This window comes from Lactuca serriola, chromosome 7, assembly GCF_051521515.1.
Source record: "Lactuca serriola cultivar US96UC23 chromosome 7, Lser_US96UC23_V15, whole genome shotgun sequence".
In the NCBI taxonomy this organism is placed as follows: Eukaryota; Viridiplantae; Streptophyta; class Magnoliopsida; order Asterales; family Asteraceae; genus Lactuca; species Lactuca serriola.
Window position 1 is genome coordinate 38815174 of NC_136414.1, and position 72089 is coordinate 38887262.

The window sequence follows — 72089 nt, forward strand, 5'->3', positions numbered from 1 at the left end:
CAATGATAAAGAATATAATAATAAAGATGACGGACACCATGAAAGACAACGGCGTCATTATAACGCTCGTGATGAGTGTAATAATAATAATAATAATAATAATAATAATAATAATAATAATAACCGTTAATAATAAAGAATAGCTAGTTAACATTTAATAAATTAAACTTGATTATAATGGATTCATAAGTTGGAATTCATAAGATTTGTAGTTCAACACTAATCAAATATTTAGTTTTTAATGGAAAAAACCAAATTTCGTAACATTTATAAAATACGTGCCATAGAATTTTGTATACGCTTTATACATTAGAGGACTTAAATGGTAAAATTGTATTAATTGTGGAATGCTAATATAATAATTTATTAAATTTTATATAGTTCAATTAATACAATTTTAATACAATTTTACCATTTACGTCCTCTAATGTATAAAACATATATAAATTAAACCTGATTATAATGTGGAATGCTAATATAACGTTTTAGGTATTATAAGTTTTACTATAAGTATATGTTTTGTTTATTTTTATATATTAATATCTATTGGGGCCGCGTCGGACTAGGGGTATCCTCAACCCCACTTTTTTATGTGGAGATTCTCATCTTCGTCCCTATCCCCGGTCAAAACGGGTGTAAGTTTCGAGTTCCCTCTCGGATATGGAGATTTTTTCCATCCCTAAGAATATCTTAATATTTATCTAGTTTTGAAAAAAAATAATATCATAGTAATAAATTTGAAAAAATATGGAAATATAAACTATAAAAGTTACTCTTTAAAGTCCATAAATAATATTATGTGAGACAAATAGATTAGAATAAAAATATAATAAAATAGTATAAATATTAATGAAAAAGGTATAATAAAATAGTACATATTCTATCGGATAGATAGAATAAACAAAAATAGATTACTATAAGATTATAACAAAATAATATCAAATATTAAACTAAAAGAATATAATATAATAATACTTTATGTCGGATACATAAAATACAATTAAATTATATTAAGATAATATCATCTATTAGATTGAGTGGCGGACCCATACCAAAATTTTACCGGGATCCATTATATCGTTAATATTATATGATCAAAAGAAACTCTAAAAATTTGTTATTTTTTAGTAGGCCAAATGTAACTTTCTACTTAAATATAGTACTCCCTCCGTCGCAATATTATTGTCCATAGACAAAAAAACATACAGATTAAGAAAAGTATTAACTACCACTAACTTTATTTAATAAAATGACAGCTTTGCTCTTACTTTGTATTTAATGTTTCATTAAATGCTTAGTTAGTTAAATAATAATGAGGGGTATTTTGGTAAAAATGTTATTTATTTTTAGAAGTGGATTATTATTTTGAGACAAACCAAAAAGGAAAGATGGACTATAATTTTAGGACGGAGGAAGTATCATTTTTATATATAGTATATGTGTTGCGGCTACTTTAAATGGGGTGCATGCACCCCACTACTAACATACTAAATCCGCCACTAATTAGATAAACATAGTATAATAAGATAACACCTTATGTATACAGAAAGATAATATAAAAAGAATAAAAATAAGATAATACATTTTGTCATGTTTTTTATTAATACAAAAGGAAAAAAATACAAAACAATTACATTAACATAATTTATTTGTCTCACAAAAAGTATTGTAGTAAATTTATATCCTATGATAATACCTTTGTCAACGGTTAAATTTACAGGAAAATAATAGTAAGATAATCATCGGCGGATTTAAGGGTCTCACTGGGGAGGGGGGGGGGTTCGATTCCCCGAACCTTCATTGATTAGTTACTTTTGTTTAAGTCAGGAAATGATTTTTAAGTTTTTTTTACACATTGAGATCCAATGAATCAGTTGTTGACAGTGTAGGGCTTTAGGCGAACAATCCAACCTATTTGAAATAGTTTGTCTATTTCTGAAATAGTTTATCTATTTCTAAATAGTTTACTCTTTGTCGGACAATACTTTCACGATAATTATTGTGTCTTCCTTGTCATTGGCACTAAACCAATGTTGGCTACGCTTAGGCACTAATCACACGTCTAACGAGGGCAGACAAGCATACCGTATTAGCATCACAAAATGCAATACATGCAACTTTAATGCCTATGTTTTCCCGATCATCGACACAAATCTAATGCTGGCTGCGCTGCTAGCACCGTTCGCACATCAAACAAGGATTAGCAAAGCATATCATGATTGTATTGCCAGCCAAACAACACCATCCTGTACTACCAAGGTTCGGGGGGGGGGGGGGGGGGGAGGTCTCTGGCCACCACTCGATTTTACGTCGTAGTGTGAAAACAAATTTGTTAAAGTGCACCCATTAAAAAATATGCAACTGATAGTTTAAGGAGCAACTAAAGCCGTAATTCATGCTTTTGCCACCGAAGTTAATACCATTTTGTCAAACATAAATACAATAAAGTTATAATAATATAATATTATCAAACATTAAGAATGCCTTGAAATTACACTAAGATAATACTTTCTCTTAAGATTATATTACAATAAGACAATTTAATAGACAAATAGAATACAATAATATTACATTAAGATAATACATCTATAAATAATATAATACGATTCCTAAAACATTCTTTTAACTAAATAGATAAAATATAATAAAATAATATATTCTGTCGTACCAGAGAATAAATAAGATTATAATAAGATAATATTCTACGCTGTTTTAGTTTTTTTAAATGGTTTTATTGTCTAGAATATATAGATTTTTCTAAAGATAAAGTTGTAATTTCATAATAATGTCAAAATTTGGAAACTTTGCTTGTAAATTATCCTAAATTAATAAAATCTTAATTTTATGAATAACGACAACAATTATTACTATTATTGTTGTTTTATCGCTTTTTATTAACTAGTTACACATAATTCACGACAGACAAATGTGATTCCATGTCGATAGAATTAACGATCAAGTACTGGTGAAATGATTTTGGTTGACTGTAAAACAAAGAAAATAGACGGTTCACTAACTCTTCTTACTCCTATAAATAATCCAACACATGCGTGACATATTCACTCATCCTTCTCTTCCACTATCTCCCCTCTCCATATACCGAATAAATCTGTAGCACTGCAGTCATGGAAACAAGACTTCTCTTTGCTTTCGTACTCAAAGCCTACCCGAAGACTACCAAACCATCACAACACCACACTCCATTTTCTGCAGTTACAACATCCCATTTTCTACAGATCTTGAGACTTCATGCTTCTAAAACTCTCGAGACAATATACGAAGAAGAAATGACTACAGACAGTGAAGCAGAGATGGTGTTGTGGATGTATTTACAAGTGCTTCACATTTGCCTTTAGTTTCTGCCTCTTTTTTGCTATCCAGCAGGTCGAGATGCTTAGTTAAAATGCATAAACACTTATCTAAGAACTCCGACAACTTCCGATGCGCTTATGGTAGTAATTAATATTTATTTGTATTGTTTGGTTATATTTAAAGGGTATACATTGGAAAAGTTAGAGTATGTTGAAGAAGGCTATCAAGAACTATGGAAGGGTAAATATTTATCGGATCGTTAAGGTGGTGTTGTCTGTTTTAACTTTGTGGCTTCACTCCTTGTTGGTCTTACATCTTGCTGAGGGGGTATTTTAGGGATCTCATCATATTACCATTTTTTAGAAACCCTTCTTGGAGCTATGTTTGGGGGAATAGCTTTTTGGTTCCCTAGACTTTTTCTTTCTTTTTTGTGTCTTCTATTCTAGTTTCGTGCAATCGCTTCTTATATATATATATATATATATATATATATATATATATATATATATATATATATATATAGGGGATAGGGAATATACATTACAACCCCACCTAAGCTTAGGTACTAAACCTCTAAAATATGTCGTTTTAACTTGCTAAATATACCCGATTTGGTTTCACTTGGTAAATATACCATCCTCCATATCATTTCTTTCTTTCATTATCGTTTTACCATCTCTGTTTTCTTCACTCCATTATCGTTTATTAGTTCACCAAAATGAACATTACTAAAACCTAAACCTAAACCCTAAACCCTAAATCCTCAACCTAATACCTAAACCCATAAACCCTAAATCCTAAACCCTAAACCTTAAACCCTAAACCTAAACCCTAAACCCTAAACCATAAACCTAAACCCAAAACCCTAAACCCTAAACCTAAACCTAAACCCTAAACCCTAAACTCAATTATGTCGATCTTGAATTTACATCTTGAAGTATTAATAGTGAATCCATTAACCGTAATCTTTATATAGTAAAAAAATGTATTTTCAAGAGGTTTAGTACCTAAGCTTAGGTGGGGCTGTAATGTATGTATATTCCCTTTTCCCATATATATATATATATATATATATATATATATATATATATATATATATATATATATATATATATATATATATATATATATATAATTTGTAGTCATATGCAACAAAGTCGGATTGTCTAAGTGCCATTTCCTTGTATTGGTGGACGCACAACCTTTTAGATATGCAAGGTATAATGGAAGTTTATTGTTGTAAACGTGAATTTCTTATAAGACAATCATGTAGTTAGTCATGCTCTTGATTATTTTCCTTTTTCCTGTTCAAGTTCGTTTTGTTCATGGATAGCATCCCACCAAATACACTATTTTTTTAACCATGTAATTTTCATCATAAAAGATAACAAATAATTTAATAATGAAGAGGTGAATTTGTTGAATATAATATTGAAATTGAGAACAATTCAAAGAGTGAAGACAAATTTTACCTTTCATTTACTATTAATATAATTTATTCTAGTGTCGAATTAATTTTTTTTTAAAAAGATCAGTCTTCACAGAGTCTTCACAGAACCAGGTCCTAGAGGCCAGGGAGACGTTTAAGGTGAAACCGACTAATAGCTAGACTTTTCATGTTTGAGTTGTGGATGTTCGAAGACTTGTAGATCACAAAGAGATCCGATAGCATCTCAGGATTACGTTCCGAGGCAAGTTATGGGGTATTACTCAAGAGAGTAAATGAGAACTTTAAAGAGAATTTGGTAGTGAGATGTTACTTGGTGTATGTAAGAGGTATTTGTAGCGTTGATGAGGAGAAACTGTTTTTCACAAGGTATGATTTATGTTCATCTATCGTGTATATTTTTTCCAGGTGACCTTGGGTGTCACAATCTCTTAGTAGAATTATGCGAGACTCTTTTGGCTTCATCGTGTGGGTTTCGAAATCGACTGTTGTTGTGGTTGCTCATCCATGATATATGGTGATATTATCCATACTGGAGTGAGGGTTTGGTATAGCCAAATGCTAAGTCCTTCCAATTTGGTAGGCATAGCGAGATCCTTTGGCCAACATTCGATTATCAGACTTATCTGATCCTGATAGAGACAATGATTTTCTATTAACCGACTAGTTGTTTTTAGTGTTATTGATGCTAAAAATGTGCCACATGCATGTGTTAATTATCATAATAAGATATTATGATTTCTTGATGTGTGGTTTAATATACTAAAATGTAATCAAAGTTTAAAATTTATAAAACTGGTTTATTCTCAACTAGACAAAAACACACACTAGACAATGTACTTAATCGTGTAGTAGTGTAGCTATGGCAAGACTCGAACACTTGGGTAACGAGTATGTGTTGATTCAGATAAAATTAAACTATAAACATAAAATAAAGGAGAGGGGTAGGGATGATTTATTTTTAATTATCTTAAACTCGATTTTCATTATTAATTAAGACAAACAAACTGAGCAATGAATTTGATTAAAATAACAATTTTGAAGTATTTATGCTTAGATTCTGAATCCCTCTAATTTCATATGGTCAATTTATTGAAAGTGATATGAATATAATAAAGTTGATAACAATTTATAAAGTGATGAACAACCTTGGTTAGATTAACGGATACTAATAATTATTTAGCAACTAATTTAATGATCTTGCAATTAGCTAACTTAACACCTGTTTTCAGGTATTATTCTTTTAGAAGTTTAATTATCTTAAGTTTTGAACTTTGGGATGTTGACTGAACGCAACACGGTGGTGGAGATCCATCGTGGTGCGACCACGTCATAAATTAGTGGCATGGTCAGCTGTCTACCGTGGAGCGGTGGGAGTTGGGCTTAAACCCCTAAATCTTGAGCCTTGTGCTATATTTTAGCAATGGGATGACTAAGGTTTTGTCTCATTCTTATCCTCCACCCTCCTGAGAGAAACCCTAGTTTTGTATGTGTGTGTGTTCTTGGTCTCTTAGTGTGTGTTTGCTTGGTGTTTCAAGATCTTGAGTGCTCTTGGAAAAAGAAGGAGGTTGTCATTCTTTGTTGTTGGAGTTGGTTGTTGTTGGGAGCTGATCTTCTAAGCATTCCATGCTTCTGAAAGGTATAAAGCCCATACCTTTATCCTTATTTGGTTGTTGATCATGCTCAAATGTCCCTTTAGGGTCTTTGGAGGAAGATTCTTGGAATTTTGAGCATCTTCAAGACCTTGGTTTGATTTAGTGATGGGTTTTGGATCTTATGGTCCCATAAAGTCGAGTGCTTGCACTTAATTCGGCCATGCAAATTCTTCTTGGTCATTTTGGTCCCATTTGGTGTTAGATTTCAAGATCGAGGTCATTAGAGGTTGAGGGATGGATAAATTTGGAAACTCTGTCCATGCATGACTTAAGTCGATTCAAATCTAAGATTTGGAGCTCTGGAGTTAAATGTTAAGAGCTTAATAGATTAAGGTGTTCTTTGTTTTTTTGGAAAAAACCTCTTCAGACCTCTTATTGCTGCACGACGCAACACATGCGCAACACTTTTCATCTCGCAGCTGTTTATTTTTCAGAAGTCTTCGGATTAAAAAACTTTTGTGTGTGTTCTTCTTGAGGCATCACTTGTTTTGCCACTTTCTACCTCTTCCAACCTTTTCTTCTTCTTCTTTTTTTTTGCTAAAATATTGATTATATATTGCTGAAATCTTATTTCACATTTTTTTTCGTTTATTATTGTTGAAATATATTTTTTTATTGAATAAGTAATAATTTGTTGATGAAATATCATTATTTTATGCTAAATTTTTTTTGTTAAAATATCATTATTTTTTTGCTGAAATATCATAAATTCTTGACGAAATGTCATACATTATTAAATTTTCGGTATTAAAAAACTATTTTCGGATTATAAAATTAGTTTATTTTAATTTTTTAATATCTGCAGCAGCATGCAGATGTTAAAAAAACAAACACACTTCATATTACAGTCTGCAGCCGTTTGGTCCACCTCTTCTACTGCAGAGGGTTGCAGAGGTGGTCCGCAATCTTTATGGATTTTTGCTTCCAAAAAACAAACAACACGTAAATTGTCTGGGACGTAAACTCTGGTACAACTATGGTCTAGTCACGATGTGGTGGACTGATGAGTCTCGTGACTCTTTATCCCTTAGCAACCAAGACACGACCAAGGGGATTAGCCGCGATGTATTGGTCAGTCGGGGGTGGGGAGCGCCTGCATGACATTCTGTGGGTTGGAAATTAGGACATCCTCTTAATTAATTATGAATTATGGATGGTCCTGACCCATTACAATTAGGGTTTCTCATGTTTGCCCATAAATACGTTCATATCCTCATCATTGTTAGTTGCTAGATTTCTATGAGAGATCAAAGTGAGATATAAATTTTGAGTGTTTGTAATAATTTCAAAAAGTTAATAAAATAATCTCTCTCTCTCTCTCTCTCTCTCTCTCTCTCTCTCTCTCTCTCTCTCTCTCTCTCTCTCTCTCTCTCTCTCTCTCTCTCTCTGTGACGTAAGTCACCTTGACCAAACTATGTTAAATATTGTGTTCTTTTGATTTAAGATTTTTAGAAGTTTTATTCCGCGAGTGTCACCGAAGTTTGTTTGACTTTTGTTGGAAGTGCCTAACTTGTTTTGTTGTTATCCCAATACACATCACATTCCTAAATCATTTTTGCCACATCTTTAATCATGATATGCTCGGACCATATGCGATGTTAGTTTTTTTTTTTTATATTGCTTATGTTAATATTTTTTGCATAGAAATGTGATTTATGTATGATAAAAATGAAGTCATTATCCTATTAGTATTATAACTTCATGTTGCATGCTAGCTAGCTAACTTCATAGTTCACACCAATATAACACAAAACCAATGATATTATATTATATAAGAACAAATAGCCAATAAGTCTGATAAACCTATCATTTGTATAATTGCCTACGTAAAATGATAACATAAAACCAAATAACTTTACCAAGATGAGCCCGCCTTTGTTATGAAATGTAGAGTCATCAGTCCTACTCAATTGCTCTCAAATCAGAAACAATTGCCGTGTAAAAAGGGTATCAAATTAAAGGAAAAAAGCATATGTATGTTGAGTTTCATCCACCTTCTAAAGCACAATTTTGGATTTTAATTAGTGCCCATTTTTGGCCTGACAATTGTTCGCTCACATTTATTCTGAAAAGCTATGTATCAAGATTCAAGAGGGCTACTTGAACATATTTATTTCTTCAGGCGTAAAGTGTTTTATTCCTTACAAATGCAAGACACTGCTTTCTTGTTTCCCTTAAAATGCTCCTACTTGTTTTACCCTTCACCTTTTTTTTTTATTATAAATTTCCTTTGTACCAGATCTAGCAACATTAAACCTTAACTTTTATCCCATACAAATTCCATTTCAGTTTCTCAAAGGCTTTGACAAACATTTCAATTAGTTTCTTAAAGGCTTTGACAACATTAACCCTGATAATATTGCATAGTCGAACCTTTTACAAAATCAAAATGCATTCCAATTCCTTGCCACATAAACATCAATGACCACTCCGTGCTGACAGACTAAATTCCACAACATATTTTCGTCTTAATTAAGGGAAATTATAGGAAAAGTGTTTGCAGCTAGATCACCCAACAAGTTATCATCTTTCTCTGATTTCCTAGTTATCTTAAAACTCTTTAAACTCTTCTTCCATCTCTATTAGCTTGATATCTTTTTGACTCGCCCCCTTAAACTCTTCTTCCATCTCTATCAGCTTGATATCTTTTTGACTCATCTGCCACTCACCAATAATTCTCGTGATGCATAATTCACCTTAATTTAATTTCAACCTTATTATGGAAATAAGTATTTCTAGTGATGTTATTATATTCTAACAACAATTAATTAATACAAACAAACAAAATACAAGTATTGTCTTATGACTATAGTTACATGGAGTGTCTATCTTCATGCATGAAATGTTGGAGACACCGACAATTTCATTGTTTCATCATCTATGCCTCCACAGTTTCATGGTTTTTTAAACTATTTTGTACACAACGTTATTTGTGAAATCGTGTTTACATGGCAAATTTACGAGCTCTACGTGTGTGAATTTACAACCATGATTTGCCTTTTTTTTTGTAAACTATTAGAGTGCATTGAAGTTTTTGATCTATTGATTGATTCTCACATGAATTTTAGGTTTTCATTGGGCCATTTTGAGAGAAAAGGGGAAAGCTTGATATAATAAGATACATAAGTAAATTGTTATTATGCGCAAAGAGATAAAAGTATGTTGATATTATGTGTAAGAAATGAAAGTACATTGCAATATATTATGTAAAAGAATTGCAAATATGATGCTATTATCCGTATAGAAAAGTATGTTTTTTGGAATGGCGTAAGGAAAAATAAGTATGGTGCTTTTGTGTAAACAAACATAAATAAGATGCTATTATGGGCGAATAAAGTATATGTTACGAGTTTTAGGCTACATATTAAGGTTATTGCTTTATAGGATACAATTGTAAGAGTGTTGCAATTATAGGTAACAATTTTATGTCGCAACATACCCTATTGTAAATTTTATGGTAGTAGTGGTCAATGTTGATAGTATTCAACCTTTACTTTTATTAAAGGGACAAAATATCAGCTTTCCCTAGCTTGTATTTTAATGATAAACAACATGAATGTATGGTTGGCGTACACAACTGTCATGTTCACCTTAATAAAAAGCCATCACAATGCACATACAAAAGTTGAAAGCTTATCTAGTTCCTTCAGTATGACCTCTTATCCAAGGCATGATGAAATTAAAAGCCATCGTGAGGATATGGATGGACCACATACTATCCATTCTATCTTATTTTGCTCTATCTGTTTTCGTTTAGGGAGTACTTTTGTTGTAATTTCTTACAACATGGCATCAAGGTTAATTATGTTCATTCTATTTGGTATCACAAAAATGAGATTTTTAAATATAATTTGATACCTCATTGACTCATTGTCTATTATCATTATGACTTCACTTTATGACCACGTATATGCATATATTTCAGTATTGGTGCTTGTTTAGTTAATATAGAATTCTGTCAGTGTTATAAACGAGCTAGCTTCACCAATATCTCAAAGACCAGCAATAGAGAGCAAAAATGTCTGTTCAAATCAACCGATAACACATTTAATTTTGTGTGAAATATGATGATTAAAACCAGCTAGCTTCACCATGATGAGAGCTACGTACCAGGACCCAAAATAATTAACACTGCCTTTCTAACAAAAATAAATGTCTTGAATTTATTACAGAAAATGACACGAGCAAGAAGACTCTGAAACAATTGCCGTATGAAAAAGGGTTTCTAACTAAAGGGAAAAAAGGATTTAGGTCAATGCTTATCCAATTAATGCTCGTTAAAGCACAATTTTGGATTTGTGTGCTAGGCCAATATTTTTGTCTCACAAAAACTTTAGATTGAAATACAAAACTAATCGACACCAATCAACATGGTTGCTCTCCAAAATTTTCTACATGATCAGATGTAGTTGGAGTGAGACATATAAAAGGGATCTTTATACCATTACCTACAAGTTAGAATGAACCATTGTTACTGTTAGTGTGCTTATTGATGGAGACCAAATTAATTGATATAACCGAACCATTACTAAAAAATATGGTTCGGTTTCTAATTTTGATTAACCGAATACATATTGTTCGATTATGGCTTTCATCAAAAACCAAACCATTATAAACCGAACCGAATCAGTAATATTAATAAATGTTTTATTTATAATGTAATATTAAATATATGGTATGTAATTATATTAGGAATTGAAATTTTAAAGAGTAATTATTTAGAGTTAGATAGGATAAATAATCTTCTATCAATATAATTATATATACACAATCATTCACTTTTTATTAGAAAAGACTTAATTTGTGTTTTTCAATTTTTATAGAAAAATATTTTTATTTTATGTCATTTTGGACTATTTTGATTAACCGATATTAACCATTAACCAACTAAACTCATTAACCAAAACCAATATTAACCGCTACTCAATGGTTATCGAAATATATTAACAAATTGTAACGATTATGGTTTGGTTTCGACCAATAACCGAACCAAACGGCCTCATACACACCCCTATATTTTATCATTCCAAAATTTCTACGTCTGTACAAATTTATTTTATAAAGGAAGAAAACAAGTGATACAAACAAAAATAAATAATAATAATAATAATAATAATAAAGGATGACCAAAATGAATAATACAAAGATGTTATTGTCAATGATAAAGAATATAATAATAAGGATGGCGGACACCATGAAATACAATACCGTCATTATGACGATGGTGATGAGTGTAATAATAATAATAATAACATTAATAATAAGAGCAACAACGGATACATAATCGCTAGATAATATTTAATAAATTAAACTTGATTATAATGGATTCCTAAGTTGGAATTCAATAGATTTGTAGTTCAACACTAATCAAATATTTAATGAAAAAAAAACAACTTTTGTAACTTATAAAATATGTTCTATAGAATTTTGTATAAGTTTTATATATTAGACGACTTAAATGGTAAAATTATATTAAATGTGGAATGTTAATATAACAATCTATTAATCTTTATATAATTCTATTTATTATAAATTCTTTTAACATATGTAAAGTATTGTTTAAATGTCAAACACCACAAAATTATTATAGAATTTAAACACATATTAGAACTTAATTATAAACAATTAGAATATCTAGAGATGAAAAGAGGGCTGAGGGATAACGGAGACCTTAATCTCCATCATCATCCCCAACAAGAAATATAAACGAATCTTCATCCTATGCACGTCCAACGGAGAATAAGGATCCCCAACAAGGAATTGAGAATTTCTTTTTCAAATTTAATATGAAAACTTTTAAGTAAAGGAAAACTCTAAATTTTAGTTTTTCCAACATAAAATTAAAGATTTTACAAACCATAAAAATATTCATATATTGCATAAAAACTATAAACAAATTTCATGTCAAATTTAAATACATACATGAAAAATCAACTAGAAAAAAAAATTATGAGAGTGGTATTTGAGGTAACAATAAATAAATTAAGAAGAAAAAATTATACATGAGGTTAAATTAGATAAACAAATAGGAAAAGTATAATTTCAACCAAGTAATTACTAATGAGTTAAGTTATTTAGATCAAATTTTAGGTATTTTAAATTTTACTATAAGTATATCTTTTGTTTATTTTTATATATTAATATCTATCGGAGCCGAAGCCGGGTCCAGGGTTGGGGACTATGGGTATCCCAACCCCACTTTTTTATGTGGAGATTCTCATCTCCGTTCCCATCCTTAGTCAAAACGGGTGCGAGTTTCGAGTTCCCTATCGGATATGAAGATTTTTTCCATTCTTAAGAACATCTTAATATGAATATCTTAATAAGTATCTAGTTTTGAAAAAAAATAATATCTTAGTAATAAATTTGAAAAAATATGGAAATATAAACTATTAAAAGTTACTCTTTGAAGTCCATTAATAATATTATGTCAAGACAAATAGATTAGAGTTAGATTATAATAAAATGGTATCAAATATTAAAGGAAAACAATATAATAAAATAATACATAGATAGATAGAATAAACATTAGGTAACGTTATAATAAATAATACTAAATATTAACAAAGAGAATATAGTATAATTTTATGGCAATATATTAAGATAATATCATCTATAAGATACACATAATACAATAAGATAATACCTTCTGTATTTAGAGAGAAAATATAAAAAAAAAATAAGGTAATACATTTTGTCATGATTTTTCTTAATAAAAAGGAAAAAAAAATACAATATCATCACATTAAAATAATATATTTGTCACACAAAAATATTATAGTAAATTTAGAGTACGATAATATCTTGATATCATTTATTCAGTCAAAAACAATATATTAAAATTATCCTAAGATAAGATATTTATGAACGATTATAGTAGAATTTTATAGTATAATGACAGTAAGATAATCAATGGTAGATTTAGGGGTCTCACGGGGAGGGGGGAGGGAAGGGCTACCCCTCGATTTTACGTCGTAGTGTAAAAAATGTATTAACGTGCACCTACTTAAAAATATATATACAACTACTACTATAAGGTGCAACTATAACCGTAATTCCTGCTTTCGCCACCATAGATAATACCTTTTTGTCAAACATAAAGAGTACAACAAAGTTACAATAATATATTATTATCTTACATTAAGAATGCTATGAAATTACATTAAGATAATACTTTCTCTTAAGATTACATTAGGATAAGACAATTTATTAGACAAAAAGAATAAAATATATTAAATTAAGATAATAGATCTATCATATAAAAAAATATAATAAGATTCCAGTAACATAAAATATTCTTTTAACTAAATACTTTTAACTAAATAGAGAAAATACAATAAAATAATATATTTTGTTGTAACAAAGAATAAGTAAGATTATAATAAGATAATATCCTATGTTGTTTAAAAAAACAATGATTTTATTGTCTAAAATATTTATTTTTCTAAAGATAAAGTTGTAATTTCATAATAATGTCAAAATTTGGAAACTTTGCGCTGTAAATGTTTCAAATTAATAAAATCTTAATTATATGAATAATGATAAAAATTATTACCATTATTGTTGTTTTAACGCTTTGTATTAACTAGTTACGCATAATTCACCACAGACAAATGTGATTCCATGTCTATATAATTAATGATCAAGTACCGATGAAATGATATTTGTTGACTGTTAAACAAAGAAAATAGGCGGTTCACTTGCTCTTTTTACTCCTATAACATATTCACTCATCCTTCTCTTCCACTATCTCCCCTCTCAATATACCGAATAAATCCATAGCACTGCAGTCATTGCAACAAGACTTCTCTTTGCTTCCGTACCCACAGGGCCGGTCCTGAAAAATGAAATATTCTTAAATGCTCAGGACGAACAAGAGAAAAAAGGCCCTTATCTTTATTATAATTTTATATTTTTAAATAAAAATATATAATTAAAAAAATTGGGCCCTGTGCAGCTGCCCACTTTGCCCCCCCTCTAAGCCCCCCATGCGTACCCAAAGCCCACCCGAAGACTACCAAACCATCATAACACCGTACTCCATTTTCTGTAGTTGCAACATCGCGTTTTCTACAGATCTCAAAACTTCATGCTTCCAAAACTCTCGAGACAATATACAAAGAAGAAATGACCACATGCAGTGAAAGCAGAGATGGTGTTGCAGATGTATTTACAAGTGCTTCACCTTTGCCTTCAGTTTTTGCTTCTTTTTTGCTATCAAACAGGTCGACATGCTTAGTTAAAATGTAGAAACACTTATCTAAGAACTCTGATATCTTCCGATCATGTGCTTATGGCAGTCATTAATTAGTATTTATTTCTATTGTTGGGTTATATTTAAAGGGTATACGTTGGAAAGGTTAAAGTATGTTGGAGAAGGTTGTCAAGAACTATTGAAGGGTAAATATTGTTAAGTTCATTAAGGTGGTGTTGTGTGTTTTAGCTAATTTTTGGCTACATTTCTTGTTGGTCTTGCTTCGCTGGTCATCCTACTGAGGGGTTATTTTAGGGATCTCATCATATGACTATTTTGTTTAGAAACCCTTCTTGGAGCTATGATTGGGGGAATAGCTTTTTGGTTCCCTCGATTTTTTCTTTCTTTTTTCTTATCTTCTATTTTAGTTTCGTGCAGTCGATTCTTCTAAGTGCCATTTCCTTGTATTAGTGTATGCACAACCTTTTAAATTTGCAGGTATAATTTAATGGAAGTTTATTGTTGTAAACATGAATTTCTTATAAGAAAATCATGTAGTTAGTCATGCTCTTGATGCTCTTGATTATTTTTGAATACAAGTCCCTTTTCCTTTTCAGGTTCTTTCTGTTCATGGATGACATCCCACCAAATATTCTATTTTGTTAACCATGTAATTTTCTTCATAAAAGATAACAAATAATTTAATAATGAAGAGGTGAATTTGTTGAAAATAATATTGAATTAAATGGATAACAATATTTTTGTTTTTAATTAATCTCTCACACCATTCAAAGAGTGAAGGCAACTTTTACCTATCATTTACTATTTATATAATTAGTTTATTTTAGTTTCGAATTACATTTTTTTAAAAAAGACTGGTCTTTATCGGAGCCAAGTCCTAGGGGCCAGGGAGATGTTTGAGGTGAAACTCACTAAGAGCTAGACTTTTCATGTTTGAGTTGTGGATGTTCAAAGACCTATTGATCACAAAAAGAAAACTGAGGATCATCAGCAATCCGATAGCATCTCAGGATTACGTTCCGACGCCCAAGTTAGGGGTGTATTACTCAAGAGAGTAAATGAGAACTTTAAAGAGAATTTGGTAGTGAGATGTTACTTGGTGATATCTTATATGGAAGAGGTATTTATAGTGTTGACGAGGAGAAAATGTTTGTCACGAGATATGCTTTATGTTCCTCTATCGTGTATATTTTTTGCTGGTGATCTTGGGTGGCATGATCTCTTACTAGAATTGGGCGATACTTTTTTGGCATCATCTTTCAGGTTTCAAACTCTATTGATGTTGTGGTTTCTCAACCATATACATGATATATGGTGAGATTATCCATACTGGAGTGAGGGTTTGGTATAGCCAAATGCTAAGTCCTTCAAATGCTAAGTCCTTCAAATTTTGTAGCCATAGCGAGTTCCTTTGGCCAACATGCGATTATCGAACTTATCTTATCCAGATAGAGACAATGATTTTCTGTTAACCGACTAGTTGTTTTCAGTGTTGTCGATGCTATGACAAATGTGCCACATTCATGTGTTAATTATCGTAATAAGATATTATGATTGCTTGATGTGTGGTTTAATATACTAAAATTTAATCAAAGTTTTAAATTTATAAAACTATTTTATTCTCAACTAGACTAAAACACACACTAGATAATGTACTTAATCGTATAGTAGTATAGATGTGGCAAGACCAGGTGTCAAACACTAGGAGAACGAGTATGTGTTGATTCAGATAAAATTAAACTATAAACATAAAACAAGGGGAGGGGAAGGGGTGGTTTATTTTTAATTATCCAAAACTCGATTTTCATTATTAATTAAGACAAACAAACTGAGCAATGAATTTGATTAAAACAACAATTTTGAAGTATTTATTCTTAGATTTTGAATCTCTCTATTTTATATGGTCAATTTATTGAAAGTGCTTTGAATTTAATAAAGTTGATTACCAATTTATAAAGTGATCAGAGTCAGATTAACTAATACTAATAATTATTTAGCAACTAATTTAATGATCTCACAATTAGCTACTGTAACACCCTTTTTCAGGTATTATTCTTTTAGAAGTTTAATTATCTTAAGTTTTGAGTTTTTGGATGTTGATTGAACTTGGGACGATAATGGAGATCCATCGAGGCGCGACCACGTAATAAATTTACGGCATGGTCAGGTGTCCATCGCGAAGCGGTGGTGGCTGGGCTTAAAACCTTACATCTTGGGCCATGTGCTATATTTAAGCAATGGGATGACTAGGTTTTCGTCTCATTCTCAGCCTCCACCCTCCCGAGACAAACCGTAGTTGTGTGTATGTGTGTGTTCATGGTGTCTTAGTGTATGCTTGCTTGGTGTCTCAAGATCTTGAGTGCTCTTGGAAAAAGAAGGATGTGATCATTCTGTGTAGTTGGAGTTGGTTGTTGTTGGTGTAACATCCTGTTTTGGACCATTCTGTGATTCAGGACCCGTGGGCTGTAAATCAATTATGTGAAGACTGCTTGCAAGGATTATGGTTTTGAGTTTGGCTTGTGTTAAGCCAAATTTAACAAGGCGATTTGAGAAAGTAAACTTTAGGCCTTAATGAAGCGGTTGACAAGTTTGGTTATGAGATCTAAGCCCTTTAATCGTGAGTGGGAACCAAGGGTGAACTGGGGAAGAATAGGGTTGTAGAGCTCTTTAAGACCTCTATGTGGATATAAAGAACACCGAAATCGGAGTTGGAACGAAGAAGTTATGGTTGTTTGAAGTTTAGATAGGAATGAGGAATTAGCAGTACGTTAGGCATACATCGGAGTACGCACGACGTACTTCATTAAATGAATCGCAAGGTTTTATCCAATACGCTAGGCATACGTATATTACGATGGGCGTAATTACACATAATGCAAACCCTAATTTTTAGGGTTTGAGCCCTATTTAAGCAACTTAACTTCTAGAAACTCTCTCCATATTTAACCTCCATCTTTCCAAAACATCATCTCGAAACCCTAGCCTCAACCTCCATTTGTGAAGATGTTGAGCCTCTTGAGTGCTTTTGGGTGTTTTTGATACATCTTGAAGAAGAAGAATTCAACCATTGAAGCTTGGTGAAGATCAAGCTTTTGGATCTTGAACTCACTTGTCTTTCCTCAACCTCAGAAGGTATAAAGCTTGAACCTTTATCACTCGTTTCACTAGATCTAGTTTAGGTTATGTTATGAGCTTGTTTTGATCCCTTGGGTTGGATCTTGTGAGTAGAATTTACTCCATAACCTTTGAGCCTCATTTCTAGTCATTTTGAGGTCATTAAGATATAAAAATCGAATCTTGATGAGTATACATCTTCCATTCATGAGTTAGTGGTCTTTTGGTGAAGTTATGAATTTGGGGCTTTGGTTTGGACTCCATTAAGCCATGCAAAGTCGTAAAGTCAATAACTTTATGACTTAAGACATCCCTTAGAGGTTAGATCTGTGATTCGGGCGAATTGGTCTCTAAGCATTAAGAACTTAAAATTGTTTTGGCTTCAGATGGAGTACGTTGGGCGTACCTCTCTGGTATGTTGCGCGTAACGGGTTTTGACCCAATTCCCTTTCTTCGAGCGGTACGTTGGGTGTACTGGGTTGTTAAGCGGGACGTACTCACCAAAAATACATTTGGACCATTTTTGGGCCTTGGGTCATTTTGGGTTTGGGCCACAGTTAGATGGGTCAAGTAAGGGAAGGGTAAAATGGTCTTTTACCCTTGGCATGATAGAATATAACCTAGAAACTTGTTTATGGATAATTTCCTTAATTGTTAATCAAGGTCTTTTTGTTTATAATTATGTTAGGAACATTCATATTGGTAGATCGTGTGTGTGTGTGTGTGATTGATTAACATCAGATTGAGATGAGTGTTCTCACTATGCTTGTGGGTCGAAGGTATCAATGTCGGCTCACTAAGTTGTTTATGTAGGATGCTAGTTGTCTTTGTGACTTTTGCATGCCTGTACGAGCCTGTGTGGTAGTATATATGTGCTGACCAACTGGGTCTTAATTGTTGTTTATGTGATATGTGTTACTGTGTGTACTGAGATTTCGGGTAATATACATCGTTGCTGATAACCCACCGGGCATGTTGCTCCCACTGAGACTTCGGGTGGTCTTTGGGTTTGTTGATAACCCACCGGGTGTGCTGTTTGCCCACTGAGACTTCGGGTAGTCTCCACGGTTGCTGATAACCCCTAGCTGTTATTTGTGTTGTGTTATATGTGGTATTTTTGGGAACTCATTAAGATTTGTGCTTACGATTTGTGGTTTAAATGATTTCAAGTTTTCTTATATCAAAGGAGGGGCACAGATCGATTGCATCGCATCCATTGGAGATTTCCGCACATGATAATTTTTAACGATACTATGATAAATGTTTGAATCAAATGTTGTTATCTAGATCTTCTTGTTGTAAACTGAATAAATACTTTTATGTTTAAATGAAAAATTTTGGGTTGAAATTTAGGACATTACAAGTTGGTATCAGAGCCTTGGTTTGAGGGAGTTGGGCATACTCTTGGGTGTGTCTGAACTCAAACTGACGAATTAGTAAAAATTTCTAAAAGAAAATGATTTTCTAAAAAGGTTTTTTTAATAAAAGGGAGTGCGATGCGTGCAATCAGCTGAGCTCAAGTAAGTATGTCCCAAAATACCTATACATGTTTTATGATTGATGTTTGATATGAGTATATGAGAATATCATGCTAGATTAGGGTTAAATATATGCTCAATGTTTCATGGTAGGATGTCTGATTAGGAGAGATGCGTTATGCCTGTTGTGTGAGCTGGTAGTGATGCATGCTAGTGATTAGATATCTTCAGGAGCTTCTAATATAGGACTGCCTTTTTATGCAATGCTTTGAGCTCTAGATGCTCGAATGTTGTTTGCTTTGTGCTTTGTAGGATTCATATTGATGTAAGTTAATTATTTCATGAATATGTTAAGTTACATGCTACAAAAGTTAAATAATCTTAGAGTTATTGAGCTGACCTTATTGCAGAGTTCTTGTTTGAATCTAAGTGTTGTAGGGATGGGTGTTTTAGTCGAATGATTATTTAGTTTTTATTGCATGTAATTGTATTCGTGAAATAGTTACCTGGCATCGATGGGAATCCTTCAACAGTTGATGGCAGGGTGAGGAGAGCCTAGGAAACGTTTTAGTGCGAGTGGTGAACTGTTTAGTAGATTTTGGAAGGTATCGTTATGAGGAACTGACTTAGAGGATTCAGGATGATTCTGAGGAAAGTACGGATAAGTGTGGAAGGTAATATTGGGCACATACTACTAAAAGCACATGATCTATAATCAAATCAAGGAAAGTCCGAAAAATTCTAAGGAGCTGGTTGATGGTAGGAACATGGTTTGACATCATGAATCTGTTGCAACATTTTGGTATTTATCAGCCTTTCGGTTATGGCTGTCCGGAATGAAGACAGGTCTGGTAATTGTTTGGGCCTTAGTGGCCATGTTAGTTTAGGATTGGATGGTGTAGATCTGGATGCATAATTGATTTTAAGGTCTTGGGGGTATTGCTTGAGGTAGTGCCAATCTGAGTTGCGGGACTCAAGGAGGGAGCGATTGGGATGAACGACTTGAGGATTGCAGCCCGGGGTTGAGTGATCAGCCGATGGTTTATGATGTCATTTTCTATGACGAGGAATTTGTTTTTCTATTTTTCTGTGTTGGGGGAAAAGAGGGTGAGTGTATGATTTCAAAATTTAGAGGAAGACCCAGTGGGGGAAACTGGATGGCTGCAGTATCTGCGACAAAGGTGGAAATGCACGAGAGCACTGAGTTGATTGTTAGAGAGGACAGAGAGCACTGAGTCATTTTTGTTCTTGAAAAAAGTCCTAGCTAAAATGGTCCTGCAATTTTTTGGAATTTAGTACTGATACTTTAATGGACGTGCGTTTGAAATATTTATAAAGCGACATCTCTACACGACACCTCTTTTAAGATAGGTACCCATCGTGTTTTTAATTTCTTTTTGTTGGACACTAATTTTAGGGCATGCACAAATTCGTGTCCTCTATCCTTCAAATTTTGGAAAGTTGTCATTATTTTTAGGACACATAAAAAATATGTATCCTAAATCAGTGTGTGTCATTGTTCGCGTGTCATTAAAGGGTTGCTTTCTAGTAGTAGACTATGGTTAGATCATCACACCTGAATGAAAGACTATGGTTGGACCATAGAAGTTGCATGAATGACTATGGTTGGATCATAGCAGGAAAGGTTGCAGTCGGATTGTAGCAATGGAAGTGGTTTAAGACTATGGTTGGATCATAACATTCACATGGGTATCTGGTATTTTTGGAAGCTTTATGCGTATTGTTTGAGTTTAAAATGTTTCAGGTTGCTTTGGTTGCAAAAGGAATGTCGCGAGGTGATTACATTGTATCTATTGTTATGTTTAAGGATTTCCACACTCTTGAATTTCATTATGATTATGACCTTGATTTGATTATGTTTGAAACAAATGGTTGTTTACTCATATGAGAATGAAATTGGTATGATTTTTTTTGAATTTAAAAAATAAAAAATTATGTTGAAAAGTGAAACGTTACAAGTTGGTAGCAGAGCATTTGTTTGAGGGATTCGGGCTAGCACTAGGTGCATTTGAACTCAAGCTAAGAGATTTTTATAAAAATGTTTTCTAAAAAGCTTTTATTATAGATAAAAAGGATGAGATGTAATCAGTCAGAGTTTAAGTAAGTGATTCCCAAAATATCCATTAATGGTTTTCATGATAAAAAGTTGAAACCTCTGGTATTGCTTGGATGACACCTGGTATAGTCGATATCATGTCTCTTAACTGCCTGAGTTCCTTCGACATGACTGGGCTTATCCTAGGATCTTGGGTGTTAGACGAGATGTTGAATATCCCTCCAGCATCTTGAGAGACACGACCTCCCGTCCTAGGAGTTACAGCATCTGTAAAGATAGGTGTATGTATTGATACAAAATCTCCCACATGACATTCTTAAGATGAACCAGTTTTCAAATTCAGGATCCTGGGATGGAAGATTGAGGATGAAGTTGGTGTAGTTTCCATGGGACTTCTCATATTCGAGCTTAATGTCTCCATCCTTTCGAATAACATCTTGTTGGTTTTGCTTTGCTCGGTGATATGTTGCTCCATTCTGGTCAACATGGATATGATCTCATTGTTCGAGGCCATAACTGGTATTTCCTAGGCTGCACTTCCTGAATATTGAACTGATGAGGATGTTGGAACAGTCCTTCTAGGGATCTCCACATTCCTTCTTTATGAGGTGATAACAACAGGTAAGGGTAGGCTCTGACCAACAGAGATGGATGGAATAGTGCTAGAAGTGGATTTTAGTAAATAAGACATTTTTAGTGCAAAAATATGTAAGTGATTGAAAATTTATGAAAAGTTTTTTGAGTAACTTTAACGAGAAAAACTTAATAACACCACTTGTTCCACGGATGATGCCAAATTGTTTTGGTCAAAAACTAATAAACTAATTATGTAACCAAATTAGTACGTAAGTGTGGTGCGATGTTTGAAATAAGATAATAAAAATAAAGTGCTTAAGATCTCGAGATGTGCTGAAAATCTTGGTCGTGCCCAAGGTCTTGGTTAGAAAATTATAATGTTCATAAAAGAGTTTGATTAAAACGTAATATCTCGTAATACAAATAAGTGCATTTTTGGGACAAAATAGTGTTAAAAAGAATTAATAAACAATTTCGTATAATAAAGTTTAAGATATTAAAAAATGTACCAATATACCATAAGATACCTTTTAGCAATATAAACATATGAATAAACAAATAAATAAAGGAATAGATTGTTTTCGATTGAACAACAAGTAAATAAAGTAAATTCAAGAACACGATGAGTTACGAGGAAAATCCTTAATCTTTTTGGATATCCGACACAAAACATCGGAATGTGATGAAATCACTTTCCTTAAAACTTATATTAAATTGAAATAAAGTTAGAAGTGTTGGTTGATCTTATAAATGGAATGAATGTGCTCAAGTGTTGAGAGAATCATAGAAGAAGTAGCAGTGGAAGTCTGTTGTGAAAATTATGTTTATGGTAACAGATTTTTTTGCATGTTTATACAAATCATCTGGATTTTATGTATTTCACTTTCAATGTTTTTTTGAGTAATTTTTACTGACGGACTAGTGACAAAATTTGCCACTAAATTAAGTAGTACTCGAGTTGGAAATTTGTGGTTGTCCGTCGGAATTACCTTTGGGATTACATCACCGACTGATTCCATGGAAGATTTATCGTAAAAGTCAACAAAAAAAGTCGTAAAATTATTTCTTAGGAATTCCATCAAAAAACACGTAGAAAGAATAAAAAGTAAACAAAATATTACACCAACAACCATTTCTGTTGCTAAATACTAGAAACCAGGTTCTTCGATCTGCAACCTCCTATCTTATTTGGCCTTTCTAGGACATGGTTGGGAACGTTGTATCAAATGTTCGTTTCAATTAAAAAAATTTAATTTCGAGAAGAATTTTTTAGTAGTGAAAACAACATATATATGAATTTTCGATTTGAATGGGGGAAAATCACTACTCTCTAAGTTTGATTATAATTTTAATCTCTTAGAATTTTTTGGTTGACTCTGATGAAACTTGAAAACATATTATTTTTGTTAAACCGGAATGCGTCAAGTTTCTGTAGAAATGATTGTGATGACATCGAGTAGAGTTGAATGGAAGAGTTCAATGCAAGTAGTATAAGAGTTGAATAGGACGGTCATTATGATTGAATAAGAATTAAATAGAGTGTGGGTGATGACATTGAGTAGAGTTGAATGGAGGAGTTCAATGATCATTGAATGGTTCAATAGAATGAATAAATTGGTGATTAGGATTGAATAGATGTTTAATGGGTTGTGGATGATATTGTATAGATGTTTAATTGATGATGTGACAATCCATTGAACTCTATAGAGTTCAATGGCTTGTGGATGCCCTAACTCAAAATATAAGAACAAGTAGTATAAATTGTAGTACCTTGGTAGGCATAATTTATTGCTTACATAAACTGATAAAAGTACATCCGCTTCACAGATTTTAAAATCAACCCCACTCCTCAAAAGACAAAATGAGGTCACAAGAGAGTGCAACCAGGGTCTTGAAGCAAAACTAATGTACACAAAATCCAAAAAAAAAACATAGCTCCATGCATTAATTACACAAATACATCAATTTCCTAGTACCCGAAATTTCATTTGCGTTTGTTTAAAGAAGTGCATGGAGTTACCACTAGCTGCTTGTGCTTGTTGAGATGAACCAGAAGAAAATGATGAGTGCTGAACAGCAGCAGCAGCTATTTTCGCTTCCCTTTCATGCATACAAACTTCCCTCTCGTCTTCACTGATTGTGTCCAACATTTTTGTAGTCCTCCGCCTCATTAAACTCACAAATTGTGGTGGTGCGACCTCACTGACAAACCGTGCCATCCTTGAGCTTGCCATTTTTAAGTATTGTGTTCTATTAAAGGGTGGAATGGTGGATAAAAGTATGACAAAAGTAGACTAATGTCTTTGAAATTTATAGGGAGCTTAGAGTTTGTGTAATTTCTAGGTACCCCCTAATGTTTATTGTAATTTGTAAGTCCATCTAAAACCTTTGATTTTCCATTTATCTCCGGATTTAAGTTTCTAAAAGTCTCTTATGTTATGGTGCTTGAGGTGTTACAAAAGATGTGTGGTGGAAATAGATTTATCTCAAAGTTGAGGGGGGTTTATGGTATGAAATAGGATGAGATATGTTGAAGGGAACTGGATGTGGCTCTGACTGTATCACTTGTCCTGATCTTGAATGCCCAATTGGCCATAATTGAAATTTAACCTTTTGTGTTGTTCTTGCTTTTCACATTAAATAATAAATATGACCTTTTCGGAATTATAAATGGCAAATAGCCTGACCAGATAAACGTTGACAAGTGTTGCATTATGAATCAGTCATGTGGATATCTATGAAGATATGGTTTCTCTGATTTTGTCGCATTTTAAGTCATTTCTTTGGGATTTCCTACAAAAGTTACCAAGAGGTGAATAAGTTGCCTTTCCTATCATGCTATATAAATATAATATTACACAAATGGTTGTTTTTAGTAGGAAATAGCACTTTAAGTTTTTTTAAGAAATTTTTAATATGGTTTGTTATTTGAGGTTTAAAACCTATATCGTGGGTCATTTTCTGCCAAAACTACAATGATCATACGTTTTAAATCTAAAAATAACAAACATATTAAAAGTTGTCTAAAAAAAACTTGCAATAGTATATTTTTTGTCTAACGAATCATTTGTGTAATTTTGTGTAATATAAATGAGTTTTGTGCTAACCCATGGTCCTATAAAAAATTATTTACCAATAGATAGTGATCTACTTATCTTAAACGTGCTTACCAAACTATAGTAGATATTTTTTTATGGGTTTTAATATTTTAGATTAATTGGTTAAATACCAACGTGACTATTGACCCACTATTATTTCTATAAAAAATAACAAATGACTTTGTTATTTATCTATAAAATATTGTATTATAACTCCTTAAGATAATCTTTTTTATTACAAAACAAAAGTTATATTATATTAAAGAAGTAGGCCTCATGCATCATATTATATAATTTGTATTGGATACAAGTTTTTTAAAAAACAATGCTTTGAATCATACTGTACAAGTGTACAACTAAATATGCATTATATTTGAGGAGTAGGCAAATAATGCATTTAGAAAAGAATCCTGCATAGCCCAATTACACCTCGGGAGAAGAAGAAAAACAATAAATATAAAAAACGATTTATCATTTGAAAATTAATCCATAGGTTAGGAAACTAAAACCAAAAGTAATTAAACATCATCAATGTAAAGTGATTACATGAACATATGACTCATGCCAATCTTTTTTCGGGAAGTTTTAACTATGAATGTGGAAGCCAAAACATAGAACAACATAATACATAACAATTGAGTAATATATTGACAATTATTTAAATTGAGTAATATATTGACAACTATTTAAAGATAGGTGCATGCACTCAAGACATGAGATCGACAATATTTTTATACCACATGTATATGTTTCTTTTCCTATATATCAACTACTTGCATTTTTTGTCTCTTTCTAGATAACCATCTCAAATTTTCTTCTCGCTCGGTTAAAAGATTTCAAGGTATATTATTTTTTGCAACCTCTTGTCCGTTCACTCCTAAATTGTGTTGATACTTGACCATTTTTATTTGCTATACTTGACCATTATTTAATTAATTTATTTTTTGGCTAAACTTCTTTATTTTAAGCGATTAAAAAAATCAAATTGCAAAGGGTGGTAACTTATTTAATGTGCACTTACCAAATTTTATTATTTTACAAAAAAGAATAGTATTTAACGGATAGTTTTTATCAAGGTTGTAAAAGACGTTAAGCGATGGTCGGACGGTCAACTAGGTTTAAGAGATTAATCGGTCTAGACAGAAATTAATCGGTGTCTAGGCGGAAACCCTTAATTGTAATATAATTAATTTAATTTTTAAAAATTAAATATTACCTATATACTAACAAAATAAGTAAATAACCATAAAACTTTGGCATATTCAGTCATCTAAATATTTAAGTCGTTTTATATAATAATTTTTTATACTAATTTATGATCTTTTTAACAATTTTAATCATCAATCATCATAAATTAGTCACCCAATATTATAAATTTGACTAATCGAAGATTTTTTTTTTAAAATTTTGGCTGTCTGACTTTTTTACCGACTTAGACCGTTTAGACTGCCTAGGACCACCTTCGGCCGCCCAGGACCGACCCCACCTAACTTGACTGACTAACATTAATCGTAGATAGTAAGAGGTCGCCTAGACCGATTTTTACAACACTGGTTTTTGTATTGTTTATAAATGGAAATAATAATATTAACATGACATAATGTCATATGTACTCGATCGTCTTCTCTTGTACATCATTAAATTTTTAATCGATCAATCTATGTTCATTATCGGCACAAACGAATGTGGCATCCCTTTTCTGTTTTTCATCAACAAGCAAACAAGAATTATGAATCATCTCCTCCTGCAGTGTTCTTTGTAAATATCAGGTGGCTTTGACGTTTCGCTTCGATGAATTGAACATGGGGGGGGGGGGGGGTGTTTAGGTAGCAATCAAGATGAACTTCATAAGGAATAATGATAGGTAACAAGGCATATCAGCAAGAAGATCGGCAATAAAAAGAGGTGCAAATGAAAATGGTAAAAAAATCCTAATTTTCAGAAGGTGGAAAAACTATCATTCATTGTGTTTGTTACAACTTCCCTAATGACATGGAAGTGAATGACCTATAGAAGCAATGTGAACAATATATAGTTATGGCTTACGTATACATCGCTAAAATACTATCAACATTTGGAAAGAAATTTGTATAAGTTAGATTCTTGTGTGTGGAGAATAAAAGTTTTGTATTAGTTAGATTCGTGTGTGTGGAGAACAATAACTAGTTCATTAAGAACCTAATGTTGGATAGAGCCGTGGTGATTTAAGGATTTTGATTTGAAGGTACCGGTGGTACCATATTGAACACTGTTTTCTTCCTTTGTGGTACCATATAAATCCATGCTTCATTGGGTTACCTAAGTCGTTCCTCCACCTTAAAGACTAGTATAGGTTAATTATAAGTTATGTTGGTATACTTGTACTATAGTGAGTGAGTTGAGAATAATGAATTCCCAAATGTTTAGGGATGTGAGGGTTAGAAGTGAGATGTGAGTGAAAGATTGATGTAGCACTATGTGGCATGGGGTGGGAGCAATGGACTCCCAACTCCCTCTACCCTAAGAACTTTTTAGATAGGAAACTTCCATCTTTTTTCCTTCAACTGCAAGATTCGATAGGGAGGAAGCTACAAAAATAGGTCATGCAAATCAAACAAAACAACGTGCACAACCACAAGGTAAACAATCGATGTTACAGGTGATAAATAGAATTAAATCTTCTGCCTAAATGGTGTTTGGTGATGAGGAGAAAAATAAAAAACATAAACGTAAAAATATTTCCTTGGAAGAAATAGACCTTTTGGTGGTATTAGATTTTTAGTGGATGGTCCTAAGGGCTAAGGTGTGTTCGCGATGTGCCCCTTATCGATAGCTTGTATAAGTTTTCCAACAAGAAATGCTTTCATGATAGAGTAATTAACTATATCGGTGGAATATGGGTATGACTGAAATTTAAATTTGGGAATGCATGAGTCAAGTTTAAGCGACATAAAGACAATAAATGGTATTTAAGAGGGTGTTGTGATTTCATCTAAAAACTCATTTTTAACTTATTGACTTCTTGAAAAGTCGTTAAAAAAAGTGTTTGAATACGTGATAAGGACTTTTAAAACAACTTTGGTTTAGCCTTTGAAAAAGAGTTTTGAAAAAGTTATATTTGTGACTTCTTGGAATGATTTATGACTTATTAGAATAAAAAACAAGAAAAAATCAATATGTTAGCAAAACACTTTTTAATTTATTGACTTATTGACTTTTGCCACTAAAAAGTTAATCTAAACACTTTTTTAAAATCTTTTTTTTTTCACATTCATAAGTCAATAAGTTTTTTTTGGGTAAAAGTCTTTTTTAACTTTAAAATGAAATCTCAAACACCATCTAAGTAGTCGGGACCAATGAGTAGAAAAACATGTTAGCCTGAATTAAATTTGTTCAAGTTTGAGTACTTTATTTATCATTTACTCACTTTATATTTATATAGTTCAGTTATTATTATTATTATTATTATTATTATTATTATTATTATTATTATTTTGTTAAATTTAATCCGTTTATATTGAGAATGTCCGATAATGTAAGAACTATGAATTTTTGTTTCATTGTTAATCTTAATGTTAGTTTTTGTCATATTTTGTTATTATTTCTATATTTAAACATTATAAAAACTATACGACTAGAAGCTTTTTTTGTAAAATAACAAAATCTTTGAAGTACACATTTAAAAAAAAAGTTATCATTGTTTTGCAATTTAGTTTGTTCATTAATCACTTTAAATTAACATTCTAAGAATTTTAGCAAAAAATAATGGTGACGCAGAAACACAATTGAGGAGTGGATGGACAAGAGGTTTGCAAATACTACTACTATATAAGGAATGCAATTTTTTATAAATAAAATTGTCTAGAGTAAAAGGTTAAAAAATATTATTTAAGCTCATTAAAAAAAATCAACTACATTTTGGTAACAAAATTTATAAATACCATGAATATGGTAATTTAAAAATAAAATAAAATAAATCTTGAAATATCTCAATTTCTAATATCAAGATATACATTTTTGTTCATTTTAGTCGTTAACTCTTGAATAAAAGTTGCGGGGCGATGAAGGTGGTGGGTTGCTGTCTCTCCATCCTCAGCCCCATTTCTTCTAACCATCCACGTTCATCACCATCTTCTTCTTCTTCTTCTTCTTCTTCTTCTTCTTCTTCTGCTTTTCCCCTTCACCCAATTACAAAACGTAGGTCAATACTCTTTACTGCATCAATAGTAGTGGCGTCTTATCTTCAACTATGTCCAAAATCGCCATCTCAATCTGCAATTGCCCAACAACTGGATGAAACTCAGCAGGAAGAAGATCGTGTAGTTCGTCTCTTTGAGGTTTTTTTTCACTCTCTATTAATTAATGTTTCGCCGCTTTCAATTTTGATTCTGTTTCTTTTCATTTCTGTTCTCCAGTAACTTGCGTCGCATCTTTTCTGTGTTTTGGGTATTTGCAAAATTTTAGCTCCAAAATTTTTCAATTGTACAACTCCGTTTAGAATTGCAGATTTGAATGTTCGATTGTTAGCTTAAGTTATCGATTCAATCCTTCAAACAGTGGTGAATTAGTAATTTCTATGCCACATCTCAAAATCAAAATTATCGCAGGAGCTTAATTACTTTTCTCTAAACAATCTGAGGGGGTAATCACTAATGCTTTCCAAAGATCAAATTAATCCGATAATTTGCCTTTGATACGAGTTACATTACAATTACATACATGATACATTCATACCATGATTGTAGGAAACATCACCATCTGTGGTTTTCATCAAAGACCTTGAAATCATCAATAATCCAAATAACACCGATGAAGTAGTAATGGTGGATGATGAGAAAGCAAAAGTTGAAGGGACGGGTTCAGGCTTCATTTGGGATACATTTGGTCACATTGTAGGATATTTGTTTCTATTTTCTACTGTTATACATCATTTCAAATTTTCAATCATATTTTTACAAAATAATAATAATAATAATCAAAGAAAACACATTGCTATTTCTTTCATGTAACATTTAAATATATGTCAGGTGACAAATTATCATGTTGTTGAAAAGTTAGCTACAGATCAAAATGGTAGACAACGTTGTAAGGTTCTCATACTATTCCCAACCATTAATAAATAAATCACACTTTCTTTCAATTCTTTCAATTCTTTATTTTATTTCACTTTCCACATGTTTCATTAATACAGATATTCTTAGTTGACAAAAATGGCAACAACTTATCTAGAGATGGAAAGATTGTTGGTGTTGATCCATCTTGTGATTTAGCTGTTCTAAAGGTGTCCACAATTTTATTTTCTGTTACTTTTTTTTTTACTCATTTGATCATATATATATTTTTTCATATTTATATTTTTAGGTTGATATTGAAGGGATTGAAGTAAAACCAGTTGATATTGGAAGTGCTCAAAAACTAAATGTGGGACAAAGTTGTTATGCTATTGGGAATCCTTATGGATATGAGAATACATTAACCACTGGAGTAAAACGTTTTCTTATATTTTAATATATATTGTAATTTAATATTATATATTCTTAAAAAATCGATTTAATTTTATAAAACTGTGTATATCAGGTAGTGAGTGGGTTGGGAAGAGAGATACCTTCACCAAATGGAGGTGCCATTAGAGGTGCAATTCAAACAGATGCAGCTATTAATTCAGGTAATAAATTCAAATTTAGATCAATAATTTTAATACAAAATTGCAAATATTATGTGAAACTTTTTGTTTAATTTTATTATGCAGGAAATTCAGGTGGGCCATTGCTTGATTCTCATGGCCATGTTATCGGTGTCAATACTTCAACTTTTACTAGAAAAGGTATAAAGTTATATCATACAAGTTAAAAAAAGTTTGTAATTTTATTTATTTCATTTTAAATAATTGTTTTTATTATTATTTTTATAAATTGTTGTAGGGTCAGGAATGTCATCTGGTGTCAACTTTGCAATACCAATCGATACTGTGGTCAAGATTGTACCTTACTTGATTGTTTATGGAACTGCCTATAGAGACAGATTTTGATAAATTGTATTTATAATAGCAATGTATTTTGATTCCATTCTATTTCTTTAAATTTATAATTCGATTGTTATAACACCAAAAATATTGAAATACGTCATCATATATTAAAATCAACTACAGAAACTGAATTACAATTCATTTAATACCATGAACCAAACATGTGAGAGATTTGAATTGATTCATTGAAAATAGCATTCTACAAAGTATGAATGAAGAATTTACTTTTGAGCTTGAAGGGAGAGGAGTGAGAGGTGTTCATCAATGGAGCAATCAACATGACATGAGATTCTGCAAGATGAAGGGATTAATATCAACCCTAGGCCTCTCTGTTCCATGGGGGAAGGAGATGATCTTCTGGTGCTTCGATATTCCACAGCATCTTGAAGAATTATGTTTCCTTGTTTATCCATACAGTAAAATGCTCCCATGAAGAATCTCCCATCGCTTACCCCTACCAACATTCGCCTAAACAACAGTTTCTTCACTTGTGAAATGTCCGATTTGCCCTCAAAACATGCTTCTCCTTCTCGTTCTCCTTCTACTGATTCATTTGTATTCTCCATTCTGAAAAGTGACTGAAACCTCTCACTGAATGAATTCAATCAAGCAATGAACAAGAAAAGAAACCATACAACAAAAATCCATTTTTATTCACTAAGGCATATCGTCGAACACCTATCGTGCTTCTGCAAATTCCATGTAAGAGGATGCGATAGATTATGGCATCACTTTCGGGAAGTGAAAATAATTATTCTATTAGAGATTCGTATGCAAATCGAAAGGAAGTATTCTTTCGGAAAACTAGTAATAGCACGAAGAAATAGATTACGAAGACATGAGGATGTGAATAGAGAAGAGCGTATCACCTTAAGCCAAATTAATTGAATCAGGGTAGAAGAACGAAAATGCTTTTCTTCAATTCCACCGATACTCTGACGAACTTTGCCGATTTCACATTTAATTCGCTTAATCGAAACACTGAAATTGCTTATGTAAGCAGCCAATAGGCAATTTGGGGAAGTCGATCAGGATCGTCTTCTAGGTTTCAAACTTACAAAAATGATCCTTCCTATTCGTCAAACTTCATTTCAGCTCCCCTAACAACATTACAACTAAGATATTGTTTGTTTTTTTAAGCAAAAATCTATAAAATCTGAGGCACCTTTGCAATCTTCTGCAGTAGAATAGGTTGACAAAACGGTTGCAGACTGTAATAAGAAGTGTATTTGTTTTTTTTTTAACATCTACATGCTGCAGATATTAAAAAATTAAAATAAATTGATTTTATAATCCGAAAATAGTTTTATAATATCGAAAATTTAATAATGTATGACATTTCGGCAAGAATTTATGATATTTCAGCAAAAAATAATAATATTTTAACAAAAAATAAAGATATTTTTACATAAAATAATGATATTTCATCAACAAATTATTATTATTCAATATAAAAAAAATATTCAACAAAAATAAACAAAAAAAAATATATGAAATAAGATTTCAGCAATATATAATCAATATTTTAGCAAGAAAAAAAGAAGAAGAAGATGTTGAAAAGGGTAGGAAGAGGCAAAACAAGTGTTGCGCCAAGAAGAACACGCACAAATGTTTTTTACTCCAAAAACTTCTGAAAAACAAACAGCTGCTAGATGAAAAGTGATGCGCGTGTGCTGCGTCATGCAACAATAAGATGTCAGAAGAGGTTTTTTTTTTCAAAAAACAAATAGTACCTAAGACAAAACTATGAAAATGGTTTTTTGAGTTTTGGCCAAAACCTTCATTTTTTTTTATTGGTGGTCCTTTTTGACTATGTTTTTATATGGAATTGGTCTCTGTTAAACTTAAAAAGACTAATATGTCATTTTAATTTTTTTTTTCTATTTTCTTAAAAAAATCTCTTATTTAAATATTAATTGTAAAATAAATAAAAAAGAGGACATCTCTCTCTCTCTCTCTCTCTCTCTCTCTCTCTCTCTCTCTCTCTCTCTCTCTCGTAACGACGCCATCCCCCAAATGTTTATTATCTTCTTCCTCGTATTGAAATGTAAAAAGTATAATTCACCATTAAAATGCAAAAAAATACCCAACTGTATATATCTATTTCTTCAAATTTATCTTTTTATCCTCTTTCAATCCAAGTTACAATGATTTCTCATTTCTAGAACATAGTGAGTCATATTTCTAGATTACATAAACCTCAATACCCCCGAATCAAAATAAAAACAACTCAAAAAAGTATCCCCCGAATAAAAAGTTAAAGTAATCTATCCAAAAAGTTGTCGATTAAAGAATCATTACAACTTACAAGTATGCTTAACCATAATCATCTCAATTATTACAAACGAAAGTTGCTTTAACCATTCAAATGTCCGATGACATGACGCCACTCGTTTTCATTCTACGATGATCTTTCTTTCTTCCAACACTTCTGACACTTTCAAATTTTGTAACTGGATAATCTTTTCTTATTTTTTTTCATAATCTTCTTCAGTACTGTACTTTAGATTGAATCTGCAGAGCGTTTACACCCACTAAAAAACGATCTTTGTTTCTTCTTCGTGTTCTTCTGGTGTATCTGGTTTTGAGTTTGACTCTGATTTTGGTCAATGGTGATGTTCATACTACTACTAGTATTGTTACTATTGTTGTTATGGCTTTTAAATCTTTTGCTTCGATTGTCTAGATCCAATAACCCGATTTCTTGTGGTTTCAACAACCCCGCATATAAAAAGCTCCATAACGATGAAGTTGTAACGACCCTATTTTCAAAAGAAAATTTTCATTTTTAGTACATTTTTTTTTTCAAATTCATAACATCAACAATATTATTCCAAACATCAGAGTGTCCCACAAAAACGCCTGAGAGAGAGTGCATGCCGCGCCATCAAGCCTTGCCCTTGCCCTTAGGCTCAGAAGTACCTGAAACAAATCAACAAATTGTAAGCTAATGTTTAGTGAGTTCCCCAAAGCATACCCCACACAATCTACATAATCACATAATCCATATTAGCTATAAAAGCTACATAAACCATATAAGCCATGCATACAAACATATAAGGATGTCGTGGGCTCCTCCCAAGGTCTTACTCCAGGATGTCACGGGCTCTCCCACATGGTCTTACACCTAAGTGCCATGGGCTACGCCCATGATCTTTAGCCGGAAAGCCATGGGCTCCCCCACATGGTCTTACATCCAAGTGTTATAGGCTCCCCCATGGTCTTTACTTGAAAAGCCATGGGCTCCCCCACATGGTCTTACATCCACGTGTCATGGGCTCCCACATGGTCTTCCCTGCAAGAATCACACATATAACTAGCATACCACTTAGCATAACTAACTATCATACCACGTATCACTACAACAACAAATGTACCACATATCTATGGTGAGGAGACTCACCTCTCAAGAATGTTGAACTGCTAAGATCAGATAAGTCCCAACGTGCAACTCCAACTCAACTGCCTATAACCAACATGTGATTAACTTGTCAAATCCTGGAATACCATAAATTCCCTCAAAGTCAAACTTGGTCAACCCTGGTCAAAGTCAAGGTCAACAATCCATGTTGACCCAACTCGTCAAGTGCATCTAGCAACTCGTCGTGTTCCTTCAAGGTCCATAAAACTGAAATCCCGAGTTAACTCGTCGAGTTACCCCAGTAACTCGTCGAGTTCTTCAGTGTCCAAAGGCCTAAAACTCTAAGTCGAAATCTCTAGTCTGAAACCCTTAATCAGCTCACCGAGATCACTCAGGATCCCGAAAACTGGGTGAACCTTTCCCGACTCGTCAAGTTGGCTAAGCAGCTCGTCGATTCCCTTCAGTCCTTTTCATGTTCAGTCCTTTTCAGTGGAATTCAAGACTCCAAACAACAGATCCAGTCCCCTAGGGTGTAGTTTCCACGTAAAGTTGCCAACTTTACGTGCATACAAGGCCTTAAGAGGCTAAAACACTCAAAACTAAGGTTTATACCAAGTTTAGGGCATGGAGAAAGGCTAAGGTTGGATAAAGTTAGCAACTTTATGTCCATAGAGGTCTAGGGATGTCTAGATATAAAACTTATCCTCATAACAAGGTCCAATCCAAAAAGTGACACCGTTATGCATCAAAGGTGACCATTTAGTTCCATGAAATGAGATCTAAGCAAATAAAGGTAAAAAAGCAACTTTATACCTCAAGATGGTCGCCAATACATAGTGGATGTCGGATCTACTGCTTCTCTCTTTACTCCTTCTTCAAGCTTCAAAATCCTTCACAATCACACCAAAATCACTCTCAAAAGCTCTCTCTCACACTCAAGAAGGTATAAGACTCAAACTAGGGTTTCTCTGGGCTGTAAGAACGATGAAAGAGGCTACAAATGAGCCATAAGTTCTTTAAATAAGGTACAAATCCCTGAAAATTAGGGTTTCTCTTTACAGCGTCTACTCGTCGAGTTGGGGCCTTCCAACTCATCGAGTAGACCCTAAATCCCCCGTCCAAAATCGATCTTTACTCATTGAGTCGGGCTCCCTAACTCGTTGAGTTCTAGCACAAAACCCTAAAAATTTAGAAAATTAAATGATACATGGAACAGGCGTTACAGAAGTTTTTTTGGCTGGAATGGGAAAACGATTGCTGCTTGTGGTATGGTGATGTTATCGTGTTGGTGATGATGAAGAAGTTGCAAGTGAAGGATTTTAAATAAGAAAATGAGGGTGGGTGTTTTGATGAAACGCAACGGAGAGAGAGAGAGAGAGAGGTGGGCCTTATATTTAAATTTAATAAAACATTAAATTAAATAGAATATATATATATATATATATATATATATATATATATATATATATATATATATATATATCAAGATAGCATATTAGCCATTTCAATTTAGCGAGGGACCAAAACCACAACCAAAGTAGCTCAAAATGACCACTAATCCAAAAAAGTCAAGGTTTGGACCAAACTTCGGAAAAAATACATACCACGGGACCATTTTTACAATTTTGTCTAAAACTAATTAATCGACCCAAATTCAAGTAATGGTATATCGGGTAAAAATTCTATGTTTCTAACCAGAGAAAATTATAAAAATGGTCCTTGTGGTATGGTGTAATAGGCATATATAGTCCAACTTCAAGAAAATGGACAAATTCGGCCCTTGTGTTTTGTTGATATTACACGGACTGTCCCTGAGCCATTAAGGCTAACTTTTTTTTAAAAGACCAAGTTACCATTCGACCAAACCAATATATATATATATATATATATATATATATATATATATATATATATATATGTATATATATTATAAGGACCAAATTAGTAATAGCAAACAAAATTATAAACCCAACCTAACATATTATATATGTTTTACCCTATGAAGTGAAGATGAAGATGAATCAATAGAATTAGGGTAGTTGTAGTTTCCATTTGTTTCATTTCCTAGGGTTTAGCCACTATACCTTAATCTTTATATATTGTCTAGTATAATTCATTTCATCATCATCACATATGGTCGCCAAAAATGGAAACTCAAAGTCAACTTCAACCTAACAAAATGGCATGTTGTTTACCAGTGTCCAAATTGAGGCCTAAATACTTGCTTTTTAAAACACATAAAACCTTTCAAGAGCATCATTAATTATTATTTCAATCTAATGGCTTGTACAAATCAGTCGAAAACAAAATCCACTAGAGGAAAGGCTCTGAGGAAGCAATTGGCCACCAAGGTGGCAAGGAAGTCAGCACCAGCTATTGGTGGAGTGAAAAAGCCACACAGATTCAAGCATAGAATAGTGATAGTATGAGAGATTAAGAAGTACCAAAATATCACAAAACTTTTGATCAGGAACTTCCGATTTAGAGACTTTTGAGATGTCAAGACTAATTTGCGATGCAATTCCAGAGCGTCGTGGCTGCCATCTAGCAGGTTGAATGGAGATTGAATTAAATGTCAATATCATTGATGGCTTAACCACTTCGTCTTACTTGTGTCTCCGGCGGTGACTTATACAGGAGTAGAATAATCAGATCATGAATGATGTCGATTCCGATAGAAACGTGATGATGTTAAATTGCTAATCACCTAAGACTCCCCGATGCCCTTCATCTTCGATAACAGTTTTTCGTATTTTATAAATAAATAAAAGTTTGTTTTATTTTATTTTATATCTCCTTGCAATGACATTTATGAAAACTTGATGTTTGTATGTTTCTAGCAATATTGAAAAATATGAATTTGACTCTTTCATTTGTGGTAGTGTCTATATTTACCAAATAAGGAAAGCTTCTCATCATCCAAGTTTTCAGTTGGATAGAAAATTGGAATCATACAAGCTGTACAATATGATGAATGAGAACTTTCAGCTTTGGAAAATTAAGACTAGTTCCTTGATCACATTTATATGTGAGTCAAGTGAAGGACTAAGGGATCGAGTACACATTCTTGTGCACTAATCAAGTCCACCACAAAAGATCAATAAGATTATTCATCATGATTTACTAAAGTTTAGTAAATATGGTTATACTTACCAGTTTAAGTATAATTCTGAAGCATTGGGAAAGTTTCGATGTATGGCAGAACGAATGAGAAAAATCAAATTAGGCAGAAGGATAAAAGTTTCTCAAATCTGAAAAGATGGGAGAGTACTTTAGTATCAGGTTTTGTGATCATCTTAAAGATTAGGAATCATATCACAATTATTCCTCAAAGGACATCTTAGTGCATTCATATGGCTAAGAAGAGGAATCAAGAATTGCTGAAATGGTTAAATCAAGAAGATGAGTCATACTTCGTTCCAAAACAAGTCTTAGCGTCATACTCCAAGACTGTAAGTTGAGTGACATATCTTAAAGAAAGGTTTAAAACACTTGTCAAATGTAAGAGTAAAAGTGTCCTACTCTTGTACATTTGAAATTGGTAAGTTGTGATGTTTTGGATAAAACAAAGACTAACTTAGGCCAATTGTGTGAAGTGTTTGTCTTGATAAATAATCCGCACTATCTTTTGAATATTTGACAAGATAGTCTTATATGTCAAGAGGACAGTGGGAGTCTTAAAGATCCTGAAAAGAATTTCAAGATCTAATCAAGAATAAAAACCTGTAGTTTAACACTAGCACACGACGTGAGGTTTATAACCTATCGTGTTGACATATTTTATTTCTGTGCCCATTCCAGTTGATGTTGGCTTTGCATATGAGTTCTTGGAGTTCTCAATTGGTTGCATAACAACTTGGAAGCAGTGGCAGGCCCTTGAGCTGCCAGGTGGCAAGAAATTAAGATTGAGTTCAGTCCATATGTGTTTGGATTTGTCATTATCCTTGTCTTGAGACTATGGTTTTGACAATTCACATGGATAAGAACATATACACCATAAAATCTAAGTGTCATAAGGTTTCTCTCCGATTCATGAAAATGATGGTGAGGAAATTCTTTCACTAAGTAGATTTTAAGTAGATAGCAATTGTGATATTTGCAGTTCTCAAAGTCGTTAGTGGAGCGCGCGTGGTTAACCACCACACTCACATGGACTTATGAGAAATGGCAAAGGTCTAAACAATTGAGACTATGATTACGGCATCCCTTTTCATAGTTTTGAAATTATTTAGACACACATGTGATCAATCTAAGTTAAGGTGTATTATTTTGATAAAGTCTTATCAAAACAATCTAGTATCGGAAATCTGAACTTTGGTAAGAATGTCAATAAAGTATTGACTTCTAGAGGTCCAACTGTTTTCTGGATACATGCCAAAGCTAGTGGGAGCATAAGTGTTATGCTAACAATCATCATGTTACTGGGAGCATGATAATTATGATAAGTAGTGCAAGTTAGCAATGTTAATTATAGAAAACAAAAGTTTCAATTCGTGAGGTTGTAGGGGTTGAAAAAGTTGTTTTGCTATAATTAAGGGAGAGGAAATTATACTTCATTTCAATTCTAAAAAGCTTAGATTGAGTTTATAATCATTCTAAAGAGCTTATATTGAGATTTTAATCACCTTTAGTCAAGAATATTATATATATATATATATATATATATATATATATATATATATATATATGAATTTCATGTTGGTTCAACTTAAGAAAATTCTATATATTGCGTTCTCAAAATTCGATTATGATTACGTCATCCCTTTTCATAGTCAAAATTTGAGAATATGGAAAACAAAAATTATTATGGCAAAAGACTGGTCTAGAACCATGTATTTATAACATCATGAATCGTGTCCTATTTACTTTGGGTACAAGATCGATTACATGTGCTATAATATTTATCCTTTCTGAATTTTCCAAATGCCTTGGGGCATTAAAGGGAACAATGTCTAGAATTGGATATGACTAAATTGATTAAGCAATTGTCGAGGACAATCTAAGGTTTACCAAAGATTGGTTGCTCAAGGACAGTTGGAAGTATACTGTTAATAATGGAAGGACCATATTGACATAGTCTGAAAAGAGGCAACTCTTGTTCAGAAGTGGTAGTAAAAATGGGAATATAGAGTTGTCTTCATAGGTGGAAGCAATTTGTGTAAGGTTAAAGAAACTTAATGCAATAAGCATGTTCAAAGCAATGCGCTTTGAATCTGAGACATCGTTTCCATGGAATTGCTCTCCATTGGGATACTCTGTAGTGATTGTTGCCAAGCCTTTGTGGCTTTGTGAATAATCATTACAAGAGGAACATTGCATATAAGTTTAAAATCTAAACATATTTCGATAAATGATAGGAATTTGGAATTCTTACATTTAAGACAAGGATTTGGGAGTGTGAAAAGAGAATCATTGAAATTATGTTCAATTGATCTAGTTCACAAAGAAAATGATCATAGACAAACATAGAGTTCATACTTGTTGTATGGCAAAGCTATTGTTTAGAAAACATAGTGTACGTGCTTGGAGCATGGGACACATAGTGTTTTAATTCAAGTATAAAGTTGATAAAACCGAAACAATGAATAATGAGTAATCAGTATGGTGATAAATAGAAAGTGTTTTATTTACATTCATAGGTTTTGATACCATATTAGATTCATTTATTCTTGTGTTTCACTTTGCATGTTTTGACTTCCATAATAACTAGGTTATTCTTCCAGAATGACAAAGTTATTCAAACGATCCTTTAGCACCCGGTTCCTGGTATGTAATTTAAACTAAGTATTTTTGCATTTTTAGCTGGAACTCGGCGAGTTATAGGCCCGACTCGCCAAGTAGGATCGAGATATCGAGCACGTTTAAGTTGGTGACTCGACGAGTCCATATCCTGGACTCGGCGAGTCCACCAGTCTGGAAGAAACCCTAATTTCAAAGGGTTGCACCCTATTTAAACATCGTTTTGTGCCTCATAACGGCCCCCATTGCGTCCAGAACACCCCCTCTCGAAGCCCTAACCCTTCTTTTAGTAATTTGAGTGCTTTTGGTGCAATTCCTTGAAGTTTTGGAGAGAAGAAGAAGGTAGATCAAGAGGAGAGGAAGAAGATCCAAAATCTTTGTGCCATTTCAGAGCTTCTAGAGGTATTAGACTCGGAACCCTCTCTGTTCCTTCATTATTATCTCATTAAGAGCTTATGATAGACATTTTAAGGACTCTTCTAGTCTTGATCTTTGAGTAATGAGCTTATAGTGTTAAGGGACTTCAGATCTAGGCATGATTGGGCTCTAGGAGCTCGGATCTACTGCCTTTATGGAGCCATATTGCATGGAAGCCCTAGATCTACTCTTTTAGTTCATTTTGAGCCCTAAAACCTTCATTGGTGTTTATTTACACGTAAAGTTGGAAACTTTACGTTATAATCAAGCCCAAAGAACCCAGATCCATGAATGGAATGCACTGGATTCAAGAAGAATCGAGTATATAGTAATTGCATGCATGCGACTCGACGAGTCGAGTCGTGAGTCCCTGATTTTTTTCCCCTTTTGAGTTATGCCGAGTGGGATCAGTGAGCTTTAGGCGGATTCAGTGAATCGGAAGCCAGACTCAGTAATGGAGGGACTCGGCGAGTCAATGCCCTGACTCGGCGAGTCCAAGGCAACCTTCTTGCCTCAAGAATAGACTCGACGAGTTGTTCATACAACTCGGCGAGTCACAGACCAGAGTGTTCATCGGATGAAGATGAACTCAATGAGTTGTTCATACAATTCGGCGAGTCGAATGGAGGACTATTGGATATCTGTATGGAGGGAGAACTCGTCGAGTCATGCCTAACTCAACGAGTAGGGATGGGAGTGAGGACAATCGACTGGATAGGGACTCGACGAGTTAGCGAGCCAACTCGGCGAGTCGGGTCAACTGGAAGTTGACTTTGACTTTGACTTTTTACTTGGTTAGGGGTAAAATGGTCATTTTACCCTAAGGGCGGTTAGCAGTGTTTGATTGAGTGTTTCGTGGGAATTGCAGCCGGAGGATTTCTGGAGCAGTAGCAGCAGACAGACAGTTCCTACGCAGATCAGTAGCTACTTCGAGGTGAGTTACCTTCCAGTAGCGGTGGGTCTACGGCCACAATGCCGGCCCACCAGTAGGGTTCGTATGTTAGGTGATTGTCTTTGTGATATCATCTAGGTTTGCTACTACCTGATATGTTATATGCTAGCATGATATGTTGTATGTGTAAAGTTCGGTTGTTAGGACCGAAGGGTAGTCAGACACCCCAGATACGTCTGATAGTATGTGATGATATGTTTGCATGTTGGCTTGCATGTTATATGCGATAGAGGTAGTAGGAGGGGACCAGTCCCCGAGGTTCGGTTGTTAGGACCAATGAGTAGTCAGCACCCCAGAATGGCTCGACACGGGTAAGTTAGCACCCCAGAATGGCTCGACACGGGTAGGTCAGCGCCCCAGAATGGCTTGACACGGGTAGGATGGCACCCCAGAATGGCCGCATTGGTAGGTCGGTACCCCAGAATGGCCGTACCGGGTAGGTCGGGCACCCCAGAAATGTCTGGCAGTATGTATGTGATATGATTGTATGGTATGTGGTACGATGGGGGAACTCACTAAGCTTCGTGCTTACAGTTTTCAATTTTTGTTTCACGTACCTCTTCAGCGAAGAGGAAGGAGCCGGCGCGGTAGCGGCACATCATACACACACACTTTGGTTTTCCGCGTTATGATATATTCTGGGATTGTACTCTGACATTATTACTATTTTCATATGTTGGGTATTTAGACACAAGATATGTTTATTGAAATGATATGATCGTATGACGTTTTACTACAAATGTTTTACAAACTACTTAATTTAAATGAAATTTTTGGACGTGAAATTTGGGTCGTTACAGATCCACAGTCGGTTATATGTTTGAAGTAGATATGAATCAAGACTGTCATGGGTTGGCTTGTAGAGGTCCAAGTTGGTGGACAAAGTTGTGCTACAACACTCATGAGTGCTCATAAGTTCTGAGTATTGGATTCAACCCGCGCTCATTTGAATCATTTCATGGATTTTATCACGAGTGATCATGAGACGATAATATCTTATATTCTTCAAACCTAGAGATATGAGTTGTTACTATGAGTTGGTTGTACATTGATTGCACGAAAACACATTCGGTAACTCAATGTTATAAAACGTGCCTTTGTGTATGATTCAACAAGTAGTAAAACAAGCCATATGAGTCGAAGTTTATCCATTCCTTTTAGCTTTGGGATAAAAGCGATATATGTGGGCCCCTCGATGATTTAATGATGACACGTGTGAGTGCTTGGCCAAGCCAGGACTGATTTTATTTGTTCAATCAATCATTCATCATAAATCGGAAATCAGGAAACAAAAAATGGACTGAGAGAATGATTATAATCCATGTCTCAGTACATATGATATCTAGAATGGAGGAATATATGATCCTTAATCTAAAGGACAAGTCATTGACAAAGGTTAGAGTTCGTTGACAAGGTCAGAGTTCGACAGTGGCTTTAAGAGCTACGATTGCCAGTTAGGTTTGGAAGTCATACTCAATAATAGTTTTAGACTTATCCAAGTGGGAGACTGTTGGATTAATGTCTAAGTCCATAACTATAATTGATATGTACTTGACCCGACCCGGCATGGTCCATTTGGGTTGCACTTCACCGGCACAATTTATATGGATAGTCTTTTGAGAATAGTATATTTATGATTTATATTAATATATTATAAGTTCTAATATATTAATATGGAATCATATTATTTAATTAGTATTGATCAAGAATTAATTGAGTGATCAAAAGGAACTAATTAAATATGGACTCTTATATATGTATATGGAATGGGCCAAGTTCATTTAGGTTGGGTTAAAGCTTTCATGGATTTTCCATGGAGTTTTTAACCCATGGATCCTATGAAATGAAAGGTCATGGGTATTAGGGTTTACATGGATGTAACCCTAATCCTCCATACTATATAAAGAGGCCTTTGGCACAAGAAATGACACTAGTGTGTGAGGACATAAGAGTGGGCCGATTTTAGTGTGCATACATATTTTCTCAAGTTCTTCCAAGGTGTTTTGGTGATTTGTGATTCCACTTGAGGCTTCCACACTATTGGGGCTAAGATCTTAAAGCTTGAAGACATAAAGCTACATCAAAAGGCATGTCATCTAATTAGAACATTGTAGTATAGGTGCTTCATAATATGCTAGTTAGGATGAAACCTTGGAATATTTAATATTTGCATGTATAATAGAGAAAACATAGATCCAAGGTTTATATGGTTGCATGTACACCATAGGAGTGTTAGAATGCTCAAAACCCATCAAATAGAGTGTGTAAGCTTGAGAAATCCATCTATGGATTAAAGCAAGCACCTCGCAGATGGAATATTTGTTTCGATGAGAAAGTCAAAGAGTTTGGCTTTTCAAGGAGTGAAGATGAATCTTGTGTATATGTCAAGGCTAGTGGGAGTATAGTTAGCTTTTTGGTATTGTATGTAGATGGCATACTACTCATAGGAAATGACATCCCAACTTTGCAGGAAGTGAAGTCCTGGCTTGGGAAGTGTTTCGCTATGAAGGACCTTGGAGAAGCAGCCTATATTCTAGGGATAAGGATTTTGAGAGACAGGAGTAAAAGACTAATTGGACTTAGTCAGAGTATCTACTTGGAGAAGGTGCTGAATAGGTTCAACATGCAGAATTCCATGAAAGGAGAATTACCGATCTAGAGTAATGCCAGACTGAGTAAGACTCAGAGCCCGAGTACAGAGGATGAGATAAAAGAGATGAGTCGAGTATCGTATGCTTCCGTTGTAGGCTCGATCATGTATGCTATGACTTGTACTCGTCCTGATGTGGCATTTTCATTGAGAATGGTCAGCAGATATCAGGGGAACCCTGGCAAGGCTCACTAGACTGTGGTAAAGAACATTCTCAAGTACCTGCGGAGGACTAAGGACTGGGTCCTTACCCTCGGTGGGAGTGATGACTTAAGAGTAGTAGGGTACAGTGATGCTAGCTTTCAAACTAATATGGATAATTTCCGCTCTTAGTCAGGCTAGGTCTTTACCCTAAAAGAAGGAGCGATTTCTTGGAAAAGTTCCAAGCAGGAGACAGTGGCTGATTCAACTTGCGAATCAGAGTATATAGCGGCAAGCGAGGCAGCAAAGGAGGCTATATGGCTAAAGAACTTCATTGGAGACCTTGGAGTTGTACCAACTATAAAGGAGCCTATAGAGATTTTCTGTGATAGTGAAAGTGTAGTTGCCTTAGCCAAGGAACCAAGGGATCACGGAAGATCCAGACACATCGACAGAAAATACCATTTCATCAGACATTGAATAGAAGAAGGACTCCTCGTGGAAACGAGGGTATAATCGGATGAGAACCCAACAGATCCCCTCACGAAGGGACTGAGTAGGGTTAAGCATCTCTAGCATGCGAGGCACATAGGGCTGAAGGATGATATTAGTTTTAGTAATTAGATAGCTTTTGAAATTTGTAAAGTGTAATTGACATTTGATGACAAATAAAAGTTGTTGTTTATTTATAAGTAAAGTGTTGCTATCTTTTGTCAATCGTTTACTATCATTTCATTTTGCATGTTTTGACTTCTAGAATAATTATGTTATCGTATATCATATTATTCAAATTCTCCACAGTCGGTCATATGTTGGAAGTAGATATGAATCAAGGCTGTCATGAGTTGGCTTTTAGATGTCTAAGATGTTGGACATAGCAAAGTGTTGCTATAACACTCATGAGTGCTCATAAGTTCTGAGTATTGGATTCAACCCATGCTCACTTGTATCACTTCATGGAATTTATCTCGAGTGATTGTGAGACGGTAATATCATATAAGTCTTCAAACCTAGAGATATGAGTTGTTGCCTATAAGTTGGTTATGCATTGGTTGTACGAAAACGCATTGGTAACTCGATGTTATAAAACGTGCCTTTGTGTATAATTCAACAAGTAGTAGGACAAGCATATGACTCGAAGTTTATCTGTTCCTTCTTGGATTAGAAGCGATATCTGGACCCCTCAATGATTTTGTTGTGACCTATGTACCGGGCCCGGTCAGAACTAAGTTGATGTGTTCAATTAAGTTCTATGTCAAACAAATCGGAAATCGGGAAACAAACTATTGGAAAATAAGTAAGACATTGTTCCATGTATTTGTTCGGCGGATATCTGGAACAGAGGATTATATGATAACTTATCTTAAATGGCGTATCATCATTATCTCAGTTCCGCGAGACCTTGAAAGACCTATGATTGTTGATCGGTTCCTGAAGTCATTCTTGCCGTTATAGTTATTTGACTTATCCAAGTGGGAGACTGTTGGATTAGGTGTCTAAGTTTATAACTATTCCTGGAATGTACTTAGCCCGATTAGCATGGTCCATTTGGATTGCATGGAATTGCAACCTTTATATAGACTAAATGAGAGAAATGACACTTAAGGATTATTAATATATTATAAGTTGTGACATCCCCATTTTCACGGCCAGAAAAGACCGATTTGTTTAATAAATCAGAGTAATCTTTTAAAGAAAACAGTTGCGGAATTTGTTCCCAAAACAAAAGGTGATAAGAATTTATCAAAGCATTTCTATAAAGAAATGTATTTTCATTAAATAACAAAATCTCGGGATGTCATGTTCCGATACAGACAAAAAGCATAAGCAGTATAAAATAGACCTTACAACAGATATTTATAACTACTGATCTATAATCCAAAATCTCTCGTCAAGTCCACCAGCTTATACTCTTGTGCCATTACCTGTAATACAAAGAAAACTGAGTGGGTCAGGCTTGGGAGCCGGGTGAGCATATAGGGTTTTCGACCCATAGTAAGATATTATATTATATTTAATCATCAGAAAATCAACCCAAATTACCCACCCCCATTAACTCCTTTTGTTTCTTAAAGCTTTACCCTAAGAGTCAATTATCCTTCATTCATTCATTCCTAAGGATTGACCTAAGGGATTGGCACAAAGTCCATTTGCTACCACGATTTATACAACAGACACTACGTCACATAGTCGTCGGGGTTTACACAATAGGCACTACGTCTCATAGTCACCAGGGTTTACACAATAGGCACTACATCGCATAGTCGCCATGGTTTACACAATAGGCACTACGTCGCATAGTCACCAGGGTTTACACAATAGGCACTACGTCGCATAGTCACCAGAGTTTACACAATAGGCACTACGTCTCATAGTCACCAAATATTTCATCTACCCATGTTCTACCTAACATATTTGTAGATCTAAAGTACATATACGGTTTAAATCATAAAAAACCTTTATAAAACATCCATTCCACACCCATCTCAAATAAACAAACAATACATAACACATAACACATATTTCATAGCAAATACTTCATATTTATGTATTAGAAGAAAGTAACTACACACTCACTTGATCAGAAGATGATCGGACAACACTACTGCTTGTAGAAGTAGTATTTCTTTGGTGAAACTAGAAGATCTTCACACACCGGGCTTCTCGCAGGCAGAGCTTCGGCTCGGAAACTCTTTTCTTCTCAAGATCTTCGGGCTTCGGGACTTGCTTCGGGTCTCGGGAATGATACCAGGGGTTGGGGGGTTTAAATAGGGCTTAGAGAGAGTATCGGGAGTGGGAGAGTAAGAGATGAGCAACCGAACTCGGCTGCCCCTTGAATTCTATTTATAGGGAAAAAATGCTAGGCTCACCTCGTGAGCCACATATGCTCACCTCGTGAGCTCGATATGTCATTGCATTCGTCATGGCCACTTACCCTGAAAGACATCCACCATCTGATCACCTCGTGAGCCACTAATGCTCACCTCGTGAGCTCTGACACAACCTTGGGGTTCACACTCCGAACTTCTGAAATTCATATCTTTCGCATACGAGCTCCGTTTTCGACGTTCTTTATATGCACACGTAGGTGAGATTATGCTCTACAAGTCTCGTTTAGACTCCGTTGTCTAATTTTGACTTTATTTTTATTATATTATTTTTAGTAGACCGAGACAGGAAAACTCCGTTATAAATTCATAATTTCTTCATCTGACGTCCGTTTTCAACTGTCTTTTTACCGTTGCACAACTATTGACGAGATATTCAATTCTCGATTAGATTTTTGGGCTAAAAATTGCTCGATCTCAAATCGAGTATTCGGGCTGCATACTGCTAAGTCGAAACTTCGAAAAATCATAACTTCCTCATATAAAGTCAGATTTGGGCGTTCTTTTTATATATGCTCTCGGTTTAACGAACTCTACGACTTTTGTTTAGATCACTAAGGCTAAATGTCGCTCTATCATAAATTCATATTTTACGTCATTCAACGTCGTGCCGGTTCTGTCACGAAACGTCGACAGATCATAACTTCTTCGTTATAACTCGAATTTCGGCGTTCTTTATATGTACGGAATCCTTGTAACATATACTACAACTTAGTTAAGATCAATCCTTATAAATAATATTCCATCAAAAAATTCAATTTTGATGCTTATCGTCTCTAAATTGACTAGCCCGGATCTACAGGCGTTACAATTATCTCCCCCTTAGCATCTCTAGCTACTAACGAGCACGATGCTATTGGTCGGATTGATTTTAATCTTCTGACCTTAGTCAGATGCTACATCGAACTTGGTTCTCTGAACCACGTAACAAACTCATCATAGTAGGACTCAATTTGATATGACCACTAGGGTCGGAATAACAACCATCTTACTAGTCATTATCGAAACAATGGTAATGACATACTTGAATAAAACGAAATCAATTACTAGCTTCTTGGTAACCTTGTGACTTTTCCTGATTCAAGTGTGAGTCCTATGCTTCCAGTAATATAGATCTCTACTACTATTCACACCTACTCATACTCGTCCCAAGTATTGTCTTGCAGTCTAACCAAGTCACCATACAAAAATCACACAATCATTTAACACATCAGATATTAAAACCATAAGTATCATGTAGATATCAAAACCAGGGTTTATATTATTTCTTGAAACGATTACACAAAGGTTCAAGTTCACCCTATACTATCCCTCTAATAGGCTAAACCACAAGTTACTATTCGCCTTGCTACTTTATAACTTGGTATTTGGATATAAAATCCTTATCCTTGATTCCTCGCGTGATTGTCTGCTTCGTCAAGGATAATGTGGAATGCCCTTGGCTGAGGCGGTAGTTTTTTTCTTTAGGAAGTCTCTAGAAACATGCCCTTCTTCGTTACACCAGTAGCACACCTTTTTGTTGGATGCACACTTGTTGGCGTAATGCCCTGTCTTCCCACATTTGTAGCAAGTCATCTCCTCGCTACACTTCCCGAAGTGTTTATTTTTACACTTCTCGCACCACTTAGCTTCATCTCTTCCCCTAGATTTCGATAATTTTCTTTCTTTGTTGATCACTAAAGATCCCTCATGCTTCCTTTTCTCTCCAACTTCAGCTCTCTCCAAAACTTTCTCTATTATTTGAGTCTCGACAGTCCTAGCAGCCCAAATGGCGGCTTTCAGAGTGGTCGCTTGCTTGACCATCGGATCAAAGTCCGCTGGTAATCCGAGGGCAAACTTGTTGACCTTGGAAAGTTCCGTTGGAAGTAGGTAGGGGAAAAGGCTTCATTTTCTCCGTAAAACTAGTAGCGTACTCAATGACGCTCAACCTTCCCTTTTTTTAGATTCTGGAACTCATTATTGATTTCCAGAAGATCCTGCTCAGAGCAGTATTGCATCTTTAGTTGCACAACAAAATCTTCCCACGACATCTTGCTAGCTTCCCCCATTAAGCATAGAACTAGCCAGTAGCTTCCACCAGCTCAGCACTCCAGATTTTAACAGAGGAATCGCAAGAGCGGTCTTCTGTCTGTTGCTACACTCGCAACTTTGAAACATCATCTACATCTTGGAGATCCAGTCCATAACTCCCACTGGTGTCGGGCTTCCAGCTAGACACAGTGGTTTGGATGCCATGAAATCCTTGTACTTGCATCCACGTCCATCATTTCCTCCATCCAGATTGTTCTGTCGAACAAATGGTGGGTCGGCTTGACCAATTAACCCATTGAAGTTCCCTCCCTCTGACTGCCCTCCATTCACTTCGGGTTTCTCAACTTGAATTGATAGTTCTTCACGATTCTACCTAAGCAGACGCCTTATTTCTTCCATCTGACGATCCAACATTGTTTGAATCATCATTTGTACACCATCCATTGTCATTGGCTCAGGTGCTACTGCTGCCACAACTACTGCTTCAATCACAGGTGCTTGATTCCTGTTTTCGTTTGTGTTTCCAGCTTCACTCCTGGTTCTTTCCATTTTTGATCTATACACCGAATAAGGTGAATCTAGATTCTCTTTCACGATAGACATTCAAATTATCCTTATCACTCTGAAACATTTACATGCTAGTTCTGATATCGTAGACGTACGCTTAGAATCCTAAACACATAAGGTTTCCAGATCCGGTCGGCAACATACCATATATCCGAACAACCAATTTCACATATGGAAAACACATAACATTTAGCACATAAAAGCATTTTACGCATCTTTTCTAAAATATACTAGTGCTCGTTTCTAAAATATAGTAGACACTCATCTCACAATCATTGCTTAGCATTCTAAGTTTAAGTCTAGAAATCCTACAAATTCCTAGTTCGCTTAAACTAATGCTCTGATACCAACTGTGACATCCCCATTTTCACGGCCAGAAAAGACCGATTTGTTAATGCTTTGTTTTATAAATCAGATTAATCTTTTAAAGAAAACAGTTGCGGAATTTATTCCCAAAACAAAAGGTGATAAGAATTTATCAAAGAATTTCTTTAAAGAAATGCATTTTCATTAAATAACAAAATCTTGGGATGTCATGTTCCGATACAGACCAAAAGCATAAACAATATAAAATGGACCTTCCAACAGATATTTATAACTACTAATCTATAATCCAAAATCTCTCGTCAAGTCCACCAGCTTATACTCTTGTGCCATTACCTGTAATACAAAGAAAACTGAGTGGGTCAGGCTTGGGAGCCGGGTGAGCATATAGGGTTTTCGACCCACAGTAAGATATTATATTATATTTAATCATCAGACAATCAACCTAAATTACCCACCCCCATTAACTCCTTTTATTTCTTAAAGCTTTACCCTAAGAGTCAATTATCCTTCATTCATTCATTCCTAAGGATTGACCTAAGGGATTAGCACAAAGTCCATTTGCTACCACGGTTTATACAACATGCACTACGTCACATAGTCGCCAGGGTTTACACAATAGGCACTACGTCACATAGTCGCCAGGGTTTACACAATAGGCACTACGTCACATAGTCGCCATGGTTTACACAATAGGCACTACGTCGCATAGTCGCCATGGTTTACACAATAGGCACTACGTCGCATAGTCTCTAGAGTTTACACAATAGGCACTACGTCTCATAGTCTCCACATATTTCATCTACCCATGTTCTACCCAACATATTTGTAGATATAAAGTACATATACAGTTTAAATCATTAAAAACCTGTATAAAACATCCATTCCACACCCATCTCAAATAAACAGACAATACATAACACATAACACGTATTTCGTAGCAAATAATTCATATTTATGTGTCAGAAGAAAGTAACTACACACTCACTTGATCAGAAGATGATTGGACAACACTACTGCTTGTAGAAGTAGTATTTCTTCGGTGAAACTAGAACATCTTCACACACCGGGCTTCTCGCAGGCAAAACTTCGGCTCGGAAACTCTTTTCTTCTTGGGATCTTCGGGCTTCGGGACTTGCCTCGGGTCTCGGGAATGATATCGGGGCTTGGGGGAGTTTAAATAGGGCTTAGAGAGAGTATCGGGAGTAGGAGAGTAAGATATGAGCAACCAAACTCGGCTGCCCCTTGAATTCTATTTATAGGGCAAAAATGCTAGGCTCACCTCGTGAGCGATATATGCTCACCTTGTGAGATCGATATGTCATTGCGTTTGTCATGGCCACTTACCCTGAAAGACGTCCACCATCTGCTCACCTTGTGAGCCACTAATGCTCACCTCATGAGCTCTGACACAGCCTTGGGGTTCACGCCCCGAACTTCAGAAATTCACATCTTTCGCATATGAGCTCCGTTTTCGATGTTCTTTATATCCATGCGTAGGTGAGATTATGCTCTACAAATCTCGTTTATACTCCGTTGGCTAATTTTTACTTTATTTTTATTATATTATTTTTAGTAGGCCGGGACAGGAAAACTCCGTTATAAATTCAAAACTTCTTCATCCGACGCCTGTGTTCATCTGTCCTTTTACCGTTGCACTACCATTGACGAGATCTTCGATTTTCATTTAGGTTGTTTTGGCTAAAAACCGTTCGATCTCAAATCGAGTATTCCGGCTGCATATTGGTAAGTCGAAAATTCGGAAAATCATAAGTTCCTCATATGAAGTCAGATTTGGGCGTTCTTTTTATGCACGCTCTTGGTTTAACGAAATCTACGACTTTTGTTTAGATCACTAAGGCTAAATATCGCTCTATCATAAATTTATATTTTACGTCATTCAGCTTTGTGCCCGTTCTGTCGCGAAACTTCGACAGATCATAACTTCTTCGTTATAACTTGGATTTCGGCGTTCTTTATATATATGTGTTGGGATTATGGTGTTGCGTCTTGGGATCATTTCTTTTAGCCCTGTTTTGTAGCTGGTTTGGGCCTATCAAACCGTGCCTTATTTTATTCTAGGGTTTTAGTATTTAAGGTGCATGCATGCATCCTTAGTAAGGAACACTTTAATTATTTTCTCATCAGTAGTATTGTAAACCCTAGCTCGCCTCTACAGTGTAAGTTCTTTATCGAGCCCTGCTGAGGCGTGACTACGTTTGAATCATAAGCTTCATATTGATTCTATATTGTCTTCCTTGTTGTGTTTGATTGAATAGTTTGTTCTTTATTAATATACCTGTGAAAGATCTAAACGATCAAGAGATTTATTCTCAACAATTGGTATCAGAGCGGGAGGCTGTGTAATTCATACACATCTATTCTGTTGAAGAAGTTATTAGGGTTTTTCCGCATTGATTGATATTAATTGAGCCGTCATTCCAAATTGTCATATCTCATTAATTGACAATCTTGCCCTAACGATAAATTACAAGTCTGATCTTAAACAGGTTATCGATCAAACATCATCACGATATCTATGGACGATTCGCAATCCAATCCAATCAACATCTCCAACAGTATTGGATCAACAACAAGAATTCCAATCCTATACACTCAGGATTATGAATTTTGGACGCACCACTTCGAAGATTATGTAGTCGGCTCAGAGGATAATGGGTATTTGATCTAGGAAGCAATTACAGTTGGTCCGATTACTCACCCAAGCACTTCAAAGATTGTCAAAACTCAAAAGGATTACAATCAGCTCGTGAATGATGTGAAAGACATTCCTCAAGACGAGAAAGAAAAGTTTCAGTGCAACATTAAAGCCTTAAGAATGATTAGGTTTGCTTTACAATCGGACACATTTCGATTGGTGAGTTCATGTGCTACAACAAAAGAAATATGGGATAGGTTAAAGGAATTGTACTCTACTGATGAAGATCTGGAACATTCGATTCAAACCTTGCTGCTTTTTGAATTTGGTGATTTCAAACAGAAGCCCGAAGAGAAACTCATTCAGGCCTTTGATCGGTGTAATCATCTCCTCAGTAAGATGATAAAGCACGGGATCGAAAGGAAGGTTATTGAGCAGAAGGTCACCTTCATGAACGGTCTAAGAACCGAATGGATGGCAGTTGTGTCCACAGTGAAGGCACACGAACAATTTAAATCATACTCTCTGGAGAAACTGGTGGGAATTCTGAAGTCCCATGAAAGTGTGGTGTCAAAGAAATGAATGTGGTTTCCAGCTTGGGTTCGTTGGCTCTTATCTCCAAAGGAAAGAGTGCTATTGAAGAAGAAGAAGAATTAGATCTAGCTGACTATGATCTAACCGGTGAAGAGTATGCCTTGATGGTTTCCGATCCAAGAAAGTTTATCAAAAGGAAGTTCCCCACCAACAAGAACCGAAACTGGCAGGGATGTTATAGTTCTGAAAAAGTGAAGGAGGAACCAAAGATGGGTTCAAGGTCTGAAGAATCTAAGAAGGAAACAAAGATTGGTGGTGACTCAGGTTTTTATTTTCATTATTGTGGAGGCAAGAACCACTTTGCCAAAGACTGCATGCTGAAGAAGAAGTCTGAAAAAGTTGATGAAGACGATGAGGAAGCGAACCTCCTGAGACGATTGGAGGAGATCAAGAAAAAGAAATCAACAGCTAACAATAACACCATGAATGCTTTAATTGTACATGATACAGGTGATAATGATGAATTTGGTGGAGTGCAGGTGTGGTCCACAGATTCAGAGGGCGAAGAAGTGAGAAAGCCGACTCATGGCAAGGTTCTGCTGGTGAAAGAAGAAAAGGTTGAGGGAAGATTTTTGATGGTGACGGAAGGTGAGGAGAGGAGAATCTGGATTGAGCAGAAGGAGAAGGAATTGATTAGGTCTAGGGATGAGTCGATCTATTTGCAACGAGAAAATCTTAAGATTTTAAAACAACGAAAAGTTTTTTGTTTGATTGCGAAAAGATTATATTTTAATATCACTCAGTTACATCTCGATTGTGAAATAGGAAAGAAGATACATCGCATGATTTTACCCTTCCTTGAGTTGAAGGAGGATGAAGTCGATGCCGAAGCTTACAACTGTGAAAATGTTGTATCTTCTGATGAAATATCTCCTGCCTACAAAATTGGTCTTGACAAAATAGAGTCCTACATAAAGTCAAAAGACCATAAGGACATGATCAAAAATCTGTTAGATGAAAATGATAAATTGAAACTAAGAACCGAAACTGTTAGAAATTTGACTCGTTGAATGCCAAATTAAGTTTAGAAAATAAAATTGATGTTGAAAATGCATCTGAACTTAATGAGGATGAGACATGAGTGAAATCTCTGTAGGGGACGTGGTGGATTGTTCTGAATTTGTCAAGAGCGAACCCGAAACTAGTAAAAATCTAATTTCTGAAAACTCCGTTGAGTTCGCCCGCTCATCGACAGACAATACCAAAATCCTCAAGGCAAAAACTGTTGTTTATCAAAAGGTTCAAACCACTCCAAATCAAGTTTACACGGTTCAGGGAGTCACACCTCAACAAACAATATAACTGACAGCATTAGTAGACGAAGGTAATGCTAATGGATGTGAGGAGTTCTTCTGGTCAGCATCGATAGATAAAGCTGATGAAACAAAAGGTCTATCTCATAAAACCTCATGGAGAGTGAAGGGTAGGTATGTGCCGGAACCACTTAATGAACCTGCAAGATATGAAGTACCAAGCACAAGCGGCACCAAAACATCTTCGGGCGAACCAGTGATAGGGTCCAGTGAGACGTGTTCGTCAAAGAGCGAAAGCCATGCTCAAGTACCAAAGAAAAAGGCCAATATTCATAAAAATCCAAAACAGGTGGCAGAACAAAACACCAACGTAACCTGAGATACAAGAAGAATCTCTCAAAAAGAAAACAGTTTTGGCGATCTCAAAATCCTCATTACGTAAGGTATGAAAAGACAAATAAGTCACGAGGAGAACCAAGAAGCAACCGAAAGGAAGGTTTCGGTACTCGACATGTAAGCAACCGAAAGGAAGGTTTCGGTCCTCAACATGTAAGCAACCGAAAGGAAGGTTTCGGTCCTCAACATAATAGCAGTCGAAAGGATGGGTTCAGTCCCAACTTCAATCAGAAGAACCGAAGGGAAGAATGTTTTCATTCTCAGCCAAAGAAGAGCAATAATCAACAATCTAAAGAATGTTTTCTTATTCTTCTAAAGATTCAAAGGGGAAAGGAAAGCTCTTTCCAAACGATAGATGCCCGAAAGAAACCCAAAAGTATGCAGACGTTAAAACTACAAATCCTACATCTAAATCAAATGAGTCTAAGTCAAACAAAATCAAAGTTTTTACAATAAAAAGAAAAGATGAAACAACTCTAATAAAAAGAACTTATCTGGTTGATGTTTCTCTCATTATTCCCTATCCTATAAAAGGCTCACAAGGACCCAAGAAACTTTGGGCTCCTAAATCTACTTGATATTTTGTAGGTTACTCGTGACGAGCAGTTTGACGAAGAATGGTACATTGATAGTGGCTGCTCGCGTTACATGACAGGAAGAAGAGAAAGAACTGAGGGAGTTTCGGTCTCTCAAGGATGGTGGAATGGTGAAATATGGCAATAATTCATTTGGCACTATCAAAGGCTATGGAATGATTACAAATGGCGATTTCTCAATCAAAAAGGTAGCATACATTGAAGGGTTTCCGCACAACCTCATCAATGTCTCACAGCTGGTAGTTGGTACCGGATTGAAGGTCTCCTTTGATGACGAAGGCTCAGAAATTGTCGAAAAGAAGTCAAATAATATACTACAGAAGTCGAAGCGAAAGGGGGAAATGTATCCTCTAAATCTCAATCCAATTCGAGGGAAACCAGCTGTTTGCTTGCTAACGAAGGCACACTCAGATGAAAGCTGGTTATGGCATCAAAGGCTCTCTCATCTTAATTTCAAAGATATCAACAAGCTGGTACTTGGAGATCATGTTCGAGGCCTTCCAGTTCTCAAATTTGACAAAGAACATCTATGTGCAGCCCGTGAGATGGGAAAACAAAGTCGACAAAGTCATCCTTCTATTATCAACACAAAGGTGATAGAACCATTAGAGCTGCTACATACCAATCTATGTGGTCCTTCCTCTATTGAAAGCATTGGTGGAAACAAGTACATTCTTGTCATCGTAGACGACTTCTCTCACTTCACATGGGTATTTTTCTTGAAGCAAAAATCAGAGGCAACTTCCAAGCTCAAATTCTTCATAAAGCAAGTAGAGGTTCAACAGCTGAAAGTGAAACAAGCTGCACTATTCTCTCAAGTAGAATTTTGCATGTTCAACTCCTTCGTCTCTAAAGTTGAACCGAAGACAATGAATTCAGCTCTTGATCATTCTGATTGGGTTCAAGCCATGCAAGACGAGCTGAATGAGTTTGAAAGAAACAAAGTATGGCGTCTAATTCCAACTCCAAAGGATGCTTCGATTGTCGGTATCAAATGGGTATTCAGAAATAAGATGGACAAGGAAGGGAATGTGATTCGCAACAAGGCCCGGTTGGTGGTGAAAGGATACTATCAAGAGGAAGGTATAGATTATGAAGAGACCTTCGCTCCAGTTGCCAGATTAGAGTCGGTTTGAATCCTTCTTGCTTATGCTGCACACAAGAATTTTGAAGTCTATCAAATGGATGTCAAGTGTGCCTTTCTCAACGGAGAACTTGAAGAAACTGTCTACATAGAGCAACCGCCAGGCTTCGTGAACGAAAAGCATCCAGATCACTGCTATATTATGGACAAAGCAGTCTATGGCCTGAAGTAGGCTCCCAGAGCATGGTATGAAACTCTAACTCGATTCTTAAAAATGTCCAAATTTAAACAAGGTTTGGTTGACCCAACCTTCTTTCGTAAGAGAGAGGGTAACCACCTTATGATAGTCCAAATTTATGTTGATGACATCATCTTCGGCTCCACGAATCCTAGCCTAACAGCTGAATTCAAGAAGCTGATGGAAACTAAATTTGAGATGAGCTCAATGGGTCCAATTAACTTTTTCTTTGGCTTAAATATTAAACAGGGACCCGAAGGCATTTTTATCAATCAGGAGGCATATACAAAGACGTTACTTTCCAAGTTTGGGATGTTAGGCGAATCCAAAGTGAAAGTCCCTATGGCTTTTGGAACTAAGCTTACACCATCTTTGGAAAAGCCAGCTGCCGACATGACGCTTTATCGTCAGATGATTGGATCACTAATGTATCTCATAGCCAGCATGCTAGACATCATGTTCTCAGTCTGCTATTATGACTGATTCCAAGCTAACCCACGCGAACCTCACATGCTAGCAGTGAAAATCATCTTTCGCTATCTGAAACAAACGTCCTCTCTCGGTTTATAGTATCCAGCCAACTCAGGTTTCTTTGTCCAAGCATTCTTAGATGCTGACTTAGGGGGTTGTGGATTGGATTGTAAAAGCACTACTGGAGGATGCCAATTTCTTGATGGTAAATTGGTTAGCTGGCAATTAAAGAAACAAACATGTGTCTCTCTCTCCATGGCTGAAGCTGAATATATTGTCGCTGCCTCATCCACATCTCAGGTTGTTTGGGTACAGAGTCAGCTTAAGGACTATGGGCTGAACATGAAGAAAATCCCGCTAGATTTCGACTCCGAAAGTGCAATTAGGATTTGTCATAACCCATCGCAACATTCGAAGACAAAGCACATAACACTGAGGTATCACTTCATCAAAGATCATGTGGAAGATGGTAACGTAGAGATTCACTTCGTTAGGACCACTGATCAATTAGCAGATGTATTCACTAAGGCTTTACCTGAAGCAAGTTTCAATAAGATCTTACAAGGCCTAGGAATGATGGAAGCAGAATCAGTACCAAAATCGCCTTCACTTCATTAAAGGTAAGAAGCGAAATAGAGCGAACGCTCGGTCTATTTCGGGTTCGGTTCAACCGAGAACTGAAATGAACCAAACGCTCGGTCTATTTCAGGTTCGGTTCTTCAGAACTCGTTCGCTTCTTTTTCAATTAAAAGGAATTTTGGTTGTATTCTTTTTTTTATACTCTTTTTCATACTTATTTTTTTTATGTTTTTCTTTTCAATTTTTTTTATACATAAAATCCAAAAATAATTTTCTTTTTATTTTTAATTTTCTTTCGAACTTTTTCACAAAATACAAAAATATTTTTCATTTTATTTCAATTTTCTTATGTTTTTTTCGTATTAAACATACTCTCAATGGTGGAGCTGCAACAGGTATAAATTCTTTTCATAAGACTAGTTCAGTGTCCCTAGATGCATGCTGTTGCGTGTTGACCAAAGCCTCAAAAGATTTTGAGTGAAGCCTTAATAATGTGATAAATACAAATCATGTTTTCCAAAATAGGCTGTTACACTCACTTTAATCGAGAGCTACCTTACTCTTTTCATATTGAGTTTAGAGTTTTCTGCGAAGTCCTACTTTTATAGTAGAGGTACATTTGCTTCTTAAACCACCTCCATCATTTTTCTCCATTACACTTCATCTCATTCATGTAACCCTTGAGACTCTCAGCACTTACCACTGAGGTTTATGGTTACGCAACATCTGCGTTTATGATCTTAGTTTTGTGTCACTACGTACTAAGTGAAACCCAAAAATTCAATACCAATAATGAATTGACGGTGAACAATTACTATGTTCTAGCTTTCACCAATGAAATCTCTTTTTATTTTGAGTGATCCTTTTGAATTGTCTATTAACAAGGTTTCTCTTCCCCAAGGATCCATTTTTTTTTTTGAGATTTCTTAGTTTCCACAAGCTACTAAATACATATCAAACCTACTTGTTCAATAAGCCACATTAGTCTCACAAGTACTTCATTCTCTTTTGGTCTTATATCGAGTACCAGAATTTGAATTGAAGAGAAAGCCACCCTTACAAGCCTCATATCTAGAAAGATGCTTTTCATTGCTTCTTTAAAAGCATTTGATCGTATATTAATGGGAAACCACACAGACACTTTGAAGTCTATTTTGACTTGAAAGGATGAGATTCGTGCCCGGGATCTACTGTTTCGTGTCTTAGTTGACATCATAATATCCCATAAATTTTGATTTATTTCTGTTTCATTCACACTCTATGCACGAAAATCTTTGATTTTCCAAAAGTCTGGTTCCATTTTATATATGAGCTACTTTTTATAGCTCGGGTTCTAACAGACATTATGGTGGATATTATAAGGTTGACGACGGTTCAGGTAAATTATGTGGGTGACGTTTCAGATAAAGCCAATGGATGAGTCAGCTATTATCTAAACGTTTCGTCGATTCGAAAAAGGTACTTTCTATGGAAAGGCGCGTAAAAAGTGAAACGTCTTTTCTCTCTCCTGTGTCATCGTCGGGGTTGCCAACTGTCTACTCCCCATCGCATCAGGAAACATTTCACAAAAGGACAAGATTTTAGACGGATCTTTCTCTCTCCTACTCTCACGTATAAAAGGGTTTCTCACGCTCAACTTTACTCTTTTTCCACTCACAAATATTCCAAAAGAAAAAGGCGATTTCTCTCAATGTTCATCATTTTCTTCTCAAGCTTCATCAATTGTGGAATCGTCTTCATTTCAAGATACCTCTGTTCACTCCAACCTTCTGACCACTAAGCCACAACAAAACCTCATCATTGACCTTACACCATTCGTCTATGAACCCTACATGTTGTACGTGGTAGAATGTCTCAAATACTCTCCACTTATCGATGCTCTTACAAAGGTGGAAGTGGTTCCCATGACTTGCCTCTCTCACATCTATTCAACCGCTTATTATGACAAGGGTGCTGAGAGGATTCACTTTGACATTCACAACGAGAAGACCTCTGTTGAGTCTATTAGATTGCGTTGTCACACACCAAAACCATGAACGGCGGAAACGTTCTGGGGCGGAGGACGTCATGTACAGTATCACAACAATGAAAAGTAGTAAACAAGCAACAACATCATCCATTGCATTAATAATATAATTTTAATACAAGTGTGTTCTGTCCAATTATGATAAACACTAAAGTATAAATCAAAATAAAAGATGAGTCTTGAACGAGCTCCATCTTCTCTAAACCTTGCATCGGTACCTATCTATCGTGGACCTGAGGATACAAGTTATTTTCAAAGCGAGTATCAGCTTTAAAGCTGGTAAGATCATAAGTATTTTAGTGTCTTAATTTGTATGTAAGTATTTGTATGTATATAAACTGTAAGTATTTGTATGTATATGAGCTGTAAGTATTTGTATGTATATGAACTGTAAGTAATGAAAACGTTTTGAACATCCTAGGAAACCATATGTTTCCTACTAAAAGTATCCTTCTACCAAGGCATCTAGTATTTGTGTGTGTGTCTCTTGTAAGAGTGTGTATTTTCCCAAATCCGACTATCATTATCCATAATATAGCTTCTACATCACCGTGCATCATGTGAATGTTCATGAAGTGAATATAATGGGAAAATGAAATAGTACTATGGTGTAGTATCAAATAACTACAACCGTACTAACTACCTTAAGTCTATTGTAATCTTGTAAGTACTGTAGTATTTGTAATAAGTGACTACTTCTGTACTAATATTGCCTTATTTGAGGGATAAGGCATAATGTGATGGCTAGATCCCAGGCTAGACGCTCCCCTGTCAAAGGGATTTTGGGACCCATACGCGACCCCTGCATATTTGCAAGCCATGAACATCCACATTACTATGATCATGTATACACAATATAACTATCACAATGCGTTGTGATTCATTGGTATAGTTAGATCATGAAATTGTTCCATGCTATAGCACCTAGTGATGTCTGTCCTATTATCGTATATGTGAACGTACTCATGTAAATGTATCTATGTAAACATACTCATGTAAGCGTGATCATGTAAACATATCTATGTAATAGTATAGTAATGTACTATAATGTTCTGCGTGTGCTAGCTGTAACGTGTGTTCTCTCTCTATCTAGCATGTATAGTGATGTACTGTGAGTACTACTCGAATTGACTCATGAATGAACTGACTCATGAATGAACTGACTCATGGTATGTTTCATTGTCCTAGTAATAATATTAGTATCCTCCTGTGCTACCCCTATGGTAACTTACTAGTGAAGTAACTGATACATATGAACATGGAAGTATACCCTTGCTACCCAAGGGTATTGAATGGACTGGAAGAACCTTTATGACTATATATGTACACATGATACATAACTAATAATTAAACGACCTTCGGACGGATACCCGGTACCTCACCAAACCACATCCCAACGGTTAAAAGGAAACAGAATGGATAGCCTTCCTAAGTCCTTTAAACATTCCTTATATAACTATACATATATAGGCATGCAATTGACAATATAAAAGCATAAAATAAGTTTTGTAAAACCTTTGAACATGATTATTATCTAAGAAAAGGTCGACATGATGTCAGCCTATAAAACGGGTTGGAAGTATTTGTTTGATAAAACAGTTTAAGTACAAAGAAACATTTGTTTGAAACACAATTGTAAATGAGTTTGAAATGAAACATACAGTGTAAAATGAACAGTTTAATAAGGAGTTTTAAACATATAAAATGTTTATGAAAATCATGTGAAGAAAACTGTTTGGTAAAACAACTAATGAGTAGTAAATCATTTGAATGTTGCTTATTAATCACACGTGATTGATATAATAACTAGCATGATTCTACTTGTATCCCCCCATAAAACATTTAAAAACATTTAAAACATTGATTAAGGGGTATGAACTCACCTGTTGTGAGTGGTACGAATGAACTAAAGATGTAGGATTGCTAGGTGTCAAATGAAGTCTTGAACACACTCTATGATCCTAGTTAACATATAATATCACATATATGTATCAAATTAGTCCTTAAACAACTAATAAAAAAAATTCAAGATACCCTAGGACATGCTAAACACCTTTATCAAGTGTTATTAGCTTCAAGGATTGCATCTAAGTGTTGTAGGAACAAGCTAGTGTGTGTAGGGTTCAGGGAAAACTCCCTAATGGAGTTCACGGCCCTAAGGTCATCAACAAAGGAGTTTACGGTCGTAAACTCATGGGTTAATGGCCGTAAGCTCCTACTTACTTGACCACTTGATGTTTTGAGGCTTTACAAGAGCCTAAGAAACATTTCTACTAAATGGCATGGTCTTTGGAAGAGTTTAGGGCATCCTATAACTCCTTTGAGGAGTTCACGGCCCTGGGACCAAACCCCTTGGAGATTATGGCCGTAATCTCCCATGGAAAGGGTGTTTTTGGTGATTTCAAGCTCCTAAATTAACTAGGAATGAATCTAGGCTAGTGTCCAAGGCTTAAGGAGAGTTTAAGCACACTTTGGCCCCTTTGTTTGGAGTTCACAGTCCAAGAACTTCTTGGGCCGTGAAAACCTTACTCTTCGTGTTATAGGGGTGTTTTCTAGTCCTAAATATATTAGGATAGGAGTCTAAGCTAGTTTCATTGCAAGAGGAAGGGACTAGGGCATCATTTGTCCCTTAAAGAAGGGTTTACGGTCCAAGATGTTCTTGGGCCGTAAACTCTTAAATCTTGATGGTTTCCTATGATTTCTAGTGTATTAGACACATATCAAGCCTTATATCACACTTAGATAGAAGTACTCATGTTTTGGGACGAAAGTCCGAAGATCCTTGAGCGAGAATTCGGCTTTTCTCTAGTTGGAAATGTAACAAATGAATAATTATGGATCAGAATCATATATATATATATATATATATATATATATATATATATATATATATATATATATATATATATATATATATACTCCTAGGGTTTTTGGCAGAAAATATTTTTATTCAGGCATTGAATTCTAATATCAACGAGTTTTGGAATAACAGAGTTGCACAATACCCTAGTGCATCCTCTCTCCTGATATCCCTTTCAGTGTGAATCCTGAAATACTCAAACTTATACCAAAAATCTGAAAATTTACTACTACTGGTCTAACTTCTATTGACTTGATATTGTTTGTACAGAATGGAAATTTCGGGTTCTCACATCCGTCATGGGCTCGGTCCTTAGTCCAGTTTAAATGTTGGTATTGGGCCTGTCCAGTCGTGCATAATTTGTTATTAGGGTTTAGTATATAAGTTGCATGCATGCAGACTTAGAAATGATCGCTTTCATTGTTTTTGCTTCATATTTTTGTAAACCCTAGCTCGCCTTTACAGCGGAAGTTCTTCATCGAGCTCTGCTGAGGCGTGACTCAGTTTTGAATCATAAGCACATATTTGATTCTGTTCTGTGTTCATTCTCATATTGTTCTTAAAACTGTTTGATTTCTTTTATCGTACTTGTGAAAGATCTAATCGATCTAAGAGTTTTGATCTCTTCAATTGGTATCAGAGCAGGAGACTGTGTAATTCATACACACCTCTTCTGTCAAAGAAGTTCTTAGGGTTTTAATTCCGCATTGATTGATATTTATTGAGCTGTCACTCTTTATTGACGTATCTCATTAATTGTTGATCTAACCCTAACGATATATTACAAGTCTGATCTTTTACAGGTTATCGATCAAAAGTATTTACAATGTCCATAGATGATTCACAAACCAATCTGATCAATATCTCCAACAGCATAGGGTCTACAACAAGAATACCAATCTTGTATACACAAGACTATGAAGTTTGGACGCATCAGTTTGAAGACTACGTGATTGGATCGGAGGACAATGGGTATTTAATCTGGGAAGCTATTACTGCAGGCCCATTCGCTCACTCAAGCACATCAAAGATTGTTAAAACACAAAAAGAATACAATCAGCTTGTTAATGATGTCAAAGATATTCCTCACGATGAAAAAGAGAAGTTTCAATGCAACATCAAGGCCCTGAGGATGATAAGGTTTGCGCTGTAATCGGATACGTTTTGTTTAGTGAGTTCTTGTGCTACAACTAAGGAAATTTGGGATAGACTGAAGGAATTATATTCCACAGACGAAGACTTGGAACACTTTATCCAAACTCTCTTGCTATTTGAGTTTAGTGACTTTAAGCAGAAGCCTAAAGAAAAACTTGTTCAAACTTTCGATCACTTCAATCATCTTTATGTAAGATGATAAAGCATGGGATTGAGAGGAAAGTTATTGAATAAAAGGTTACTTTCATGAATGGTCTCAGACCTGAATGGATGGCTGTTGTGTCAATAGTCAGAGCTCATGAACAATTCAAGTCTTACTCTCTGGCAAAACTAGTGGGTATTTTAAAATCCCATGAGAATGCTCTATCAAAGGAAACGAATGTGGTTTTTGGTCTGGGTTCTTTAGCTCTTGTCTCCAAAGGAAAAAGTTAGGCTGAAGAAGAAGAGGAATTAGATCTTGCAGATTTTGATCTAACCGGCGAGGAATATGCCATGATGGTGTCCAATCCCAGAAAATTCATTAAGAAGAAATTCCCAGCCAACAAGAACCGAAACTGGCAGAGTAGTTACAGCGCCGAAAGGATCAAGGAGGAACCGAAGATGGGGTCAAAGTCTGAAGAGTCAAAGAAGGAAGCTAAAGTTGGAGGAGACTTAGGATTCGACTGCCATTACTGTGGAGGCAAAAATTATTTTGCTAAAGACTGTATGCTGAGAAAGAAAGAAGAAAAGACAAACGAAGAAGATGAGGAAGCGAGCCTCCTGAGAAGATTGGAGGAAATAAAGAAAAGAAAGCCTGCTGTTAATAAATCTATCATGAATGCTTTAATTGTGCAGGGTACAAACAACAGTGATGAGTTTGGTGGTGTGGAGGTCTGGTCCACAGATTCTGAGGATGATGAAGTCAGGAAGCCCACTCATGGAAAGGCTATGCTGGCAAAAGCAGAACATGCAACGGGGAGATGCTTTGTAGTGACCGAGGGTGTCTCCCAAATGAGAGGATACACAACTGATGGGGGAGTTGAAGAGGAAAGAGAGCGAGAGGACAGATGTTTTGCTGCCAAGCCTGTTAGTGCTCAAATCAACGAATGTAATGAGTTGATCAAAAAGGTACAATATATTCTTGCTTCTCTAAAAATACCTGCTAATAATTATGAAAAGGAATTAAATAATTTAAAGTCAAAATTCTCAAGCATAAGTAGCAGTCTCACCCAAACCCGTGTCACAAATTCTAACTTAACTGATCAAATCAGCAGGATTTCTTCAAAGAGTGAGGAACGAAGGATGTGGATCGAGCAAAAGGAAAAGGAGTTAATTAGATCTAAAGATGATTCTATTTATTTGCAAAGAGACAATCTTAAACTTCTTAAACAACGAAATGTTTTTTGTTTAATTGCTAAGAGACTCTATTTTAACATCACTTAGTTGCATCTTGATTGTGAAATAGGGAAGAAGATACATCGTATGATTTTACCTTTCCTTGAATTAAAGGAGGATGAAATCGACGTTGAAGCCTACAACTGTGAAAGTGTTGTATCTTCTGATGAAGTGTCTCCAGCGTATAAAATAGGTCTGGACAAAATTGAATCCTACATAAAGTCCAAGGACCACAAGGACATGCTCAAAAATCTGTTAGAAGAAAATGATAGATTGAAATTGAGAGCCAAAACTATACAGAAATTTGACTCCTTGAATGCCAATTTAAGTTCAGAAAATAAAATTGATGTTGAAAATACATCTGAACTTAATGAGGATGATGATATGAGTGAAATTTTTGTAGAAGATTTGGTAGACTGTTCTGAATTAGCCAAAAAGGAACCCAAGTCCCATAAGAACCTAATTTCTAAAAACTCTGTTGAGTTTGCTCGTTCCTCTACTAACAAAGCCAAAGTTCTCAAAGCTAAAGATGTTGTATACCAAAAGGTTCAAACTACCCCAAACCAAGTCTATACTATACCGGGAGTCACTCCACAACAAACTGCAGAGTTAACTGCTATGGTAGAAGAAGAAAATGCTGGGGGATGTGATGAATTCTTCTGGTCGGCCCCAATAGATAACACAGATGAAACGAAGGGTCTTTCTCAGAAAACCTCATGGAGAGTGAAAGGTAGATACATACCTAAACCACTAAATGAGCCTACAAGGTACGATGTGCTGAGCACAAGTGGAACTAAACCCCCTTTGGACGAACCAATGCAAACCACAAGTGATACTTCTTCAACAAAAAGTGAATGTTGTGCCCATACTTCGAAAAGAAAGGCTAACATTCATAGAAATCCAAAACAGGTGGCTGCTTGAAAGCTTCAAAGAAATCTGAGATATAAGAAGAATCTCTCAGAAAGAAAACAATTTTGGAATTCTCAAAATCCTGATTTTGTAAGGACTGAAAGGAAGAATAAATCAGAAGAAAACTCAAGGAACCAGAAGAGCAGTTTCGGTCCTCATCACAATACCAACCCAAAGGAAGGTTTTGGTCCTTTAACAAATAGGAGCTGGAAGGAAGGTTTCGGTCCTTCAACCAACAGGAACCGAAAGGGTAGTTTCGGTCCCTCGATCGATAGGAAACGAAAGGGTAGTTTCGGTCCCTCGACCAATAGGAGCCGAAAAGGTAGTTTCGGTCCCTCGACTGAAAACAACCGAAAGGAGAGTTTTGGTCCATCACCCATTAACAACCGAAAGAACGATTTCGGTCCCTCGTCCTATAACAACCGAAAGGAGAGTTTCGGTCCTTCATCCCATGGCAACCGAAATAGTAATTTCGGTCCCCATGCTTACAAGTCCGATCAACAAAACCGGAAATCTAATATCTCTTCTAAATACAATTCTCTAAATTCTAGTTCCTTAGTCAAAAACCCCAATCCTCCTAAATCAACAAAAATTAAAATTTTCACCATTAAAAGAAAAGATGAAACAACTTTAATTAAACGCACATATATGGTTGATATTTCTCTTACTATTCCCTGTCCTGTAGAAGGCTCACAAGGACCCAAGAAACTTTGGGTTCCTAAATCTGCTTAATATTTTGCAGGTTATACGTGATGAGCAGTTTGACGAAGAATGGTACATCGATAGTGGTTGCTTGAGGCACATGACATGAAGGAAGGAGGAACTAAGAGAGTTTCGTTCTCTCAAAGATGGTGGCATTGTAAAGTATGGCAACAACTCTTTTGGAACTATCAAAGGCTATGGAATGATCACTAATGGCGAGTTCTCCATAAGGAAGGTTGCTTATCTTGAAGGGCTCCAACACAATCTCATCAGCGTATCACAGCTGGTGGTTGGTATTGGATTAAAAGTATCATTCGACAATGAAGGCTCAGAAATTGTCGAGAAGAGATCAAACCACATTCTGTTGAAATCAAAGCGAAAAGGGGAAATGTATCATTTGAACCTCAATCCTATAAGAGGTAAACCAACAGTGTGCTTACTCACAAAAGCTCACTCTGATGAAAGCTGGTTATGGCATAGAAGACTCTCTCATCTGAACTTCAAGGACATCAACAATTTGGTCTTAGGTGATCACGTTCGAGGTCTTCCAATTCTAAAATTCGATAAAGAACATCTATGTGCAGCGTGTGAAATGGGAAAGCAGAGTCGGCAGAGTCATCCTTCTATTATCAACACTAAGGTGATAGAACCATTGGAGTTACTGCATATTGATCTATGTGGTCCTTCGTCCATCGAAAGCATTGGGGGAAACAAATACATTCTGGTTATTGTGCACGATTTCTCAAGGTTTACATGGATTTTCTTTCTCAAGCAAAAGTCTGAAGCTACTCCAAAGCTCAAGCTCTTCATTAAACAGATAGAAACGCAACTAAGAAAGGTAGTTTGTAATATAAGGAGCGACAATGGCCTGGAATTCAAGAACAAAGACTTTGAAGGTTTTCTTGCTGAAAAAGGGACGACTCACAATTTCTCAGCTCCCTATACTCCGCAGCAAAATGGCATTGTTGAAAGGACAAATCAATCCCTGTGTGAAGCTGCTCGCACTATGTTATGCTTCGCGTCCTTACCGTTGTATTTCTGGGCTGATGCAGTTGCGGCTGCATGTTATACTCAGAATCGATCATAATTGAATAAACGGTTCTCAATTACCCCTTACGAGATCCTGAACAATCGAAAACCAAACATGAAATTCTTTCATGTGTTCGGTTCAAGATGTTTCATTTTCAACTCCAAAGAGAATCGAAACAAGTTCGATGTTAAGGCGGATGAAGGAATTTTCTTACGCTATTCCCTGAACTCCAAGGCGTATAGAGTTCTCAATAAACGCTCAAAGAAAATTGAAGAAACATACTATGTCACCTTTGACAATAGTTATGTTAAGAAATTGAAATCAACAGAAGATGCATTGCAAGACATTTTTCCAAAGAATGGTCAGGTTACTATCTCCATCTCGAATCTTTTCGACCAATTCATGCTCCTGTTTGATGAGCCTAAAAAGGCGATTGACTCTGAATCAACTACAAAAGACAACAAAGTTGATAATCTGAAACAAGTTATAGATGATGTTGCTAAGAAGATGGCTGATGATCAATCCAAAGAAACCGAAGGTGCAGACGCAAGCAAACCCTCTGGTGACCGTCCTACTGTCCAGGGGGAGGGTTCCTCTACTCATCATGATCAAGGTTCTTCATTCCAGGGGGAGAACTCGTCGCCAAATACATCAAGCTCTACTGAAATTCCAGCCAATGAAGGGGATACAAACGCTGGTCCTGAACAGGAATCATTCTTCGAGGGGGAGAACACCAATGTTGGTGATGATGACATTTTGTCTAAACTAGAGGAAGAAATCAATGCTGAATTGGATCCTATCTATGATCCAAAGTTTTCTCCAATTATCAAATGGACCAAAGATCACCTTCAAACTCAAATTATTGGGGAATCTTCAGAAAAAGTGTTAACTCGCTCTCAAATCAAAGCGAAACAGGCTCCACTATTTTCAAAAGTCGAGTTCTACATGTTCAATTCATTCGTTTCTAAAATTGAACCAAAGACTGTTAACTCAGCTCTTGATTATTCAGACTGGGTTCAAGCCATGCAGGATGAGTTAAATGAATTTGAACGAAACAAGGTATGGCGTCTCATCCCAACTCCAAAGGATGCTTCGGTTGTCGGTCTCAAATGGGTATTTAGAAACAAGATGGACAAAGAGGGGAAAGTCATTCGTAATAAAGCAAGGCTGGTGGTCAAAGGATATTGTCTGGAAGAAGGAATTGATTATGAAGAAACATTCGCTCCCGCGGCAAGATTGGAATCTGTTCGTATCTTTCTTGCGTACGCTGCTCCAAGAAAAGTCATTCGTAATAAAGCAAGGCTGGACGTCAAATGTGCTTTCCTCAACGGTGAACTTGAAGAAACCGTATATGTTGAGCAACAACCAGGATTTGTGAACGAGAAGTATCCCAATCATTGTTATATCTTTGACAAAGCTGTCTATGGCCTCAAACAGGCTCCCAGAGCATGGTATGAAACTCTCACACGCTTCTTAAAAATGTCTAAATTCAAACAAGGTTCGGTTGACCCAACCTTCTTTCATAAGAGAGAAGGTAACCACCTTATGATAGTCCAAATTTATGTTGATGACATCATCTTTGGCTCCACGAATCCTAGCTTAACAGCTGAATTCAGAAAGTTGATGGAAACTAAATTTGAGATGAGCTCAATGGGTCCAATTAACTTTTTTCTTGGATTGAACATTAGACAGGGACCCGAAGGCATCTTTATTAATCAGGAAGCATATACCAAGACGTTGCTAACCAAGTTTGGAATGATGGGAGACTCTAAAGTGAAAGTATCTATGACTTTTGGAACTAAACTCACACCATCATTGGAGAAACCAGCAGTTGATACAACACTCTATCGACAAATGATTGGATATCTAATGTATCTCACAGCCAGTAGACCTGATATCATGTTCTCTGTCTGTTACTGTGCACGATTTCAAGCCAACCCACGAGAACCTCATCTTCAAGCCGTGAAGAACATCTTTCGCTATCTGAAGCGAACCTCCTCTCTCGGCCTATGGTATCCAGCCAACTCCGGATTCTTCGTTCAAGCATTTTCAGATGCTGATCTGGGTGGCTGTGGATTGGATCGTAAATGCATCATCGGAGGATGTCAATTTCTAGATGGTAAATTAGTCAGTTGGCAATCGAAGAAACATACCTGTGTTTCGTTATCCACTGTAGAAGCCGAATATATTGTTGCAGCATCCTGTACATCTCAAGTTGTATGGATACAAAGTCAACTCCAGGATTGTGGGCTAAACATGAAGAAAATCCCACTATATTGTGACTCTAAAAGCGCAATTAGGATTTGTCACAACCCAGTGCAACACTCGAAGACTAAGCATATAGCACTGAGATACCATTTCATCAAGGATCACGTCGAAGATGGTAACGTAGAGATTCACTTTTTGAGAACGACTGATCAACTGGCAGACATATTCACAAAGGCCTTACTCGAAGCAAGCTTCAATAAGATTCTACAAGGCCTAGGAATGATGCAAGTCGAGTCTGTACCGAAATTGCCTTCGCTTCCATAAAGGTTACAAGCGAAATAGAGCGAACCGAAATGAACCGAACGTTCGGTCTATTTCGGGTGAAGTTCGATCATGAACCGAAATGAACTGAGCATTCGTTCTATTTCGGTTTTGGTCCTTCTGAACTCGTTCGTTTTTTAAGGCATTTCAACTGTTTTCTTATGTACACCCTTTTCATTACTTCTTTTCTACTTATAAAATCCCAAAAATATTATTTCTTAGCTTGTTCTTGTAAAAATATTTATAAAATCCAAAAATATTTTTCTTTTTGTTCAATTGATTCGTTCTCTCAAAACACAAAAATATATATTTTTTTATCTAATGTTTTTTTTTTTTTTGTCTACGTATGATTCTCGATGGCAAAACTAAGGTAGGTAAATGGTTTTATTAGTTAGGAGTCCCTAGAAGCATGTTGCTGTATGTTGACTAAAGCTTCGACTGATTTTGAGTGAAGCCTTAATAACATGATATATACCCATCATGTTTTCCCAATCTAGGCTATCAAGTTCACTCTAATCATGAGCTACCTTACTCTACTCAAATTGAGTTTAGAGTTTTCTGCTTGGTCCTTCTTTTCTTTAAAGCAGAGGTACATTTTCTTCTTATACCATCTCGATCATCTTTCTCCATTATAATTCGCTTCATCAATATAACCCCTGAGACTTTCAGTATTAACCACTGAGGTTTATGGTTATACCAAGTTTGTGTTTGTGATCTCAGTTTCATGCCACTATGTACTAAGTGAAACCCAAAGTTCAACACCTCTAATGAATTGACGGTGAATTCAAAAATTCAAGCTCTTACTTGTTACCCAATGAAATCTCTTTTTCTTTTGAGTGATCTTTATGATCTTGCCTTTCACCAAGGCTTCTCTAACCCTCAAAGATCCAGTTTAAATTTTTTTGAGATTTCCATTCTTCTCTCATCACTATAAAGTTTATCATACCTACTTGTTCAACAGATCACAATGATCTCACAAGTACTTTATTCAGCTTCGGTCTTATGTTAAGTATCGAAATTATGAATTGAAGCGAAAGCCACCCTCTTCAACCTTTAAAAGATGCCTTTCAAAACTTCTCAACAAGTTATTGATCGTTATTCAATGGGAAACCAAGCAAGCACTAATGTCTCTCTTGACTTTGAAGGAAGTGATTTTTGCCCATAATCAATTGTTTTATGTCTGACTACGACATCACAGATTATCCCTAAAATTTCGTTTTATTTCTTTATCTTTTACACCCTATGCACGAAATTTTTTTAATTTTCCAAATTCTAGTTTTGTACAGAATGATAATTCAAATGCTAAAGGCACAAAGATTCAAACGTCATGTGGAGAAACGATTGGGATAAAGTGGAAGCTGACTCAGCGGCTATCCAAACGGTTCGACGATTTGAAAAAGTGAGTTTTATGAAAGGGCGTGTAAAAGGGAAACGTCTTTTCTCTCTCTTGCATCATCTTCGGCATGCCAACTGTTCACCCATCTACTCAGGCGCTATTTTTGAGATAATCCAAGATTTCAGCCGGATTTTTCTCTCTCTTCCTTGTACGTATAAAAGGAATTGGAACGGTACTATCTCAACCTTTATC

The 72089-nt window shown here is 35.3% G+C and overlaps 2 protein-coding genes across 4 annotated transcripts; one reads left to right on the top strand and one right to left on the bottom strand.

Annotated features, from left to right (window-relative positions):
• The first annotated feature begins 28971 nt into the window (after positions 1-28971).
• DEG5 (DEGP protease 5) lies at positions 28972-31016 on the top strand. The gene is made up of 8 exons (XM_079009545.1): positions 28972-29288; positions 29697-29843; positions 29979-30041; positions 30143-30232; positions 30313-30435; positions 30529-30616; positions 30701-30775; positions 30873-31016. The coding sequence occupies exons 1-8, from the start codon at positions 29013-29015 to the stop codon at positions 30977-30979; spliced, it is 969 nt and encodes a 322-aa protein (XP_078865671.1). The 5' UTR covers positions 28972-29012; the 3' UTR covers positions 30980-31016.
• A 45-nt stretch (positions 31017-31061) lies between these two features.
• On the bottom strand, positions 31062-32024 carry LOC145061949 (Small nuclear ribonucleoprotein family protein). 3 transcript variants are annotated; one of them, XM_079009548.1, is made up of 2 exons: positions 31846-32024; positions 31062-31567 (listed from the first exon to the last, which is right to left on the bottom strand). In XM_079009548.1, exon 2 carries the CDS (start codon positions 31540-31542, stop codon positions 31198-31200), a length of 345 nt encoding a protein of 114 aa, XP_078865674.1. In that variant the 5' UTR covers positions 31543-31567; positions 31846-32024; the 3' UTR covers positions 31062-31197. The 3 variants fall into 3 exon arrangements, with proteins under 3 accessions (XP_078865674.1, XP_078865673.1, XP_078865672.1); XM_079009547.1 differs by having other exon boundaries at positions 31062-31543; positions 31846-32019; XM_079009546.1 differs by having other exon boundaries at positions 31062-31554; positions 31846-32019.
• Positions 32025-72089: the final 40065 nt, after the last annotated feature.

Coding starts and splice junctions, on each gene's coding strand:
- DEG5 (XM_079009545.1), top strand. CDS start 29,013: ATGAAGGTGGTGGGTTGCTGTCTCTCCATCCTCAGCCCCATTTCTTCT. Junction 30,042..30,142: donor ATGGTAGACAACGTTGTAAG/GTTCTCATACTA, acceptor TCATTAATACAG/ATATTCTTAGTTGACAAAAA. Junction 30,776..30,872: donor TTCAACTTTTACTAGAAAAG/GTATAAAGTTAT, acceptor AAATTGTTGTAG/GGTCAGGAATGTCATCTGGT.
- LOC145061949 (XM_079009548.1), bottom strand. CDS start 31,542: ATGGAGAATACAAATGAATCAGTAGAAGGAGAACGAGAAGGAGAAGCA.